This window comes from Triticum aestivum, chromosome 4D (genome assembly GCF_018294505.1).
Source record: "Triticum aestivum cultivar Chinese Spring chromosome 4D, IWGSC CS RefSeq v2.1, whole genome shotgun sequence".
Taxonomy (NCBI): Eukaryota; Viridiplantae; Streptophyta; class Magnoliopsida; order Poales; family Poaceae; genus Triticum; species Triticum aestivum.
The window spans coordinates 484,915,941-484,988,029 of record NC_057805.1 but is presented as its reverse complement, the minus strand read 5'-3'; the positions used below and the strand labels follow the sequence as shown (position 1 = coordinate 484,988,029).

The following is a 72,089-nucleotide window of genomic DNA, read 5'->3' as shown; positions in this document are numbered from 1 at the left end:
GCTCGTTCCATCAGCGCATAATGCGGCTGACCGACCACCACGTGGCCGGGACAAAGTGGCAACTCAAGCCGAACACCAGCTGTGACGCCCCCGATTCAATCATACACTAATCATGCATGCAAACGTGTACGGTCAAGATCAGGGACTCACGGGAAGATATCACAGCACAACTCTAAAAACATAAATAAGTCATACAAGCATCATAATACAAGCCAGGGGCCTCGAGGGCTCGAATACAAGTGCTCGATCATAGACGCGTCAGCGGAAGCAACAATATCTGAGTACAGACATAAGTTAAACAAGTTGCCATAAGATGGCTAGCACAAATTGGTATACAGATCGAAAGAGGCGCATGCCTCCTGCCTGGGATCCTCCTAAACTACTCTTGGTCGTCGTCAGCGGCCTGCACGTAGTAGAAGGCACCCTCGGTGTAGTACGAGTCATCGTCGACGGTAGCGTCTGGCTCCTGGGCTCCAGCATCTGGTTGCGACAACCAGGTAGAAGGGAAAGGGGAAAAAAGAGGGAGAAAAGCAACCGTGAGTACTCATCCAAAGTACTCGCAAGCAAGGAGCTACACTACATATGCATGGGTATATGTGTAAAGGGCCATATCAGTAGACTGAACTGCAGAAAGCCAGAATAAGAGGGGGATAGCTAATCCTGTCAAAGACCACACTTCTGGCAGCCTCCATCTTGCACCATGTAGAAGAGAGTAGATGGTAAGTTCACCAAGTAGCATCGTATAGCATACTCCTACCCGGCGATCCCCTCCTCGTTGCCCTGTTAGAGAGCGATCACCGGGTTATATCTGGCACTTGGAAGGGTGTGTTTTATTAAGTATCCAGTTCTAGTTGTCATAAGGTCAAGGTACAACTCTGGGTTGCCTGTTACCGTGGAGACGGCTATTCGAATAGATCAACTTCCCTGCAGGGGTGCACCACATTACCCGACACACTCGATCCCTCTGGCCGGGCACACTTTACTGGGTCATGTCCGGCCTCAGGAGATCAACATGTCGCAGCCCCACCTAGGCTCAACAGAGAGGTCAGCATGCCGGTCTAAATCCTATGCGCGCAGAGGTCTGGGCCCATCGCCCATTGCACACCTGCACGTTGCGTACGCGGCCGGAAGCAGACCTAGCCCCCTTAATACAAGCGCGAGCTTACGGTCCAATGCGGCGCGCGGCGCTCAGTCGCTGACGTCAAAAAGAGCTTTGGATGATACCACGACGCCGGTTGCCCATATCTTATCCCACGTGGCGGTTAGTGCGTATAAGGTCAACGGCCCAACTCAAATCAAATACCAAGATCTCGATAAGCGTGTTATTATGAAATAACCACGGACACCGACCAGGGTCAGGCCCACCTCTCTCCTAGGTGGTCTCAACCTGCCCTGTCGCTCCGCCACAAAGTAACATTCGGGGGCCGTCAGGAACCCAGGCCCACCTCTACCGGGATGGAGCCACCTGTCCTTTCAGCCCCCTCATCAGAATCACTTGCGGGTACTCAACGAGCTGACCCGACTTTAGTCACCACATGTGTCATGTATATAAAGTATATAGTATATACTCGTGATCACCTCCCTAGTGATCACGACCCGATAGTATAGCATGGCAGACGGACAAGAATGTAGGGCCACTGATGGAAAACTAGCATCCTATACTAAGCAGTAGGATAGCAGGTAAGGGTAACAACTGTAGCAACAATGACAGGCTATGCATCAGAATAGGATTAACCGAAAGCAGTAACATGCTACACTACTCTAATGCAAGCAGTAGAGAGGAGGAATAGGCGATATCTTGTGATCAAGGGGGGGGGCTTGCCTGATTGCTCTAGCAAGGAGGGGTCGTCAACACCGTAGTCGAAATGGGTCGCCGACAGTCTCGGGGTCTACCGGAAAGAAGTAACGGAGGGGTAACATAATAAATAACAGAGCAATCAAAGTAACACAAAGCATAACATGGAAATACGCGGTGCTAAGGGTGATCTAACGCAGGGATAGATGATACCAGTGAAGGGAGGAAACATTCGGGAAAGTATTCCCAGTGTTTGGCATTTTCGGATGGACGGACCGGAGGGGGAAAGTTTGCATGTTCGCTATGCTAGGGACGCGTGGCGGACGAACGGACCACGTATTCGGATTCGTCTCGTCATTCTGAACAACTTTCATGTATAAAGTATTTTCATCCGAGTTACGGATTATTTTATATTAATTTTCAAAGTCTTAATTCATTTTTTGGAATTTATTTATGCTTCGAAAATAAACAATAAGATAACTTTGTCACCTAGTGCTATTGTAGCCATAGTGTATGACAGGTGGGGTCAGTGGGGCTGGGTTGACCCGGTCAAAGGTTGACTGGTCAGCATATGAATAGTGTAAGTGGGTCCCGCATGTCATTGTCTCTAGTTTAATAAAATGGTAATTAACCAGGGTGGTCCCACATGTCATTTACACTATACCTGACCACTACTTTGCCTAACTACTAATTAGCTACTAACCTAAACAGGGCCGGTCTCATCCAGAGACCCAGCCGGCCATACCCACACATGGCCGCACCCACACTCACGCACACACACAACACACACACACGCTGCACGCACACACACACACCGCACACATGGCCGCTTGGCCATGGCCATGGCCAGCGGTAGCAGCTGTTCGCGGCAGGCAGCGGTGCCGGCGAGCAGCGGCAACACACAGCGGGAGCAGCAGTTAAAAGCAGCAGCTGGAGGAGGAACGGCAGCAGCGCAGCCGCAAGTCGGCAGCAGGAGCAGCCGCTATGGGAGCAGGGGGCATGGACGGTGTGGGCACATAGCAGAGGGCGGCGGGCCGGGGCGAGGCTGCACGCGGGAGGCAAGGCCGAGTCAGGGGGCGGCCGGTGGCAGCAACATCGCAGTAGCCACCAGCGGGGCGAGCAGGGGGCGCCGGGGCGCGGCAGAGGCGGCCGGCCGGAGTTCAGGCATGCCGCGGAATCGGAGCTGCGGGGCACGGGGAGATGGTTTGGTGAGTGCCGCGGGTTCCTGGGGAGCCAAGGAGCTCGTCGCAGAGCTCGGACGCAAGCTCTGCTTGCCGTGGCTGCAGTGACGAGGCAAAAGGCGGCGACGAGTTTAATTAGCAGAGGGGATTTACGGCAGAGCTCACCTAGGAGCTCATGGAGGCTCGTTGAGTGAACGGGAGTAGCAGGGGTCGATGGATTTGGAGACGAACGCCGACGAGGGCAGAGGGGGATACGGTCGATCCCGGCGCGGTGGCGATCTTCTGCTCGGGCTCGGGGTCAGAGAGGAAGAAGCGGGCAACGGCGGTTCTTCCAGGGGTAGTCCTTGGCGGCGGGGAGGTTGCTGGCCACGCAGGCGAGGGCGACCATGGCGACGGAGGTCTCGGGACGTCGCGGGGAAGAAGAAGCAGCGTGGGCGGAGGGGGAACGTGGGGTTAGGGTTCGACCACGGGATCAAGGGAGGTCTTGTAGGCGCCGCGGGGCGCGGGATGGCCGCCACGCACGGCCACGACCCCTACAAGGGAGCGCAGGCGCGCACTACGGGACGCATACGCCATAGAGCCGGTCACCACAAAATTTAGCCATATCCGTCCCGAAGGCTCGGCACCTCTGATCATCGATCCAATTATCGATGGTTCCATCTCACGAAAGTCCTTATGGACGGCGGCAGTAGCCTTAATCTACTCCACCAAGACACTGTCCGCAAAATGGGCATCGATCCTTCAAGAATCAAGCCCACCACAACTACCCTCAGGGGAGGAGTACCCGGCGTAGAAGCTCACTGCACAGGCTCCATCACATTGGAAGTCGTTTTTGGTTTGCCGAACAACTTCCGAAGCGAAGGCTTGACCTTCGATATTGTCCTGTTCTGCAGTAGCTATCATGCACTTCTGGGGCGTACCGCTTTTGCTCGTTTTAATGCGGTACCACACTACGCCCATGCAAAACTTAAGATGCCCGGTCCATGCGGCGTCATAACAATAAATGGAAATACGGAACACTCCCTCCGTACAGAGGATCATACTACGGCTACTATAGCCGAAGTACAAAGCGGCCTCATCAAGCCGCGTATCCCATCGGCCATTAAGCCGCCGGTCTCTATTAAACGGGACCGATCAATCTCAGAGCTAGATTAGCAGTTTGGCCTCCGTCGTTCGCCTCATATATCCGCGATGTTTGTACCGCGCATACATAATTATGCACTTAAAATACTCTGGTCATCGGCGGAGGTACAATACGGACAGGCCTACAAGCACTCCCATAGCCTCCTTTTCTTTTCTAACTATTTTTTATCTTTTACCACAGGTGACTCAAAGACTGGTCATCTCACGGACTCTTTCGGAGTTCGGCTTCGTACACTAACCCAAAGGCTATTCCTGTTAAGGAGTCCTTTCACCGAGGCAAGGCGGCACAGACGTGCGACAAGAGGTCCAAATAATTTTTTGTAGACCGCACTCTCTATTTCGAGCCTGTAAAGTGCCTTCTCCCTCAGCCTTCGACCACCGGCATGTCAAATAGCCTGGGTTGTGGCGTTATCATTTGTAAGACGACAATTGACATATCAATCAGGTTCCAGTGAACATAATCCGTATTCAGTATTCGCTTTTTCTAAAGAACTGAATTTTGCTTCTCCGGTTGTTTCACACACGCACCTCGGCACAAATTGCCAGGGGCTCAATATGGGAACAAATGAATTGCCGGCAAGTCCGAACAGCTTTATAGCACACTTCGGCATCATGAGTTTGGCCTTATATGCATCAGCTCTGAATCATGTCTTTGGTCAATAGTTGGGTTGCCCGGCTCCTGTGCTTACTACCTTACGTTCCGCTCTATCGGCTAGGGTAGTAAAGGGAGAACTACTGTGATTGTGTCCTGGTTTATCCGGACGAGCACCTCAGTAGAGAAAGCCAAAAACTGACTGTCATGATGCGGCGAGAGCTGGTCAACCACTCGATGACTTATCAGAATCTTTTGCGATTCCTTCCATATTACACGAAGGACCGTTCTTCTGGTCGCCTATGTAACGCACCGTATTCGGATAACCGCGTACATACTAGGGGTTATATCGTAGACCCACCGTCGAACTCCTATGGCTAAGTGAAAGTGTTAAAGCCATATAGTCTGATTGCCTAGTTCGCCGCATTGACACCTCCTTCACGGACCAAAACGTTGGGGCAAGAGTGATCAAGTGCTTTTCCGAACACCCCCGTATTATATGCGCGGGGCTGAAGCCGACGACTGGTAAACTTTCAGATTATACAGAAAACGGCCGGACAGGAGGAGCCAAAACTTTCAAGCAAAAGTATAAAAAACATAGCCTTCATATATCATAATATTGTTTTTACAATTTCGGTATATTCACTCGAACATCATATCCTTCGAGCACTGACCCTTTATCAAGCGGGCACCCTCTTGGACATCTTCGAAATAATGCTCTGGCATGTGATGGTCCTTGCCCTTGGGTGGACTCTTTGCTGCAATATCGGTGGCATTCATCTTCGCCCAGTACGTCTTGACGCGGGCAAAGGCCATCCGTGCACCTTCAATGCACGTTGACCGCTTCATGGCGTCGATACGCGGCACCGCATCAACAAGTCGCTGCACCAAACCGAAATAGCTATTCGGAATTGGCTCAGTCGGCCACAGCCGGACCACGACGTCCTTCATGGCAGATCCGGATATCTTGTGGAGCTCGGCCCATTGGGCCATCTGTTCATTCAGCAACAGCGGACGCTTTGGCGTGCTGAATTGCGACCAGAAAAGCTTCTCCGTTGCATGCCCTACTTTCACTTGGAAAAATTGCGCCGCATCAGAGACACTCTTCGGCAAGTCCAAGAATGCGTCTGGAGAACTCCACATTTGATTAAGCGGAGCATACTTCGGATCGCCGAATTTAGTCTGTAATAAGAAAGGCTTACTGGCTGCTATCTCCCCAGCTTGCCGGATCTCCTCCCGAGCCGCTCTAGACTCGGATCGTGCTTCTCACGCCTCTTGTAAGGCCTTGTCGAGATCGACCGTTTTGGCTTTGTTATCCTTCTCGAGGAATTCGCACCGGACATTGGCTTCATTTAGCTCACGCGCCATGGTAGACATTTTCTCCTCGCATTGGCGCCGAGCAGCCTGTTCGGCCTTTAACTCATCAGCTGCCTTCTTGGCAGCCACATTACTCATCCTGGCTTGCTCCTTGGCCGGGCAAGTTCAGCCCGAAGTGTCTCAACCGCGGCGGCACTATCTGCAGTTATGCATGTCTCAATATATAATTCTTAGCTTCGTGCTCATGTTATTATACATACATATACTAACCGCCCCAAAACATACCTTGCGCCTCGTCGAGCCGCCTGTTAATAAGCGTGATGTCGTCATCCGCCACATCAAGTTTCTGCTTCAGACCTGCAACTTCTGAAGCTTGGGCAGTCGCCATGGAGGTAACAGCCTGTGTTTCAATTAATTAGATTATTTCCTGGGCATTTCTTTTTCGATCCTCTGACTGCCTCCCTTTGGACGCCAACCAGAGTCTCAGGGGCTACTATCTATACTCAGGTGCATTTTGCGTATAGAGCACAATTGAAATATTACATTACGTACCTCGAAGCCTCTTAGCAGGCCCGTGAAGGCTTCATTCAATCCGCTTTTCGCGGACAGAGTCCTCTCAACCACCGTACCCATCAAGGTACGATGTTCCTCTGAGACGGACGCATATCGCAACATGTCCATCAACGTTTCTGGCGCCTCCGGATTCCTGGAAGCAGCTATGGGAGTACGGACTCCCTTCGAAGGGATATGTTGCTCGACCCTAGAGTCGTCTCCGGCTGTAAACTGGATAGTCCGGGGCCTTTATTGTTGGGCCCCGTAGGGACCGCACACCCCGGATCCTGGGTGACCGAAGTCTTACCTTCGGGCGTTGTCTTCATTATCCTCTGCACCACTTGTTGATCGGGAGAGATCCTCCGGGATGACACCTCAAAGTCGTCCGCCCTATTGAGCGAGGAAGCCTGTGGAGACGTCTCGCTTTCCATCATCTCCGGAAGAAGATCCCCTGAGGAAGAGGATTGCTGAGGAAGACTGTGTGGTGGACTGCAAAACATATATTCTAGATGTTACCCTTGTAACAGGAAAAGGAACGGGATATGTTTAAAACACCCTTGTCCACTTACGATTCGGCTGAAGGCTTGTCCTTACGGAGGAACTGTGTGACAACGTCGTCTTCCGAGCCCGAACTCTTACCTCGCTTAGGAGCCTTTACCTCCCAACCTTCGGAGGAGGCCCTTTTCTTACCATGGGGAGAAAGGATGTCAACTTCTCCTTCTCCTTTGTCTTCGGAATAGGGAGCCCTAATCTCCCCGGACATAGTGTCTGGTGTACCTTTGGAATGGAGGCCACCTTTGGCCTTCCTGCTCTCCTCCTTGTCCTCTTTCACCGGCACCTAGTATGCTGCCGGGGCCAGCATCCTTGTTAGCACAGGATCAGCTGAGTCTTCGGGAAGAGGGGCCGAACACCTAATTCGCTCCGCATTCTTTATCCAACCCTGGGGGAAGGTGGTTTTCTCAGTATCTTATTACGGGATATTTAACTAAGCTGTGTTCGGGAGTCGAGTGCTTACCGAGGTATCCGGATGATTGCAGTCGAGGCCCGTGTCCTCGGTGGTATCCGGCCACTGTTTTCGTGTCCCGAAGAATAACTTCCACATTCCTCTATGTGTCGTGCCAAAGAAGTGCTGAAGGGTCCGTGGTCCTTCCGGATTGAACTCCCACATGCGGAGGGGCCGTCGCTGGCACGGTAGGACCCGACGGACTAGCATTACTTGGATTACGTTGATGAGGCTGGTGTCCTTTTCAATGAGGCTCCGGATGCGGCTTTGTAGCGTCTGCACTTCGTCAATTGATCCCCAGTCCAGCCCCTTATTAATCTATGATGCAAGCCGTAATGGAGGGCCAGATCGGAACGCAGGGGTAGCTGCCCACTTGGTACCACGGGGTTCAGTGATGTAAAACCACTCCCGCTGCCATAGGTTGGAAGTTTCCGTGAAAGAGCCTTTTGGCCAAGGAATATTGGTGAGTTTGCTCACCGTAGCACCACCACACTCCGCTTGCTTCCCCTCGACTACCTTCGGCTTCACATTAAAGGTCTTGAGCCATACGCCGAAGTGGGGGGAATGCGGAGAAAGGCCTCGCACATGATGATGAATGACGAGATATGAAGGAAGGAGTCTGGAGCTAGATCGTGAAAATCTAGCCCGTAATAGAACATGAGCCCTCGAACGAAGGGATGGAGAGCGAACCCTAGCCCCAGAGGAAGTGGGAGATGAATACGACCCTCTCGCCGGATCTGGGAGTAGGAATAACCTGCCCTTGAGCAGGAAGCCTGTGGGGGATTTCCGCGGTCAGGTATCTTGCTTCCCGGAGCTTCGCGATATCCTCCTCTGTGACAGAGGAGGCCACCCACCGGCCTTGAAGACTGGGTCCGGACATGACTGGGAGGCTTGGAGCAATTAAATTGAACCTTGGGTACTGGAACTCGAGGTTGGAAAGGTTGAAGGAAGGGTTGGCATAGAGGAGAAAGACGGGTGTGTGCCCCTTTATAAAGGCGATGAATGTCAAACGCCTCCTCCTAGGCCTTAAAACCTGCCTATTCCCAAGGACTCATGCCAATAGAACGGTTGGGTTACCCACGCCCGTATTGATGAGAATCCCGAAATAAGGGGACACGATCTCTGCTTCGACAAAACATGCCAAGAAAACCGCGTCTTGAAACATGGAGCAACGGGCCAAAAAACGGTTCGAAATAATGACCGGGTGGTGACGTGATGTCACGCTGTAAAAAGTTGCCAGCAGATTGGACTTGTAAAATATCATACTCTCTGCGGTTGTATGTGGTACATGTGTTGCAGAACCGGACACGTTCGTTGTGTTCAAAGGCTGTTTTGGAGTATTTGGAGGAGGAACCCGCCTTGCAATGCCGAAGGCAATCAGCGCGCCGGACACCTCGTCATTGAATCCTGGTTCAGAGGCTACTGAGGGAGTCCTGGACTAAGGGGTCCTTGATAATCCCCAAGTGCAGGGAATCATCGTAGCAATTCCCAAAGGTGGAAGTGATAAGTATGGAGTGTCGAACCCACAAGGAGCTAAAGGTAAGATCAATATTCTCTCAAGCCCTATCTGCCACTGATACGATTCTACGTGCACCGAACGTTTGCTTCCAACTAGCAACGAGAAATAAAACTACGTTGTGGGTATGAAGATGATAACTTTGTATGAAATCGAAGAGCTAAAACATAAAAGTAGGTGTTGTTATCACAAAGTTAGAATATAATACTAAATATTATAAATAGCGAGTGTGGAATAATGGTGGATCGGTGTGCGGAATTGTCCTAGGCAATTGTTAACAAGACCGATAGTCGTCATTGCAATTTCACCCTACAGCGGGAATCCCTCACGCTTGCGCGACATGGAGGGCACCATAGGATAGCACCAATAATAAAACACACAACTCATACCAATCTAGATCATCAATCAACCCAAGGACAAAAGATATCTACTCAAAACATCATAAGATGGCAACACATCATTGGATCATAATATGTGGCATAAAGCACCATGTTCAAGTAGGGATTACAGCGGGGTGCTGGAGAGTGGACCGCGTAAAAGAGATGAGGGTGGTGATCATGATGGTGATGTTGATGAAGACGATCACCGCGGCGATGATTCCCCTCTCGATGGCACTTCGGTGCCAACAAGAGAGAGAGGAGGAGAGGTTCTCCCCCTTGTGGTTCTTCCTCCATGGCCTCCCCCCTCTGGTCCTTGGCCTTCATGGTGATGATGGCCCCTCCGGGATCCTCCTCCATGGCCACCGGTGATGATGGCCCCCTCCGGCAGGGTGCCAGAGAGGGCCTAGATTGATTTCTCGTGGCTACAGAGGCTTGCGGCGGCGGAACTTCGGATCTAGGTTTCTTTCTGGAAGTTTTGGTATATATGAGAGGTGTTGGCGTTGATTTCACGTCAGGGTGGTTTTTGGGCTGTCCACGAGGCAGGGGGCGCGCCCCAGGGGGGTGGGCGCGCTCCCCACCCTCGTGGGCAGCCCGGGACTCTTCTGGCCTACTTCCGGTACTCCGTGGGCTTCTTCCGGTCCAAAAATGATCTACGTCAAGTTGCACGTCAATTGGACTCCGTTTGGTTTTCCTTTTCTGCGATACTCTAACAAGGAGAAAACAGAAACTGGCACTGGTCTCTAGGTTAATAGGTTAGTCCCAAAAATCATATAAAAGTGTGTAATAAAGCCCATTAAACATCCAAGATAGGTGATATAACAGCATGAATTCTTCATAAATTATAGATACGTTGGAGACGTATCAGCATCCCCAAGCTTAATTCCTGCTCGTCCTCGAGTAGGTAAATGGTAAAAGAAATAATTTCTGAAGTGTGAATGCTAGCAAGTGCTTAAGTTTGACCAATGATAATTCCAATCACTTTTTCTAGCATCATTATATGTCATAACAATAGCTCATCTCATAAAACTTTTCATGATCAAGTAACAAGCTATTCACATGTTAAAGTATAGATCATAAACTTTCTTGAAACTAACAAACAATATTCTCAGTCATCAAACAATTGCAATTCATCTTATTTTCAGGAAGTGTCTATGTCAGAGATTTGATTTAGCAAACTCCACATACTCAACTATCATTTAATCTTTCACAATTGCTAACACTCACGCGATATTAATGGGTTCAAAGTTTTAATCAGACACAGAGAAAGATAGGGGCTTATAGATTCGCCTCCCAACCTTTTACCTCAAGGGTAATGTCAACAATAATAGTTCATGATGCCTTACATCCAATTGGATATATATATCAGAATCTTTCCAACACAATGCGCCTGCCAAAGGATAAAATGTAAAAAGGAAAGGTGAAAATCACCATGACTCTTGCATAAGGTTAAGAGATAAAAGTAAAAGATAGGCCCTTCGCAGAGGGAAGCAGAGGTTGCCATGCGCTTTCAGGGTTGGATGCACAAAATCTTAATGCGAGAGAACGTCACTTTATATTGCCACTTGTGATATGGACCTTTATTATGCAGTCCGTCGCCTTTATTTCTTCCACATCACAAGATCGTACACAGCTTATTTCCTCCACACTAATCAATCATACATATTTAGAGAGCATTTTTTATTGCTTGCACCGATGACAACTTACTTGAAGGATCTTACTCAATCCATAGGTAGGTATGGTGGACTCTCATGGCAAAACCGGGTTTAAGGGTATTTGGAAGCACAAGTAGTATCTCTACTTAGTGCAAAGAATTTGGCTAGCATGAGGGGGAAAGGCAAGCTCAACGTGTTGGGTGATCCATGACAATATACTTTATTTCAGATATAAGAAAACATAACCCATTACGTTGTCTTCCTTGTCCAACATCAACCTCTTAGCATGTCATATTTTAATGAGTGCTCAATTACAAAAGATATCCAAGATAGTATATTTATATGTGAAATCCCTCTTCCTTCAATATTCTTTCATGAATTGTTCAAGTGACCAATTCTACGTTTGCTAACTTTCAATAAGTTTACTACCTATACTTATTATGTGTGAAGTCATTACTCCCCATGTTATAAGCATATGAAACATATATAAATTCAGATTTATGACATTCAATTTATTTAACCATTTACTCATAGGATATACGTGAAGCACATGAGTAAATGACAAACTACTCCAAAAGATATGAGTGAAGAACACTGAGTAGTCAAATAATTAACTAGCCATGGGAGGATTCTTTTTCATTCAATATTTCAGATCCAATGATTTTATTCAAACAGCAAGTAAAATTGAAAATACGCTCCAAGCAAAACACATATCATGTGACGAATAAAAATATAGCTCCGAGTAAGGTATACCGATAGTTTTGAAGACGAAAGAGGGGATGCCTTCCGGGGCATCCCCAAGCTTAGGCGCTTGAGTCTTCCTTGAATATCACCTTGGGGTTCCTTGGGCATCCCCAAGCTTAGGGTCTTTCCACTCCTTGTTCTCCTCATATCGATATCTCACCCAAAGCTTGAAAACTTCAATCACACAAAACTTAACGAAACTCCGTGAGATAGGTTAGTATGATAAAGAGTAAACCATTCACTTTGGTACTGTCAAAGACAAGGTTCATAATTGTTGTCACACAATGCCTACTGCACCATATCATTTCTACAATTTATATTGAGGAATATAAGTCATAGAAACTAGAAAACAAGCAAACTATGCGATGAAAACAGAATCTGTCAGAAACAGAACAGTCTGTAATGATCTGAACATAAACCATACTTCTGCTACTCCAAAAATTATGAAATAAATTGGTGCACGTGAGGAATTTTTCTATTAATCTTCTGAAAAAATAATCAACTCAAAATCACTCTTCTGTAAAAAAATGACAGCTAATCCCGTGAGCGCAAAGTTTCTGTTTTTTACAGCAAGATCACATTAACTTTCACCCAAGTCTTCCCAAAGGTCTTACTTGGCACTTTATTGAAACAAAAGCTATAAAACATGATTACTACAGTAGCTTAATCATGTAAACACACAAAAACAGTAAGGGTAAATATTGGGTTGTCTCCCAACAAGCGCTTTTCTTTAATGCCTTTTAGCTAGGCATGATGATTTCAATGATGCTCGCATAAAAGATAAGAATTGAAACACAAAAAGAGCATCTTGAAGAATATGACTAGCACATTCAAATCTAACCCACTTCCTATGCCTAGGGATTTTGTGAGAAGACAACCTATGGGAACAAGAATCAACTAGCATAGGAAGGCAAAACAAGTATAACTTCAAGACTTTAAGCACATAGAGAGGAAACTTGATATTATTGCAACTCCTACAAGCATGTATTCCTCCCGCATAACAATTTTCAGTAGCATCATGAATAGCAACTTTGTTCTCATAATCAATTGGAACCTCTTCCGAAATAGTGGAATTATTACTAGCTAAAGTTGACACTCTTCCAAATCCACTTTCATAATTATCACACTAAGATTCAACACCCTCCAAAATAGTGGGATCACTAATTCCTAAAGTTGACACTCTTCCAAACCCACTTTAAATGATAGTATTATTCACTAATTCCTAAAATTTGAGCATTCTACAATTCATATAGACTAACTAATATCCAAGCTCAAAAAGTATAAGTGAAGCACACGAAGCATTCTATAAAACCATACTCAAAAGATTTAAGTGAAGCACAAAGAGCAATTCTATAAGATCATACTTAAAAGATATAAGTGAAGCACATGAAGTATTCTATGAATTGATGAAGGGAAATCTCATACTAGCATGTTTCTTAAAGAAAAAGAAAAACACAAAGGACACAAATCATGTGAACAAAACAAAAACCGAGGTATACCGATATTTGTTGAAGAAGAAAGATGGGATGCCAACCGGGGCATCCCCAAGCTTAGATGCTTGAGTATCCTTTGAAATATTTACCTGGGGTGACTTAGGCATCCCCAAGCTTGAACTCTTTCCTCTCTTTATTCTTCTCGCATCGGTAACTCCTCGTTCTTCGAACACTTCATCCACAAAAACTTAATAAAAACTTTGTGAGATCCGTTAGTATAACAAAGCAAATCACTACTATAAGTACTGTTGCAAACCAATTCACATTTTGTTTTTGCATTATAGCTACTGTAATATAACTTTTCCATGGCTTAATCCACTGATAGAAATCGATAGTTTTCATCAAAACAAGCAAGCAATGCATCAAAAACAGAATCTGTCTTAAACAGGACAGTCTGTAGTAATCTGGAGGTATAGTAAACTTCTGTAACTCCTAAAATTATGAAATAAATTTGACAATTTGAACAATTTGTACAGAAGTAATGTGCAAAAAGTTTCAGACCCATTTGACTCTCCAGTAAAAAATGTAAATTCATGCACTACAGCCAAAGTTTCTGTTTTTGTTTTGCACATAGTAAACAAGCAATCTAATCATCCTAAAACCAAAGCTTGGCACATTATTTTTATAATACAACGGATATATACAAGGGGGTAATTATTTACATAGAAACTTCCATGAAAAATTCTACATTGTTTCCGTGAGCATGAACACAAGTGCTCAAGGTCGACCCTCACTTCTTCAATGCATAACTTTCCAATCACTTCTCTTTTTGAAAAACTTTTTAGGCATGAGAGGCAAGTAATAATTTTTTTGTATTTTCATTATTTTTTAAAAAAAATTGTATGTTTCACCGACAACTAAACAGAAACAAAAAGGAAAATCAAAATCTACTTAGTGAAGAAAGCAAACAAGCACACACAAGAATATCAACCCCACGCTATTGCTCCCCGGCAACGGCGCCAGAAAAGAGCTTGATAATCCCCAAGTGCAGGGAATCATCATAGCAATTCCCAAAGGTGGAAGTGATAAGTATGGAGTGTCGAACCCACAAGGAGCTAAAGGTAAGATCAATATTCTCTCAAGCCCTATCTGCCACTGATACGACTCTACGTGCACCGAACGTTTGCTTCCAACTAGCAACGAGAAATAAAACTACGTTGTGGGTATGAAGAGGATAACTTTGTATGAAATCGGAGAGCTAAAACATAAAAGTAGGTGCTGTTATCACAAAGTTAGAATATAATACTAAATATTATAAATAGCGAGTGTGGAATAATGGTGGATCGGTGTGCGGAATTGTCCTAGACAATTGTTAACAAGACCGATAGTCATCATTGCAATTTCATATGAGGGAGAGGCATAAGATAACATACTTTCTCTACTTGGATCATATGCACTTATGATTGGAACTCTAGCAAGCATCCGCAACTACTAAAGATCATTAAGGTAAAACCCAACCATAGCATTAAAGCATCAAGTCCCCTTTATCCCATACGCAACAACCCCCTTACTCGGGTTTATGCTTCTGTCACTCAAGCAACCCACTATAAGCGAATCATGAACGTATTGCAACACCCTACAGTGGGAATCCCTCATGCCTTGCGCGACACGGAGGGCACCATAGGACAGCACCAATAATAAAACATACAACTCGTACCAATCTAGATCATCAATCAACCCAAGGACAAAAGATATCTACTCAAAACATCATAAGATGGCAACACATTATTGGATCATAATATCTGGCATAAAGCACCATGTTCAAGTAGGGATTACAGCGGGGTGCGGGAGAGTGGACCGCGTAAAAGAGATGAGGGTGGTGATGATGATGGTGATGTTGATGAAGATGATCACCGCGGCGATGATTCCCCTCTCGATGGCACTTCGGTGCCAATAAGAGAGAGGAGGAGAGGTTCTCCCCCTTGTGCTTCTTCCTCCATGGCCTCTCCCCTCTGGTCCTTGGCCTTCATGGTGATGATGGCCCCTCCGGGATCCTCCTCCATGGCCACCGGTGATGATGGCCCGCTCCGGCAGGGTGCCAGATGTCGGGTAACGTAGCAATAATTCAAAATTTTCCTACGTGTCACCAAGATCAATCTAGGAGATGCTAGCAACGAGAGAGAGGGAGTGCATCTTCATACCCTTGAAGATCGCTAAGCGGAAGTGTTACAAGAACGCGGTTGATGGAGTCGTACTCGCGGCGATTCAAATCGCGGAAGATCCGATCTAGCGCCGAACGGACGGCGCCTCCGCGTTCGACACACGTACAGCCCGGGGACGTCTCCTCCTTCATGATCCAGCGAGGGGAGAGGAGAAGTTGAGGGAGAACTCCAGCAGCACGACAGCGTGGTGGCGATGGAGCTCGTGGTTCTCCGGCAGAGCTTCGCTAAGCACTACGGAGGAGGAGGAGGAGTTGGAGGAGGAGAGGGCTGCGCCAGGAAAGGGGTGCGGCTGGCCTCCCACCCCCTCACTATATATAGGGGGAAGGGGAGAGGGGGCCGGCCCCTCTAGATGGATCTAGAGGAGGAGGCGGCGGCCAGGGGAAACCCTAGATGGGTTTGGGCGCCCCCACCCCCTAGGAAACTTGCCTCCCCCCCAGCCGGGAGGGGCGGCTGCCCTAGGGGTGGCGCCCCCACCTCTCCTGGTTACGTGAGAGGGGTTGGGAGGGGCGCACAGCCCCTTAGTGGGCTGGTTTGCCCCTTCCCCTTGGCCCATAAGGCCCCCCAACGCTTGCCGGGGCCTCCGAAACCCCTTTCGGACATGTTGGCCATACCCTGGTACCCCCGGAACAATTCCGGACTCCAATACCCTTCGTCCAATATATCGATCTTCACCTCCGGACCATTCCGGAGCTCCTCGTCATGTCTGGGATCTCATTCGGGACTCCGAACAATCTTCGGTAACCACATACTATTTCCCATAACAACTCTAGCGTCACCGAACCTTAAGTGTGTAGACCCTACGGGTTCGGGAACCATGCAGACATGACCGAGACACCTCTCCGGCAATTAACCAATAGCGGGATCTCGATACCCATATTGGCTCCCACATGTTCCACGACGATCTCATCGGATGAACCACGATGTCGGGGATTCAATCAATCCCGTATACAATTCCCTTTGTCTATCGGTATGTTACTTGCCCGAGATTCGATCATCGGTATCCCTATACCTTGTTCAATCTCGTTACCGGCAAGTCTCTTTACTCGTTCCGTAACGCATGATCCCGTGACTAACTCCTTAGTCACATTGAGCTCATTATGATGATGCATTACCGAGTGGGCCCAGAGATACCTCTCCGTCATACGGAGTGACAAATCCTAGTCTCGATTCGTGCCAACCCAATAGACACTTTCGGAGATACCTGTAGTGCACCCTTATAGCCACCCAGTTACGTTGTGACGTTTGGTACACCCAGAGCATTCCTACGATATCCGGGAGTTGCACAATCTCATGGTCTAAGGAAACGATACTTGGAATTAGAAAAGCTCTTAGCAAACGAACTACACGATCTTGTGCTATGCTTAGGATTGGGTCTTGTCCATCACATCATTCTCCTAATGATGTGATCTCGTTATCAATGACATCCAATGTCCATGGTCAGGAAACCATAACCATCTATTGATCAACGAGCTAGTCAACTAGAGGCTTACTAGGGACATGTTGTGGTCTATGTATTCACACATGTATTACGGTTTCCAGTTAATACAATTATAGCATGAACAATAGACAATTATCATGAACAAGGAAATACAATAATAACCATTGGAAATATGCCCTAGAGGCAATAATAAAATGGTTCTTATTGTATTTCCTTGTTCATGATAATTGTCTGTTGTTCATGCTATAATTGTATTAACTGGAAACCGTAATACACGTGTGAATACATAGACCACAACATGTCCCTAGTGAGCCTCTAGTTGACTAGCTCGTTGATCAACAGATAGTCATGGTTTCCTGACTATGGACATTGGATGTCATTGATAACGGGATCACATCATTAGGAGAATGATGTGATGGACAAGACCCAATCCTAAGCATAGCACAAGATCGTGTAGTTCGTCTGCTAAAGCTTTTCTAATGTCAAGTATCATTTCCTTAGACCATGAGATTGTGCAACTCCCAGATACCGTAGGAATGCTTTGGGTGTGCCAAACGTCACAGCGTAACTGGGTGGCTATAAAGGCACACTACGGGTATCTCCGAAAGTGTCTGTTGGGTTGGCACGAATCGAGACTGGGATTTGTCACTCCGTGTGATGGAGAGGTATCTCTGGGCCCACTCGGTAGGACATCATCATAATGAGCTCAATGTGACCAAAGAGTTGATCACGGGATGATGTGTTACGGAACGAGTAAAAGTGACTTGCCGGTAACGAGATTGAACGAGGTATTGGGATACCGACGATCGAATTTCGGGCAAGTAACGTACCGATTGACAAAGGGAATTGTATACGGGATTGATTGAATCATCGACATCGTGGTTCATCTGATGAGATCATCGTGGAACATGTGGGAGCCAACATGGGTATCCAGATCCCGCTGTTGGTTATTGACCGGAGAGTCGTCTCGGTCATGTCTGCATGTCTCCCGAACCCGTAGGGTCTACACACTTAAGGTTCGGTGACGCTAGAGTTGTAGAGATATTAGTATGCGGTTAACCGAAAGTTGTTCGGAGTCCCGGATGAGATCCCGGACATCACGAGGAGTTGCGGAATGGTCCCGAGGTAAAGATTTATATATGGGAAGTCCTATTTTGGCCACCGGAAAATGTTCGGGATTTTTCGGTATTGTACCGGGAAGGTTCTAGAAGGTTCCGAAGTGGGGCCCGCCTGCAATGGGGGACCCACATGAACGTGGGTAGTGGGGGCAAGGCCCCACACCCCTGGTCAAGGCGCACCAAGATCCCACCTTAGAAGGAATAAGATCATATCCCGAAGGGATAAGATCAAGATCCCTAAAAAAGGGGGATAACAATCGGTGGGGAAGGGAAATGATGGGATTTCTTTACCCCACCTTTGCCAACGCCCCAATGGACTTGGAGGGCAAGAAACCAGCCCCCTCCACCCCTATATATAGTGGGGAGGCGCATGGGAGCAGCACCCCAAGCCCTGGCGCCTCCCTCTCCCTCCTGTGACACATCTCCCTTGTCCCGCAGCGCTTGGCGAAGCCCTGTTGGAATCCCGCTACTTCCACCACCACGCCGTCGTGCTGCTGGATCACGACGAGTACGACTCCATCAACCCCGTTCTCTTGAACGCTTCCGCTTAGCGATCTTCAAGGGTATGAAGATGCACTCCCTCTCTCTCGTTGCTAGCGTCTCCTAGATTGATCTTGGTGACACGTAGGAAAATTTTGAATTATTGCTACGTTCCCCAACACTTTCCTCAAGAAAATCGTCGAGGAAACAATGTTTTGACATCTCATCTGCAAGATTTCATAAATAATGCAGTAACTGCTAATATAATTCCAACAGACTCTTAGCATCGCCACGAGTGAGAAAGTCTCATCGTAGTCAACTCCTTGAACTTGTCGGAAAACATCTTAACGACAAGTCGAGCTTTCTTAATGGTGACACTTACCATCATTGTCCGTCTTCCATTTAAAATCCATCTGCACCCAACAGCCTTACGACCATCAAGTAGTTCTTCCAAAGTCTATACTTTGTTTTTATACATGGATCCTCTCTCGGATTTTATGGCCTCGAGCCATTCGTCGGAATCCAGGCCCACCATCGCTTCTCCATAGCTCGTAGGTTCATTGTTGTCTAGCAACATGACTTCCAAGACAGGATTATGTACCACTCTGAAGTAGTACGCATCCTTGTCGACCTACGAGGTTTGGTAGTGACTTGATCCGAAGTTTCATGATCACTATCATAAGCTTCCACTTCAATTGGTGTAGGTGCCACAGGAACAACTCCCTGTGCCCTGCTACACACTAGTTGAAGTCATGGTTCAATAACCTCATCAAGTCTTCACCATCCTCCCACTCAATTCTTTCGAGAGAAACTTTTCCTCGAGAAAAAGGACCCATTTCTAGAAACAATCACTTTTGCTTCCGGATCTGAAATAGGTGGTATACCCAACAGTTTTGGGTATTCTATGAAGATGCATTTATCCGTTTTGGGTTCGAGCTTATCAGCCTGAAACTTTTTCACATAAGCGTCGCAGCCCCAAACTTTTAAGAAACGACAACTTAGGTTTCTCTAAACCATAGTTCATATGGTGTCGTCTCAACGGAATTGCGTGGTGCCCTATTTAAAGTGAATGCAGTTGTCTCTAATGCCTAACCCATAAACGATAGTGGTAATTCGATAAGAGACATCATGGTATGCACCATATCCAATAGGGTGCAGTTATGATGTTCGGACACACCATCACACTATGGTGTTCCAGGCGGTATTAGTTGTGAAACAATTTCCACAATGTCTCAATCGTGTGCCAAACTCGTAACTCAGATATTCATCTCTATGATCATATCATAGACATTTTATCCTCTTGTCACGACGATCTTCAACTTCACTCTGAAATTACTTGAACCTTTCAATAATTCAGACTTGTGTTTCATCAAGTAAATATACTCAGCATCTACTCAAATCATTTGTGAAGTAAGAACATAATGACATCCACTGCGTGCCTCAGCACTCATTGGATTGCACACATCAAATGTATTACTTCCAACAAGTTGCTCTCTTGTTTCATCTCACTGAAAACGAGGCCTTTCAGTCATCTTGCCCATGTGGTATGATTTGCATGTCTCAAGTGATTCAAAATCAAGTGAGTCCAAACGATCCATCTGTATGGAGTTTCTTCATGCATATATACCAATAGACATGGTTCGCATGTCTCAATCTTTTCAAAAACGAGTGAGTCCAAAGATCCATCAACATGGAGCTTCTTCATGCATTTTATACCAATATGACTCAAGTGGCAGTGCCACAAGTATGTGGTACTATCATTACTATCTTATATCTTTTGGCATGAACATGTGTATCACTACGATCGAGATTCAATAAATCATTCATTTTAGGTGCAAGACCATTGAAGGTATTATTCAAATAGACAGAGTAACCATTATTCTCCTTAAATGAATAACCGTATTGCGATAAACATAATCCAATCATGTCTATGCTCAACGCAAACACCAAATAACAATTATTTAGGTTTAACACCAATCTCGATGGTAGAGGGAGCATGCGATGCTTGATCACATCAACCTTGGAAACACTTCCAACACATATCGTCATCTCACCTTTAGCTAGTCTTCGTTTATTCCGTAGCCTTTTATTTCAAGTTACCAACACTTAGCAACCGAACCGGTATCTAATACCCTAGTGCTACTAGGAGTACTAGTAACGTACACATTCATATAATGTATATCCAATATACTTCTGTCGACCTTGCCTGCCTTCTCATCTACCAAGTATCTAGGGTAGTTCTGCTTCAGTGGCCGTTCCCCTCATTACAGAAGCACTTAGTCTCGGGTTTGGGTTCAACCTTGGGTTTCTTCACTAGAGCAGCAACTGATTTGCCGTTTCATGAAGTATCCCTTCTTTCCCTTGCCCTTCTTGAAACTAGTGGTTTTACTAACCATCAACAATTGATGCTCCTACTTGATTTCTACTCTCGCGGTGTCAAACATCGCGAGTTGCTCAAGGATCATCATGTCTATCCCTGATATGTTATAGTTCATCATGAAGCTCTAATAGCTTGGTGGCAGTGACTATGGAGAACCATCACTATCTCATCTGGAAGATTAACTCCCACTCGATTCAAGCGATTGTAGTACTCAGACAATCTGAGCACATGCTCAACGATTGAGCTTTTCTCCCTTAGTTTGCAGGCTTAAGAAACTTGTCAGAGGTCTCATACCTCTTGACGTGGGCACCAGACTGAAATCCCAATTTCAGTCTTTGGAACATCTCATATGTTCTGCAACATTTCAAAAACGTCTTTGGCGCCTCAATTCTAAACCGTTAGCATTACGCACTGAACTATCACGTAGTCATCAAAACATGTATGTCAGATGTTCTCAACATCCATAGACGACGCTCGAGGTTCACACACCGAGCGGTGCATTAATGACATAAGCCTTCTGCGCAGCAATGAGGATAATCCTTAGCTTACGGACCCAGTCCGCATAATTTCTACTATCAACTTTCAACTAAATTTTCTCTAGGAACATATCTTAAACATTAGAACCAAAGCGTAAGCTATGACATAATTTGCAAAGACCTTTTGACTATGTTCATGATAATTAAGTTCATCTGATTATTTAATGAACTCCCACTTAGATAGACATCCCTCTAGTCATCTAAGTGATACATGATCCGAATCGACTAGACCGTGTCCGATCATCACGTGAGACGGACTAGTCATCAACGGTGAACATCTCCATGTTGATCGTATCTACTATACGACTCATGTTCGACCTTTCGGTCTCTTGTGTTCCGAGGCCATGTCTGTACATGCTAGGCTCGTCAAGTCAACCTAAGTGTTTCGCATGTGTAAATCTGGCTTACACCAGTTGTATGCGAACGTTAGAATCTATCACACCCGATCATCACGTGGTGCTTCGAAACAACGAACCTTCGCAACAGTGCACAGTTAGGGGGAACACATCTCTTGAAATTTTAGTGAGGGATCATCTTATTTATGCTACCGTCGTTCTAAGCAAATAAGATGTAAACATGACAAACATCACATGCAAATCATAAAGTGACATGATATGGCCAATATCATCTTGCGCCTTTGATCTCCATCTTCGAGGCGCGGCATGATCACCTTCGTCATCGGCATGACACCATGATCTCCATCACCATGATCTCCATCATCGTGTCTTCATGAAGTTGTCTCGCCAACTATTACTTCTACTACTATGGCTAACGGTTAGCAATAAAGTAAAGTAATTACATGGCGTTTTTCATTGACACGCAGGTCATACAATAAATTAAGACAACTCCTATGGCTCCTGCCGGTTGTCATACTCATCGACATGCAAGTCGTGATTCCTATTACAAGAACATGATCAGTCTCATACATCACATATATATAATTCATCACATCCTTTTGGCCATATCACATCACATAACATACCCTGCAAAAACAAGTTAGACGTCCTCTAATTGTTGTTGCATGTTTTACGTGGCTGCTATGGGTTTCTAGTAAGAACGTTTCTTACCTACGCAAAAGCCACAACGGTGATATGCCAATTGCTATTTACCCTTCATAAGGACCCTCTTCATCGAATCCGATCCGACTAAAGTGGGAGAGACAGACACCCGCTAGCCACCTTATGCATCAAGTGCATGTCAGTCGGTGGAACCTGTCTCACGTAAGAGTACGTGTAAGGTCGGTCCGGGCCGCTTCATCCCACAATGCCGCCGAATCAAGATAAGACTAGTAACGGCAAGCAAATTGAACAAATCATCGCCCACAACTACTTTGTGTTCTACTCGTGCATAGAATCTACGCATAGACCTAGCTCATGATGCCACTGTTGGGGAACGTAGCAATAATTCAAAATTTTCATACGTGTCACCAAGATCAATCTAGGAGATGCTAGCAATGAGAGAGAGGGAGTGCATCTTCATACCCTTGAAGATCACTAAGCGGAAGCATTACAAGAACGCGGTTGATGGAGTCGTACTCGCGGCGATTCAAATCGCGGAAGATCCGATCTAGCGCCGAACGGACGGCGCCTCCGCGTTCAACACATGTACAGCCCGGGGACATCTCCTCCTTCTTGATCCAGCAAGGGGAGAGGAGAAGTTGAGGGAGAACTCCAGCAGCACGACGGCGTGGTGGCGATGGAGCTCGTGGTTCTCCGGCAGAGCTTCGCTAAGCACTACGAAGGAGGAGGAGGAGTTGGAGGAGGAGAGGGTTGCGCCAGGCAAGGGGTGCGGCTGCCCTCCCACCCCCTCACTATATATAGGGGGAAGGGGAGAGGGGGCCGGCCCCTCTAGATGGATCTAGAGGAGGCGGCGGCCAGAGGAAACCCTAGATGGGTTTGGGGCGCCCCACCCCTAGGAAACTTGCCCCCAAGCCGGGAGGGGCGGCTGCCCTAGGGGTGGCGCCCCCACCTCTCCTGTTACGTGAGAGGGGTTGGGAGGGGCGCACAGCCCCTTAGTGGGCTGGTTTACCCCTTCCCCTTGGCCCATAAGGCCCCCCAACGCTTGCCGGGGCCTCCGAAACCCCTTTCGGACATGCTGGCCATAGCCTGGTACCCCCGGAACAATTCCGGACTCCAGTACCCTTCGTCCAATATACCGATCTTCACCTCCGGACCATTCTGGAGCTCCTCGTCATGTCCGGGATCTCATCCGGGACTCCGAACAACCTTCGGTAACCACATACTATTTCCCATAACAACTCTAGTGTCACCGAACCTTAAGTGTGTAGACCCTACGGGTTCGGGAACCATGCAGACATGACCGAGACACCTCTCCGGCCAATAACCAATAGCGGGATCTGGATACCCATATTGGCTCCCACATGTTCCACGATGATCTCATCGGATGAACCACGATGTCGGGGATTCAATCAATCCCGTATACAATTCCCTTTGTCTATCGGTATGTTACTTGCCCGAGATTCGATCGTCGGTATCCCTATACCTTGTTCAATCTCGTTACCGGCAAGTCTCTTTACTCGTTCCGTAACGCATGATCCCGTGACTAACTCCTTAGTCACATTGAGCTCATTATGATGATGCATTACCGAGTGGGCCCAGAGATACCTCTCCGTCATACGGAGTGACAAATCCCAGTCTCGATTCGTGCCAACCCAACAGACACTTTCGGAGATACATGTAGTGCACCTTTATAGCCACCCAGTTACGTTGTGATGTTTGGTACACCCAAAGCATTCCTACGGTATCCGAGAGTTGCACAATATCATGGTCTAAGGAAACGATACTTGACATTAGAAAAGCTCTTAGCAAACGAACTACACGATCTTGTGCTATGCTTAGGATTGGGTCTTGTCCATCACATCATTCTCCTAATGATGTGATCTCGTTATCAATGACATCCAATGTCCATGGTCAGGAAACCATAACCATCTATTGATCAACGAGCTAGTCAACTAGAGGCTTACTAGGGACATGTTGTGGTCTATGTATTCACACATGTATTACGGTTTCCAGTTAATACAATTATAGCATGAACAATAGACAATTATCATGAACAAGGAAATAGAATAATAACCATTTTATTATTGCCTCTAGGGCATGATGTTGATGAAGATGATCACTGCGGTGATGATTCCCCTCTCGATGGCACTTCGGTGCCAACAAGAGAGAGGAGGAGAGGTTCTCCCCCTTGTGCTTCTTCCTCCATGGCCTCCCCCCTCTCGTCCTTGGCCTTCATGGTGATGATGGCCCCTCCGGGATCCTCCTCGATGGCCACCGGTGATGATGGCCCCCTCCGGTAGGGTGCCAGAGAGGGCCTAGATTGATTTCTCATGGCTACAGAGGCTTGCGGCGGCGGAACTTCCGATCTAGGTTTCTTTCTGGAAGTTTTGGTATATATGAGAGGTGTTGGCGTTGATTTCACGTCAGGGGGGTTTCCGGGCTGTCCATGAGGCAAGGGCGCGCCCCGGGGGGGTGGGCGCGGCCCCACCCTCGTGGGCAGCCCGGGACTCTTCTGGCCTACTTCCGGTACTCCGTGGGCTTCTTCTGGTCCAAAAATGGTCTCCGTCAAGTTGCACGTCAATTGGACTCCCTTTGGTTTTCCTTTTTTGCGATACTCTAACAAGGAGAAAACAGAAACTGGCACTGGGCTCTAGGTTAATAGGTTAGTCCCAAAAATCATATAAAAGTGTGTAATAAAGCCCATTAAACATCCAAGATATGTGATATAACAGCATGAATACTTCATAAATTATAGATGAGACGTATCAGTCCTCGGGCATTTGGCCTATTGGACTTGGGCCGGACTGATGGGCTGTGAAGATACAAAGACCGAAGACTCTCTCCCGTGTTCGGATGGGACTCTCCTTGGCGTGGAAGGCAAGCTTGGTGTCCAAATATAAAGATTCCTTTCTCTGTAACCGACTTTGTACAACCCTAGTCTCCTCCGGTGTCTATATAAACCAGAGGGCTTAGTCCGTAGAGAGGACAATCATAATCATACAGGCTAGACTTCTAGGGTTTAGCCATTGCGATCTCGTGGTAGATCTCTTGAAATACTCATATTCATCAAGATCAATCAAGCATGAAGTAGGGTATTACCTCCATAGAGAGGGCCCGAACCTGGGTAAACATCGTGTCCCCTGTCTCCTGTTACCATCAACCTAAGACGCACAGTTCGGGACCCCCTACGCGAGATCCGCCGGTTTTGACACCGACAGTCCTCGATTTTCTTCGGGAAGGGCAGTACGGAGGAAAACAAAAACGTGCTGAAGGGAGTGATTGGCATCAACTCTGAAGCCCTCAGCGAGAAGTACCTGGGCCTACCGACGGCGGTGGGCAGATCCAAAGATGGCACCTTTAGATATGTCAGGGAGAGCTCAAAGGGCAAGGTGCTTGGTTGGAAAGGACAGGGTCTCTCTAAGGCTGCGAAGGAAGTGCTAGCCAAATCCGGGTTACAAGCGACACCGACGTTCACTGTGAGCTGTTTCCAACTATCCAAGAAAATGTGCCAGAACCGGACTTCTATCTCTTCTAACTTTTGGTGGGGTTCAGCTCATGGTGAGAATAAGGTGCACTGGGTGGCCTGGGATAAAATGTGTCTGTCAAAGCGAGAGGGAGGCATGGGGTTCAAAAATTATGAGGCTTTCAACCAGGCCCTCCTCGGTAAGCAAGCCTGGAGGATCTTGAAAGTCCCGGAATCCCTATGTGCTAGGGTTTTACGAGCTAGATATTTCAAAGACTCGTTGATTATGAGTGGCACATGCCCAGCCAATGGGTCCTTCACCTTCAGGAGCATCCTTCACGGCCGGGATCTGCTGCGGGAAGGAGCGGTGTGGCGGACTGGGGACGGTGCCAATGTGCTTATTTCATCACGACAATTGGATACCTCGTAGAACTAGTCTTCGGCCACTGGGCCAGACTTTCGTTCCCGGATCGACACGGGTCGCTGACTTGCTATCGGAGGAAGGAAACTCATGGAATGAAGCTAAGGTTGATGAGATGTTTACTCCGGACGATGCTGCGGATATAAAGCAAATTCCGGTTGGTGGTCAGGGGGTGGACGACTACCTTGCCTGGAACTATACCAAGGATGGAGTCTACTCAGTCCGGTCGGCGTATCACTTGGCGATGAACTTGAGAAGGGCCAATTCCGGACGTCCGGGGTCGTCTTCTTCAGTTAACTCTCATAGGAACTGGATGGCCATGTGGAGCGCTCATGTGCCCAACAAGGTTAAGGTTCACTCGTGGAGAATCATGCGCAACGGGATGGCCACTGGGTCCGAACTGCTGCGCAGAAGAATCAAACCGGGCGTCTTTTGTTGTGCTTGCGGCAGGGAGGAGACGCTGTTGCACCGCTTCTGGAGCTGTCCTCACTCGCGACAGTTCTGGGCGGACTTGGCAGACAAACGCAGCATCCAGGCTTCATATCCTCCGGAGGGTGTCGACTCAAACCAGGCCATTGGTAGGTGGCTTTGGAACTGGATGGGAGAAGCTCGTGAGGAGGAGAAAGAGATGATTATGCAGGGTCTCTATGGTCTTTGGCTAGCAAGAAACGAGGCGCGGGATGGGGTACGTATCAAAAACCCTTTGGATGTTGCAAGCACGGTGTCAACATTCATGGACGAATGGGCAGAAGCGGTGACGAAGAAAGCTCGAGCCGTTGTTAAGCCTCCACAAGAAAAAATGGAACCTGCCGGAGGTCGATTGGTTCAAGGTAAATGTGGATGGCGCGGCCTCAGCTGTCATGGGGAATGCCGGCGGTGGGGTGGTGGTCAGGGATCACACAGGTGCCTTCCGGGGTGCCCTGACCCAGCTCTTCCCCAACCAGTCGAGGCCAGAGATCGTCGAGTTGTTGGCGTGCCGAAAGACCCTGGAGTTCGGACGTGAGCTTGGCATCCAGCGGATTCATGTGGAGATGGACTATAGGGAAGCTGTCAGCATGATTAACTCTGCTCCTCGAAACCTGTCAGCGATGGGACCAATTGTGGAAGATTTCAAAGAACTCATGCGGGGCTGGACGGGGTGTAAAGTCACTTGGCGAAGGCGAACAGCAAATCGAGTGGCTCATACTTTGGCTAAGGTAGCTGTAGGAGATGGTGTTTCTCTGGTCTGGAGGCTTTCGCCCTCTGATTGTATCCTCAGTGTATTAGCAGACGAGATCACAGACTTTGTTTAAATATAAAGTAAGATGTTTCCCTAAAAAAAAAATCCTGCGGCGTGACCATAGTTTCGTTAAGAAACAATGCTTGAGGTTAACGTCGTAGTAGTATTTCGTGCAAGGCTTGAGGCCACAGCCTCGCCGCCGTCGTCAGCTGCTCATTATCACTTCTTGGTTGCTGCTACATACTGTATATCACTTCTTGGATAAGCAACAAGGTCACCGGATTTTGTTGTATTTTATACGTCTGGCGGTTCAGGCCACGGCCTCGCCGTCGTCATCTACTTATTATCATTTTATGTTGATACATAGTAGTGTCTCACACCTCAGCTGCAGCTCATGCACGTTTGTCCACCGTCACCCTTCACTTCCACTCCTGCGTGTCGCAGGGGAAGCAGTCTTCTTGGGCGATGTCGGTGATCTGGACGCCGGTGTCGTAGACCTCGCCGGCGCGCCACTGGCGCGGCAGGACCTCCCGATCGGTCGAGACCCACTTCCCGTCGTACCCGCCGGTCACCACCGCCCTGAGCTGCAGCGGCCCCGGCGGCGCCAGGCTCGTGCTCCACGCCGACCCGTGGTCGCGTGTCAGGGATGTCCAGCTCGACGATGAACCGACCTGCGCGAGGTCGACTTGGACGATGTCGGTCTGTCCGCCCTGGTAGAGGATCGTGATGGCCAGCTCGCCGGGCGCGCGGCTCCGATCCTCCACCCGCACCGAGAGGTTCTTGCCCTCGTACACGCACGGCACCCTGCACATACGCGGCAGCGTTGACAATCGTGAGCCTAGCTGTTCCCAACCTCGATGCTCCGAGACAAATGGAATCGTGTATGTATTTATGACGGCAGGCATGCTCGGCGGGCGCTGTTTTTGTTTGTTAATACCTCTTGTACTCGACGTCGACGGCGCCGAGCTTGGAGAGCCGCCCAGCCATGCCGGGGCGGGCCATGGCGGCGAACGCCGGGCTGCTCAGCACGAGGTCGGTGTCGTTCGTCTTGGTGCTGGCGCGGTCGGTGACGACGACCTTCACGCCGGCGGTAGCGCAGAGCTCCTCGTCCTTGCAGCGCACCTGGAAGCACGCGCCGCAGCCGACGCCTTGTCTGTACAGGGCCGGGCCCGCCCCGGCGAGCAGGTCGCCGTTGAGGGACGCGGCCGCCGCGCCGTACCGGCAGGAGCCGGCTGCAAGACACCACAATCGAACAGTCAGAATCATGCATGTGCCATGTATAGGTAGAAACAAAGCATGTGTATCCAGATGTAGGAATCGTACCGGCGAGGGTGAGAGAGGAGGCGTAGTAGGCGGCTCTGGTGCGGTGCACGCAGCGGTCGCAGGCGGAGGCGAGCGGCGGGAGGGTGCAGAGGAAGAGGAGCGGGAGCAGAAGGATGGGGCAGCGAGAGACGGTCATCTTTTCTTTTATTTTGTTGCGGGCGGAGGAGTGGTGGATCCGTCCTTGTGCCTCACGACGGCTTATATACACCACGACCTACAACGGTTCACACACTACAACTACAACCTCGGTGATCTTGTTAACTGACTTTTTTTTTAATTGTAGAAACTCTGAGGACCACAAAAGGTGGACGAATCTAGATGGGTCCATCAAAACCTAAACCAGACGGATCTTGGAAGACCCGTTACCCGTCAAAAATACGTTCCACACGCCCTCCGTCGAGGGTAAGCAAATCAAAGGGACGGGGAAAGGAGGAGTCCATTTTTTTGTAGGACGAGCTCCACGGTGCCTTCTATCGCGACCGTTCAGACTGGGCGCAGATGCATGGAGATATGTGCTGCGTCAGGGTAATCAATGTTTAATACGTTTCACATGGCTGTCCTGTCTGGGGCATGCTGTCAGCCCGTGACTCAAAACGATGTCTGCGTGGGCAAGTTGCAGGATGCACTGTTCTGTTTCTTTTTTTTAATCGGCAAAGGCAGCGGTGCATGTGAGACGCCAGTCGTGTCACTTTCATCTTCCATTACAATGCCCCACGCATGTACAACATCTCTGGGTTTTTTTTTTGACGAAATACAGCCAGATGTTGTTTTTCATTCATTAAGAGGAATAATCCATCCGGGAAATACATGAGAGCAAGGTGTACCAGAGTTGTTGGCACCCTCAACCAGGAACTTTACATATGTAGAAAAGAGAAAAAAAAAGGGAAAAAACTAGGCTACTGTGCCAGCCACTGTACGCCTTTGACACCAGCCCGAAACCAAGTGTGCAACTCGTCAGTTATCAAGTTACAGGTTCCCATGAAGTCGGTGTCTTTGCCATTGAAAATTATGTTATTTCTCTCTTTCCAAACCTGCCACCAGATGATCATGCAAAGAGATGAGAATTCTTTCTGTCGATGCAAAGGAATATTGTCCAGAGTGTGAAGCCACCATTGGATCAAAGAGTTAGTATCATAGCTTGGTCGGAGGTCAAATCGATATCTGAATTTGGTCAGAAAGAAACCCCATACAGCAGCAGTGAACGGGCAAGTTCCAAAAAGGTGAATAGCAGACTCCAAACCAATGCAGCATAGTGGACACACAGGGTTGTGTGGCCAATTTCTTTTTGCGAGGTTATCTGCAGTTAGGCATTTACCTTGAATGGCGAGCCACACAAAGAACTTCACCTTTTGTGGTATCTTGATCTTCCAAATAAGTTGTGAGAGAGGGGTGTAAATCCGGCCAATGAACTGGCAATGGTATGCAGAATTAGCAGTGTAAATCTTGTTGGAGGTCCATTTCCAAATGATTTTGTCATCGGCTTGGGAGAGCACCACCTGGTCAGCACGATGCCAAAAGTCCAAATACTCAGCAATCACTTCAAAGCATGGGTTTGGCTTAATCAAGGTGACCCAAAATCTGTTGTTTATACCCTGAGAAAGAGTGATGTTCCTCCTTTTACTATGTTTGAAAAGTTTGGGGTAAGCCAAGGAAGGGGAGATCCCATCAAGCCAGTGATCATGCCAAAAAGATATGCCAGTGCCGCTGCCGATCTCCCAGGACGTAGATGCACAGAAAAGATTCTTGATCTCCTTGTCGATAGGTAGGGGTAGCCCATGCCAAGGTTTGTCAGGACAGGAAGCATTCTGCCAAAGCCATCTCACTTTCAAAGCCTTGCTTTGTCTGTATAAGTCATGAATTCCCAGACCACCAAGTTCCAGGGGAGAGCAAACCAGAGACCACTTCACTAAACATTTGCCTCCACTGACCGAGTCTGAACCAGCCCATAAGAAAGCCCTTCGCAATTTATCAATCTGCTTGATAACCCATTTGGGTTGTTCCACTGCCAGCAACTGGAAGATGGGCATGGCAGAGAGCACAAATCTTACAAGAGTGACACGCCCAGGAGTAGAAATCCATCGAGCCTTCCACCCAGCGATTTTCTTCATAATTTTTTCAATGAGAAGCTGCAGATCTTGCCATTTGAGCCTCCTATCAGACAGTGGCATCCCAAGGTAAGTACAAGGGAAACTACCAAGCTGACATCCCAGTGCAGTCTGAATGTCCGAGAGGTCGATGTGCTCGCATTGGATGGGAATGATTTTGCTCTTAACCATATTAGTCTTCAGACCAGTGGCATTGCCAAAGAGGTTCAGAATTTGAGAGACGGCATTAATCTCAGAGAGTAGCGGTTTGCTGAAGATAATCACATCATCGGCATAAATGGAAGCCCGGTGTCTAATAGTCTGTGTACCAAGCGGGGCTAGGACACCATGAGCTTGTGCTGTATTCATCAATCTACCAAGACAATCAACCACCAAGACAAAAAGAAGGGGGGATAGGGGGTCCCCTTGTCTAAGTCCCTTGCGATGCAGAATCTGATCGGTAAGTGCCCAATTAACCAAGACCTTGGTAGAGGAGGTAAGGAAAAGAGCAGAAATCCACTCCCTCCACTTCGGCCCAAACCCTCTAAATTCCAGTAGGCTGAGAAGGAACTCCCAAGACACAGAATCGAAAGCCTTGGCCAGATCCAACTTGAACATAATCGATGGAATTTTTTTTTTGTCTGAGCACCTTTGCCATGGATTGCACATACACGAAGTTGTCATGGATGCTTCAACCCTTTATGAAAGCATTTTGGCATTGGGAAACAAGCTTATCCATCTGAGGTTGCAACCTAGTCGCAAGAATCTTGGCAACGAGCTTGGCAAAGAAATGTATAAGGCTTATAGGCCTAAAGTCTTGTGGTCTGCTAGCACCAGCATGCTTGGGCAATAGAGTGATGATGGCACTGTTAAGAAGGAACAATTTTTGCGAGTTGAGGTTCTGGAAGTGGGAGAAAGCGGCCAATAGATCCGGCTTCACGGTGTCCCAGCAACTTCGAAAGAAGTGCCCAGTAAATCCATCAGGCTCGGGAGCTTTTTCTGGGTGAAGATCAAAAATAGCACTCTTTATTTCCTTCTCAGTAAAGTTGTTGTCCAGGTGAGAAAGGTCGCAAGGCTGAAAACCTAGAGCATTGAAGTTCAAGGCAGCAGATCTCGGTTGGTAGGTACCAAGCAGACTGTTGAAATGAGACCAGATACATTCCTCCTTCTTAGTTTGATCAGCAATGTAAACACCATCAACGCACAGACTAGGAATAATATTCTTCCTCCTTCTGGATGTTGCTTTCTTGCGAAAAAACTGGGTGTTGCAATCGCCTTCTCTTAACCCTAAATACCTAGATTTCTGCCTCCAAATACATCTGTCCAGAGCGGCCAGCCCAAGTAGCATCATCTTCAACTTTCCCCTAAAAGTGTGCTCTTCCCAGGAGAGGGTTCTGGAATCTCTAGCAACATCCAACTGATATATTATCTCGTTAATAATGAGCGTTCTGAGCTTTATATCCGAGAAGATAGAGGAGGACCATGAATTGAGCTTCTTAGCAGTAAGGGTGAGCTTGTTGTGCAAGTTCTGAAAGGGGTCAGTGGATGTCACAGCATTATCCCAAGCAGAATTAACAGTCTCCGTAAAGCCATCAAGCTTGGTCCAAACATTCTGAAACCTGAAACGTCTCTGGGGCTTCATGTCAGAATTGCAAATGAGTAGCAAAGGGCAGTGGTCCGAGGCAGCAGAGGATAGACCTTGGAGTATAGCACTGGGGAAAGCAGAGTTCCATTGCTGATTGTAAAGAACCCTGTCTAATTTTACCAAAGTAGTATTGAACTGCTCATTACTCCAAGTATACCTACGGCCATGAAGATACATATCCTTTAGCTCAAGCACATTAATGAAGTTTCTAAAGGCATTGAGCAATCCCCTATGGATGTTGCTATTGTTCTTATCAGCAGCAGAAGCAATCAAATTAAAATCACCCAAAATAACAAGTGCATCAGCCGAGTTCAGGCACATCACTTGCAGTTCAGCAAGGAATGCTATCTTGTCCACATGAGCCTGAGGACCATACACGTTAATGAGATGCCAAGAGACCCCAGTTGCAACATTTGTACATTTAGCAGAGATGAAGGATTTAGAGCACTGGGTGGAGCTAACAGACAAGTCATCCGTCCATGCAACAAGCAAACCTCCACTAGCACCTTCAGAGGGGGAGAAAGCAAATCCAGTGAACCTAGGACCACAGATTTCAGAGACCAGACTGGAATCAAAGGTTGACATCTTCGTTTCTTGCAAGCAAATCATACTGACAGCATTATGCCTAACAACCGCACGAACAGCAGCTCTTCTAGCAACCGAATTGAGCCCCCTGACATTCCAGACTAGCAAATTGCAGCAATTCATTGGAAACAAACACGACGCACAGTAGTATAAATACAAAGATACCACACGAGCTCGAGTGGTCGCGGCACGAGCAGCCCTCTTTCCACCGCAGGCATTGGATGCGAGCTCGATGAGAGCCTGAATCTGGGCAGCGCTGAGGGGAGTCTGGAAATACCTCGCGTAGCGCGCTAGCAGGTCGGCGGGGTCAGAGTCGGGCTCGTCGAGCGCAACCCCGAGGCGGCGGCTGACCAGTTTCTTCGCCAGCGTGAGAGATGACCCCTGCAACTCCGGTGGGCGATTGGCAAGGCGGCGGCTGCGTCTCACTGCATCCGCCTCCACAGGAACAACTTTGTGCCGTGGAGTCGCGATGGGCTTGAAAGTTGGGCCCCTAAGTAGTCCAGGCGAGATAGGCTCTCCAACCAGGCCCATGAACTGCTGAATGGGTGAGGGGGTTCCAATGGGCTGGTACTGTATTGTTGCCAGAAGCGGGGCGGCCGGAGAGGAGGTCACAGGCGGGCCAGACTTGGCAGTGGCACTCTGCTCCATGATGGCTGCCACGTTAAGAGTCAAAGTCTCGAGGCTCTCAACGGGATCAGAGGAAGGCCCCAGCGGCGAAGCGGGAACAGCCATGACAACGGGTGGCAGGTCCGTGAGCATGCATCCAACAGAGGAAGCTGGCCTTGCCGCAGCCAACACCACAGGCTCTCGCTCAATCATGGGCTCGGCAACCTCGAAAGTGGCAGCATCAGCGTTGGCAGGCAAAGCGTAACATGCTAACCCAGGCTCAGCTGCGATTTGATCACAAGGAGCATGGGCACCGCTTGCATGGGGGACCGAAACCAACGGCGTCGAGCTGCAGGCCAGGCGAGGCGCGCGTGCCGTCTGCGCAACCGTCCGGTCACCGTTAGGGCTAAGAGGAGGGGTGGTTGAGACTTCCGCAGCGACGGAGCAAGACGAACGTGCTCGGGGGCTGCTGGGGAAGACGAGACGGTCCAGTATCTGAACCTTCTCCCCTAGGTACGGGAAGGAGAGGCGCATATGGACCGGCAGTGGTGCAGTTGTCGACAAGGGTCCAAGCCGTGCCTTGGCCGGCAGCTTGAGCAGCGGGGAGCGGTCGCTGGGAGGGGGTGGCTTGCAGCGTGGTATGGCGGGTGGGCGGGGTGCCTTTTGAGGGATTTCATGGGCATGACACTCCTTAGCTATGTGTCCAGCTTGTCAGCAGCGATGACAGCGAACGGGGTTCTTGCAGCTAGCGATGAAATGGAGAGGAGAGAGGCACTTGAAGCAACAAGCATTAGCAGACAGTATATGGGGGAGCAATCGGCTGGGTGGGGACGGCTCAGGGTCCGAAAAGGAGAGGCGCTTATGAACCGGCGACGGAGCAGCTGTTGACAGGGGTCCCAGTCGTGCCTTGGCCGGCAACCTCTTGAGCAATGGAGAGCGGTCACTGGGAGGGGGTGGTTTGCGGCGAGGTATGGAGGGTGGGAGGAATGCCTTTTGCGGGAGCTTGTGGGCACGACACTCCTTAGCTATGTGTCCAGCTTGGCGGCAGTGATGGCAACGAACTGGGTTCTTGCAGTTAGCGATAAAATGGTGAGGAGAAAGGCACTTGAAGCAACAAGCGTCTACAGGCAGATTATGGAGGAGCGTCTTGCTGGAGGGGGGAGGCTTGCATACAGAAATGCGGGGTTTCGGCGGGATGAGCGGCATTGGAATCCCGGCAGGCAAGGGAGCCGCGGGATAAGCTCTTGACTTACGACCGCGGACCATGGTCCAGCCACCAGGATCGAGCGGTGCCCCCTCGCCGAGGGCCGGCATGGAAGAGGAATCTGAGGAACTGCCCGCCGAGCCATACCTATCCAGCGATGCGGAAGCATCGCAAGGACCGGGGAAGAGCTGGCCCCGTGTCACGTCGGCGTAGGACGGTCGTGGACCGCCGGGTAGAGGAGTGGAGCGCGGCGATGCATCGAGGTCCGAGCTCTGAGCAGAGAGTGAAACTCGCTCAGAGGGCTCCGAGCGCGTGCCGGAGAACCCGGTGGACGAGCTGGCCCTGGAGACGGGAGAGCACGGCACCGAGGTGTCAGCGCGAATCCCAGCGATGCAGGGTGGAGATGGGGCCGGCATGGTTGGCGCTGGGGCGGCCGAGCAAGCCGCCGGGGTCACTACAACAAAAATGCCATGTAGAGACACTCAATGTAGGTGCTAAAGGCGCATTAAATCATCTCTAGCAGATTTTAGAGTCGCTCACTGAAGCGTCCCATGAGCGTCTCCTCACGCACCGTCTCAAAGACAGTTGAGGCGCATAGGAAGCGCGTCTACATGGAAATGAGGCATTTTCAGAGCGTCCTTACAAAGCGTGTCTACATGGTATGAGACGTTTAGAGAGCATCCTTATGCCCCTAGGGGCATTGAAAAATTCATACTAGATGCAACTGCATATATGATATATCCTATTTATATTGTATAAAAAATTATTGTTCAATTGCGGTTAATGAAATTACTTGCTAATACCAAATAATTTGACTCTCATCTACATATCAGAATATATTAAAAAATTGTATGTCATCGCACAAAATAATAATGTTGTATTACAGCATAACTGAGAGAGGGAGCCAGTAGTAGTTTACAAAGTCAATTGTACACATCGTCTATAAAATAATTACATGTCTCACAAACTAGTTGATACATATATGACTTGTAGTATCTACATGTTGATAGTGGAACAATAGATCCTTGTTTTCTCTGCCTCTCTAGTTTATCCTTGTGGTTGCTGCCTTTAAAATTCGTACATAGATGTTTTTTCTGCAAAGAAAGGCAAATGAGATATAAATAAATTCATTGGAACTTCTAGTAGTAAGTTTTACTTCACTGAATAGACAACCATAAGAATAGAGAAGAGCGATATTTACATACCACATCGAGGTAAACATGCACTGCAGAAGTTCAATCTAGTTTGGTAGATGTCATGTAACCATATGAAGTGTAGAGACATACTGTAAAAAGAGAGATAAATCTTGATGTAATTGATGGATTCGCTAAGGTGAGAATGCATGAAGTATATTTGTAAGAAAAAATAACAACAATTTACAAAGAAGTATATGTACAGAAATAACAGCAGTTTAACATACAGGGACTGAGTTCTCATGGTTGTTGACACCAATAATATCTAAGCCTTAATACTAGCTCTACATAGGATGATAGTTTACCATTAAAAGACTAAATTCTCATGGTAGTTCACCTTAATAATCTTCAGTCTAATACAAAATCTACATAAGTGAGCATCACACCATTTAGCTGCTCCAGACATAGTGCAAGGCACGTGACCCAGACGTTTCACATAAGCATATATGATTAAATCTTACCAAACATGATAATATATCCATCCAGGGAGCGCTCTTTATCAGATAACATGAGAAAAGTTTCTGCAGATGAGAAACTACATGTATGATAGTAGAAGGCATGCTTATTCCAGAAAATATTAGAACATGGGCGCAAAATTCTCATTTTCATTTATGGTGGGAATGAGGTGCTTTGATAGTTGATACACGAGCTTTAATTATTAACCGCATGAAAAAGAAAGGTTCGTAAAGAACACTGACCATCTTGTATTATCAGGGTATTTTCAGAGGTTGTTTGTCAAACACCTGCATACGTGAGTGTCCGTAATCTTGGAGAAAACAATGAAGAAAGCTATGTGTAAGATCGACATTAAATTGAACCAGTGGTATAATTAGTAAAAAATGAGTTCGGAAAAAGACAAAGTAGTGTTGTCCTAATCTTAATATAGATAATCTGAAGTACGTGCAGTGTCAGATTCTCCTCCACAATTAATTACGCATGAAGGGAGAGGCTCCAATTTTTTACTTTGAATGAATTGATAGAACAGCTGAAAAGAAAAAGTAGATCGACTCACCTACGATGAACTGGCCAAGCTGTTGCTAAAGATCCAGTGACCAGGCCTTGTGCGCTCGATCGCAGGATCCCTCATGGCCTCCAAATCACCGTGTTCCTGAGGCTGGGCCGCCGCCTGCAGGACGGCCGTACTGGGGCTGGGCCGCCACCAGGAGGACAGCGTCCCCGGGGCTGCTGCTGGCGGCCGGCGAGCGCATGGCGGTGGACCTAGGATGGCGAGTCCGGTGTAGGAAGGAGAGGAGCTTGGCAAAGGAGGCGGCGTGGCATGGCGGCGCTAGGTTTAGAGGTGAGAGATCGATCTCTTTTTTCACGGTAGTTATCTTCTTAGCCCATATCGCACGATGTATGGCCGATGGTGGGTTATTTTTAGTGGGCGATGGTGGTTGAACAAAATATACGGAACCACCCAGATTTTGTTAATCGGAATATCAAGGGACGATGTGTTGTGCGTCTCAAAAAACGTCCATATGCACCAAGTGGATTTTAGTAATGAGACGTACACAAAAGCGTCGAATTGAAAACATCTCTACATGGCTATTTTGTTGTAGTGGGTCTCTCTCTCTGGACCTCAACGTCTCTCTCTCCTTCTTTTCTCTCTGAACTGTCACAAATACCTTCTCTCTCTTCTCTCCCGCCTATCACAGCACCTCTCTATCTCTTCCTTTTCTCTCTCACAACACCTCTCTCTCTTTGTGTCTCGCGGATTCTCTCTGCCAAAAAAAAACCACTCTTCTCACAGCATATCTCTGTATCAGAAAAAAAAAACCACTCTTCTCTCTCGCATGGGTCAATGGTGTGCAGGAGGTGGGATGGAGGAAAAAGCGTGTCAAGTGGTTTTGTCCCATGCGTGTCAGTTGGACCGCAGGCTGACCAGCGTCAGGCATCGGCCACGAGGCGGAGAGTGCCAGAAAAGGTAGACCTCTGTGACTTGTGTGCAGACCTATACCTGCACTGAATTACTATTCACATAGGCATCTGAACTCCTGCTAATGGAGCTGCCGCCGACCGAGGGTGTGCTCGTGATGTTCCTTGCAGCACAGATCACAACGCAAACCAAAGGACAAGATAGTGGGTACCCCGGAGCTCGGCCTACACAAGAACTTTGCGGAAAGAGAGGGGAGATATTATTCCTACACTACTAGAACAACACCACCACTTTGCCGTACCAGCTAAACTCGAAAGCTTTCTAAAGAAAATCTGAAAAGAAAAATACCCATGTCGATTGCACGCACAGATGCCTAGGGAAGCCGGGTAGACCATCTGGGTTATTGATAGAATTAGCACCGCACTGATCGATCGCACTACGCCAATTTGATTTATCGCTTGATGGTGCACGCAAGGTATAGGGCTTAATTTAGCACGCACCTAATTTTCAGGCCGCTGCAAAATTGCTCACAACTTCGATTCAATTAAGCGTCATCCTGTTGCTTTCGTTACACATTAATTAATCTTTGCACTGTCCATAATACGCACAGTTTGGAATGAACACGCGTTGATCAAGATCAAAATGGTTTGATTTGCATCCACCCGACTAAAACTTTAGGCCTAAGTAACTACACAAGCTGTTCCAACATTTATGCGATTAGTGTGTGGATGGAGACATACTACATGGAGTTCAAGGACGTGCACGTTTTGCTCGTTTGCGTCACCCCTGTGCCTGAATTTTGGCCACCGTTTTCCTAAAATGGGTAATTTACGCGGGGCGACGGCGCTGCTCCTGGTTGGTTGCGGCGGACAGACATACAGTGCACTTCGAGAGAATCTTGGCTGGCTTCACCGGTCAGCACCACATACATACATTTTGGACAGTACACTACAAGCTCCAATGGCCATCGTTATCATACCGTGAGGAGTAGATGGTTGTAGTTGCACTGGTGAGTTGCTAATGTTAGAGCACCTACAACCAGATGTTTCATATTCATTTCAGACGAACGAGCGGCCTAACGGGCCACTGACCGGATAGAAAAAAATTGTCCAATCGAACCGGACAAACATGTCTCAACGTTTAGAATAACCGACACTCTCATACAAAGCTCATATATGAGGCGGATATGAGGATGTCCGGATGCTCCACTACGTAGGACTTGCAGCAAGGGCCCGCGCCAAATCGCTTGAAAATGACCATCTTCTTATCCCATATATCCCCTTTCTCTCCTCTTTCATGCCTCGTCCGCATAGTCGCCACTGTAGCTATGTCGTCATGCTTCGCCACCGTTCCTAACCCACAACACTTGCACCGGAGACCCCAACCCACAACGCCTCTGACCGTGCAGCCATCGAATGGCACCCCGGTACGTCCAACTCCTCTGGACATACACCTTGCCCTCTATGTGTTTGATGAAATACCCGAACAGTTTTTTTATTCTTTTGATCATTTGTAGGTCACCGATGGATTCATCATCGGATGATGGCTATGGAAACACAGACCTTGGCGAATTCATATACAAAGAGTTCATCTAATCGTTGGATTGGACGATGAAGATGCTGAAATGATGATGATAATGAGCATCAAAAAAGTAATTGAGAAGGAAGAGGAACACGTATTGAACTTCAAGGGTTCGATAAAGGGCCAGAGAGTAGTTATTCCCCGTGATAGGATCGCTGACGCACGACTTGTACACGGACTACTTCACATTGGACCCAACATATCATGAAGGTTTCTTTCGACGTCGCGTCGCTTCCAGCTGAGCAAGCTTTGTTCTTGCGCATAATGACTGCCATGGAGAAGGATAATGATAACTTTAAACTGATATGCATCGACAACTTCGCGATCAACATGCGCACATCCAACTTCTATAATGAATGATACGCACACTCGTGTGTATTCGAGAAAAAACATGCGCACATGCAACTTATCAATGATCTTGTGGAGTATATGTAGATCCATGCTGGAAATCATTGAACCACGCTTTTTATGTTTCAATTATGCATTATGAACAAATTTTAAATTTTGCTCTTTGTGAGCTTTTCTGCTTTTCAAAGCGGAAGACCTTTGTGGATCTTTTTGATTATTTTTAATAATATGACCGTATGCATCGTTCTGATGCAGAGGCCGGAGCCATGTCCCCTTTTCGAAGAAAAAAATATATTTGGACTACTTATTTTTATGTAAGAATAATTTGTAGTCGTGTCCGGTACTCATTGTTTGTGTGTGATGCTCAGTGTGCATGTGTTTGCATGGATATGGATATGAGTTTCAAAAGTAAGGTTACAAATGCGAACATTTGTGGACCGGGCTGACGCTGTCCGCAGTCGTGTCCGCGGTTTGCCCAGTCCGGTCGTAGATGTTGTTAATGGCGCACCGAGTCACCAACTGTGCTCAGCTCAGTTCATACGTGTCTCAAGTGTGCTTATGCTCATTACAGTATTGCGTTTTAGGTTTTTTGTTTAGCTCGTTCAGTGAATCCCGGAAGACCAACGACTAGTTTCGTCCGTCATCCAACAAATTTCATTTGCATTATCCCGAATACGCAAGTTGCATATCATTCCATTGATAGGTTGGGAGAGAGTACAGGGGTGAGCGTCATAGGCGTCGTACACATGAGATGTCGGGCTTAGGCGCTAGTTGAGCAGTGAGGGAGGATGCTCAGCCTCAAAGTTGACATGTTATGTTACAAGAATGATCCTGTCGAGCCCTTTGGCGCCTGCTCTTGCCCAGAGTTTCGCCTCCTGTTGTATGTCCTCGATAAGCTTGTTGTAGGAGGGTGCAGCATTGTCGAAGAGAGCTGCGTTGCGATGCTTCCAAAGTGCCCAAGAGTTGAGGATGATGATGGAGTTCGTCCCTTTGCGGAGGCAGGCTGGCACGACGGCCGTCGTTGCCCTCCACCAGTCGAAGAAGCCGGAAGGGCCATCAGGGGGGAGGCCGGGTGTCGTGGAATAGTCACGGCAGATGCCCTTGTGAAAGGACTTAGTCGTGGAGCCAACGCAACTAGGAAGCTTAAATGGGTTAAAGCGGGACAAAGGATACGAGGGTTATACTGGTTCGGCCCCTTACGGTGAAGGTAAAAGCCTATTCCAGTTGAGGTGGAATTACTAGGGTTTCGATGACCAGGGAGCGAATCCGCTATGCCTGGCTACCGATTTGATGTTATCTCTCTTAAGCCGCCGGCGGGTCATCCCCTTATATACACGGGCTGACGCCCCGCGGCCTACAGAGTCCCGGCTGGCTTATAAACAGTATCCGGCTCGGTAACTAGTTAATCTTGCCTTACAACACAAGTCACGCCATTACGGCAGTTTATCACTACGGGCTTTAGGCCCTTTATTGAACCGCCATCTTCAAGCTTTGATATTGGGCTTCATATGATGAATTACCATAACGTAACCCGGCCCCTCCTGGGCGGGTTACGCCAGTAGTTATATCCCCAACATTAGGCCCCAGATTGATTTGAACTGGTTCATGTCGATCTTCAATACCTTAAGAAGAAAACTTCTGGCTTCTGTCTGTGCAAAAGTTATGACCCGCCGTGACGTCATCTTCTGGATTCCTGATAACCCGCCATGACATCATCTTCCATTAAATTTATTTTTTTATTCTGTCATATCCCAACGGATCTTTATCTTAATAACCATCCCGAAAATCGAGGCGTCGGAGCCGCTGGGTAATCAAGTTTTCGGCCTCCTCGTTTTTCGCGCCCACTTATCAGTCCTCCCTTATAAATAAGCACGACCAGGTCTTTTCTCATTCTCCCCCTTCCTATCGTCTTCCTCCTCTCTCGACCTTGCTGCCGCTCGAGCTCCGCCGCCGCCGCCGTAATAGAGCACCTCATCTTCGTCAATCTTGGCCGCTGCATCAACCTGAATCGACCAGAGAACAGCGGCGATTCTCCGCAGTGAATCTGCAGCCGTAAGTCTCCTCCTTCTCGAACGTCAGATCTGCATTAGGGTTTCCAAATTCTTCCCTGTTCTTCGTGGTTCATCACGGTTTCTTCGTAGTTCTTCCACTGCGGCCTTATTTGATCCAAAAGTAATATGGAAACTTATGCGGTAGTTATTTCGCGTCCATTTTTAATACTGGCAGATCCCTTTCCTTCGCGCAGAGGCCTCACTAGAACTCACGAACTCATCTGTACCTGTTTTTAGGTCTAGGATATCTTCTTTCCTGAACAACCATTTGATCCAAAATAACAGCTGCAACTTGTGAAACTTGTTTGTGCGACACTTAGGCAAAAACTGTATCCGTTATCCATGATGGCTCTTACCGCCGGCTTAACGAGGCAATGCTCAATGAATGATCCTGATCACTCATAGTGGATTTAAATAATCTAATTGCTACTGTTTCCCATGGCGGCTTAAACAATCTGACACAATTAGCCATATATCATTAGGCCCCTTCGTAAGCCGCCATCTTGAATATGAATTGAAGTATTTTCTCTGGCTTAAATTTGAACCGGAAATTTTTATTTTGTCATAGGCTTCCATCCTTCATAATGTCGCCCAAGGCTCCCAAAGCACCCATCACATGTAACTGGGTTACATCCACCGTCACTGATAGCATCTTAGCTGATTTTGTAAAGACTGGTTATCTGCCGAAGAAAGAGGTCATGTCCTATCGTGCTCCTGATCCGTCAGAAGAAAAACCTCAACCCAAGGATGGGGAAGTTGTCATCTTTACTGATCACATGAACCGGGGCTTTGCTCCACCCGGCTCAAAAAATTTCAGAGACGTCCTGCACTTTTTTGACCTGCGACCTCAAGACATCGGACCCAATTCCGTGTCAAATATCTGCAATTTCCAAGTGTTCTGTGAGGTGTACCTTGGAGAAGAACCCAGCTTATTACTCTTTAGAGAGTTATTTTATCTGAACCGCCAAAACGAATGTGCCAATGGGCCCAGCTTGGAACTCGGCGGAATCTCAATCCAACGACGGAGAGATTATCTCTTCCCTTATGCTGAGCCGCCAACTCACCCTAAAGATTGGAACTAGACATGGTTCTACTGTCAAGACACTTCTCCGGCTGATGAGAACCCTCTGCCCGGCTTTCGCGCCCTGCGACTGGAGTCAAATCACCCCTTGCCAGATAAATTATCTCCAACTGAACGTCAACCACTTGCTCCCACCATCAACAAGATCAAAGCTCTTCTGGGAACGGCCTAAATGGCATTGATCTGGTCCGGGTTTGGATTGTCTGGCGGGTTATCCCCTTAAGCCGACGCCCCGGCTTGATGTGCGATTACACTGGCCTGAACAATGATCCTCTACGGTACAGTCCCGACGACTTACCCGAAGACGTTGTTGATGACATGACCAAGTCTCTTCTGAACGAAAGCCTGGCCGATTGCGGGAAAGTGGGCTTAAGCCCTTTCTACAAAGCTAACCCAGCTCCAGCGGTAAGCCATTGACTTGAGCATTTTACTTCCCACCTTGATAATGTTGTCTTTACTCAAAAACCTTTGTTGCAATTTGCAGGCTGATGACAAATTTTGGAAGGTCAAGTATGACCATGAGGCTGCAAAGAGAGCCAGAAAAGCTAAGAAAGCCGCCAGGAAAGCCGCTCCCCGTAAGAAGGGAAGCAAGCCTAGCGCCTCGGATATGTTCTTGACTCTTTAGGTTCCTTTTTTAACCATCTTATTGACACTGATTATCAGCAGGAGGATACAGGAGCGAGTACTGCAATGATTGAAGAGGTAACTATAATTTCCTCCGACTCCGAGCCTTTGCCGAGACAGAAAGTCCGAAGAGTAACCCGGAAAGTAAGATTTTCACATCCTTTAGCTTATCAAGATCCTCAATTTCTTTTGAAGCGACAGATTCACGAAAGTCGGAGGCAGACCCGGACCAGCAAAGATGCAGACCTCTCCTCCGGCTTACCTGATGCAACAAGAAAACGCCGGACTGAGGTTACCTCCGATTTACCTTCTTTGTATCCTTTAGCGGGTTTCACTCGTCAATCACTCAATTTTTCTAACTCAAACTATCAGGGGACTTCACCTTCTTCCGGCGACTCAATGCAATCTAACATGCCAGCTTTCAAAACCGCCCCAGGGTAATGATAATCTATTTATCTTGTGTTTATCTTACTCATGTTTTTGTACTAACCCTTTGATTCCCAGTGTGCAAGTGAAGCCCAGCAAGAAGGCAAGGAGAAGTAAGCCGGCCGAAGAGCCGATCTTGGCTGAATCGGAGCTCAGAACGGCTACTGCCGATACTTCCGTTCCTGAGCCGCCGCCTGAACCAGCTCATGACGCTCCAACTTCCACCACTGATCCATCTGTCGAACAAACTATGGAAGGCTCTGAAAACCCGGAGATCCCCAGCTCGGCCATGATGGATGACCCAGAGGTCGAAATCACCCGGATGGACTTTGTTGAACCGGGGAGACCTACCGCGCTGGCCAAATGTTCTGCCAAAGAAGAACTTCTGGAACGCCGCAAAGCCAAACTGAACGTTACTAATTATGCTCATCTGAGTATTGGAGACATCGTCACTTGCTATCTGAATCAAGTGCACAACAGCCGTGACTTGGAAATTGACATGGTGAAGCAGATTCACCAAAAATCTGAGGTATAATTCTCATTGCTTATTCCTTAGTTATCTTAACTCTACCAGCCCCCAAGTCTTCTGCTTATGATCAAATATGTTGTAGACTTAACACCAGCTTAGTAATTACTGCAAGAAAACCGGCTTATCCGGTAGCGCCCAAGGTCCGGCTTAGATAGCAGATTTGATCCAGCCCTCATCGTGTTTGAACCAAGTATTTTAACAACAATATGCATTAGCCCCCAAGTGCCAAGTACATTTGCCTGCAAAGTGCTTGGGACTTACTTTCATAAACCGCCACTGTAAATAGAGCTCTTGAGCATACATTAGCCCCCAAGTGCCAAGTGTCTTTGCTTGCAAAGTGCTTGGGACTTAATATTGCATTATGATCACCCTAACTGTGACCCGGAAATTATACAGGCCGCCATTAATCAATTTGAGTCGGAGATCTCTGAACTGAAGACTCGATTGAAAACTCAAGAGAATGAGACCCAAAAGGCAAATTCCAAGTTTGAATTCAGTGTATCTGCTCAAGAGAAACTGAAAGAGAAGTTTGAAGCAGAAAGAAAGGCCTGGGCTGATGAAAAGGCCGCTTTGCTCAACCGGGCTGAACAAGCGGAGGCTACTCTTGCAGAAACAACCGCCGAATTATCCGGCTTAAAACGCCATGTATCTCAGATGGTCTCAGCAATCTTTGGTAAGTTACTCTGCAAGTGTTAGCTATTTTAAATCTTTTTCAACAAGTATCTCAATTGTCATTAGCTCACCTGACTTTGCAATGCAGGCCCCAGGAGTTCCAATCTCAACCAGAGCATGCTGACAAAGCTGAAGGCCGTTTATACCCTAGTGGAACAACTCTACACCGGGTCACAACGTGCTTTAGCTGTCGTGGCTCTGTCAAATGAAGTTCCCACTCATCTGGCGGACGTGCTAAGGCGGCTTGCCGTGCTACCTCAACGATTCTAAGAACTGAGACGAGCTTCTGCAAGAGCCGGAGCCATAGCTGCATTAAGCCGGGCCAAGGCATGGCTACCGGAGCTAGACCCGGCCGACATCGCCCTTGGGTATCCCAGCTTGAAGGAGGACGGCACTCCATTTGATCAGAAGGACTTCGCCGCTTGCGTGAAGGACATACGCCCTGTGGCCACTCTGATTGGCAACGATACAGATCTCACCAAGTATCAACCGGGTTATGATGCCGAGAATCAGAGAATTCCAACCCCGCGTTATGAAGTAATCAGCCTGATCCCTCCAACTCGTAAGCATACCTTCGCCCCTGAAGTTGACCCGGCCGAGTTAATTGATGATGAAGCTGAATTTGAAGCCTTGAGTGGCATTGACTGGAAATCATCAACCTTCCAGGACAGGGAAACAACCGGAGGAGCGGAAAGGGATGAACCGGAAGCTTCAGCCCAACAACACCTTTGATCCCTCAGGCGGCTCATGGTTATGTCTTGATAAAAAACAATGCCTCACTTTTTGGACTCGAGGAGTCATGTAATAGAGTAGGAAAATACTTAATTTTGTCGTGCCATTGCGCATTTGTGTGGCGCTCAACACTTCTTAAGCTGCCATCTTATATTCACCCGTATTATACTGATCCTCTGCTTTCCTTGCTTTAATTGTCCTGCATATAGAACAAATCACAAGTACCTTGGCGGCTTACCGCCTGTGATCCTTCGATTATGCTGCCGGTTTATGCGATCCGAACAATGAGGTTGAGAACCCAACCCCGGTTTACCAGCACATATGATATTTATTATGTGCTATCAACGTTATTGATCAAGGTTAAGCCGGTGGAATAAAAACCACCCGTGAACACTTTAGATATGATCAAAAAGAACATCAAGTAAAATCCAAAAAATTGTTTGCAAGAAGAAATTTCAAAAAACCTTAAGGCCTCCGGTTCGAATACGACCAGAAAACCGTCCCAAAGGGGTTAAGCTAAGATTCGAATACGATCATATAGCCCCCAGTGGCTTTGGCGTTGTCGATCAAGAGGGTACCGACAGCTATGTTCTCTTTGGTTCGAATACGACCTATGTTTGAACAGGAAGCCCCCAAATGACCTTGAGAGTTCTTTAACGACGCTGATTCGAATATGATCCACGTTGGTTCTCAAAAGGGGGTTGAGCTATGGTTCAAATATGACCAAGAAAACTTCCCAATGAGTATATCCCCAACACCGGGTATGCGGCACCATGCCATGATGTCGTGCCAAATGATGCGCGAGAAGACGCAGCCGATGGGAAGGTGGTGTAGTGTCTCGTTGTCTTGGTTGCATAGCTTGCAAATGGGCTCGTGGGGAAGATTGTGGCGCGTTCGCCGGTCAGCGGTCCAGCATCTGATGAGAGAGGCAAGCCAGAGGAATATCTTCGCATTGGAAGGGGCCCAAGTCTTCCAGATGGGGCGCCAGAACGGCGCGGTGGTGGCGCCAATGAACAGTGCATGGTAGGCTGATCGCGCGGAGTAGTTTCCGTCGGCCGTCCATTTCCAGGAGAGCTTGTCGGGCTCGTTGGAGAGCTGGACAGTTTGGAGCATCCTCCATAGCTCGACATATTCGATGACCGCGCGGGGGTGTAACACGCCATGGATGTCGGCGATCCAGCCTCTGTTGCTGAGAGCGTCGCTGACAAGGCGTTGGCTCTGGCGGTGCCTCGGGATGAGGGCAGAAAGGGTAGGAGCAATCTCAGGGATGGAGCGCCTGTTAAGCCAGTGATCCTGCCAGAACTTGCAGGTGTTGCCATTGCCGATGGTCCAGGTCGTGGAAGCACGGAAGAGCACGGAGGCCTCGTGATCAGACGGGAGGTGGAGGTGTTTCCAAGAGCGGTCGGGATCAGTGCGCTGTAGCCATAGCCACCTGGTGCGGAGGGCGACGCCGGTCCGGTGAAGATCGTGGATCCCCAGCCCACCAAGCGCAAGGGGACGACGCACCTTTTGCCACGAGACGATGCAACAACCAATGTGGGCATCCTTGTTGCCGTGCCAAAGGAAGTCTCGAATGAGCCTGTTGACCTTCCTGAGGATCGCTGGGTGTAGTGCAAGCGCAAGTAGGATATGCACAGGCATGGTAGTGAGGACGTGTCGGACTAGAGCAAGCCGCTGGCCACGAGACAGCAGAGAGGCCTTCCAGGTGGCGAGCTTCATGGTGAGCTTGTCGACGAGCGGAAGGAGGGCGGAGGCCGGCACTTTGCGACTTGAGAGCGGTAGCCCGAGGTATTTGATAGGGAATTCCGCCATCGGGCAAGAGAGGGAGGCGCCAATGGTGGCGAGGTGGTTGTCACCGCATCGAATGGGTGAAGCGGAACACTTGAGGAAGTTGGTTCGAAGGCCCGAGGCGTTGCCAAAAGTGTCGAGCAGCATTCTGATGGCGGAGAGCTCATGGGCGTAGGGGTGGCAGAAGATCACCACGTCGTCGGCGAACATGGAGATGCTGGAAGCGGCGTGGCGCATGGTCAACCGCTGGAGGATCCCATGGTTTGTAGCATGCTCGAGGAGCGAGTTTAGCTTGTCGATCACCAGGGTGAACAACATGGGGGACACCGGGTCGCCCTGGCGCAGCCCTTGGGCATGAGCGATCGGCGGTCCAGGGGTGCCGTTGAGGAGAACACGAGTTGAAGCTGTGGAGAGGAGGATCGAAATCCACTCACACCAACGCGTGCCAAACCCAAGGTGCCGAAGCGTCTCGAAGAGGAATGGCCATGCCACCGTGTCGAACGCCTTGGCTATGTCCAATTTAAGAAGGACGTGCGGTGCCTAGAGGTTGTGGAGGAGCCGGGCCGTTTGCTGGACGAGAAGAAAATTGTCGTGTGCGCTCCTTCCAGCGATGAACGCACTTTGGTTCGTGGACACCATCTCCCGGAGACGCGGCGCGAGACAGAGGGAGAGAACTTTGGCGAAGAGCTTGGCGACGATGTGTATAAGACTGATCGGTCGGTAATGCGCGAGGGTGGATGCATCTTGTCTCTTGGGCAGTAGGATGAGTAAAGCCTCGTTGAGTTTGCGAAATCCCATGCCGTTCATAGTGTAGAGCTTGTCGAAAGCGGCACATATGTCATCCTTGACGATGGCCCAACACGAGCGTAGGAATTCCGCCGTGAAGCCTGCTACCTCTTGAGCACTGCGTTGGTTCTCCCGTGAAGAGGAAAGGGTGATGCAGTAAAGTAGCGTAAGTATTCCCTCAGTTTTTGAGAACCAAGGTATCAATCCAGTAGGAGACCACGCACGAGTCCCTCGCACCTACACAAACAAACAAGAAACTCGCAACCAACGCGATAAAGGGGTTGTCAATCCCTCAATGGTCACTTACGAGAGTGAGATCTGATAGATATGATAAGATAATATTTTTTGGTATTTTTATGATAAAGATGCAAAGTAAAATAAAAGGCAATGAAAATAACTAGGTGCTGGAAGATTAATATAATGGAAAATAGACTCGGGGGCCATAGGTTTCACTAGTGGCTTCTCTCGAGAGCATACGTATTACGGTGGGTGAACAAATTACTGTTGAGCAATTGATAGAATTGAGCATAGTTATGAGAATATCTAGGTATGATCATGTATATAGGCATCACGTCCGAGACAAGTAGACCGACTCCTGCCTGCATCTACTACTATTACTCCACACATTGACCGCTATCCAGCATGCATCTAGAGTATTAAGTTCATAAGAACGGAGTAACACTTTAAGCAAGATGACATGATGTAGAGGGATAAACTCATGCAATATGATATAAACCCCATCTTGTTATCCTCGATGGCAACAATACAATATGTGCCTTGCTGCCCCTGCTGTCCCTAGGAAAGGACACCGCAAGATTGAACCCAAAGCTAAGCACTTCTCCCATTGCAAGAAAGATCAATCTAGTAGGCCAAACCAAACTGATAATTCGAAGAGACTTGCAAAGATAACCAATCATACATAAAAGAATTCAGGGAAGATTCAAATATTGTTCATAGATAAACTTGATCATAAACCCACAATTCATCGGTCTCAACAAACACACCGCAAAAGAAGATTACATCGAATAGATCTCCACGAGAGAGGGGGAGAACATTGTATTGAGATCCAAAAAGAGAGAAGAAGCCATCTAGCTAATAACTATGGACCCGAAGGTCTGAGGTAAACTACTCACATGTCATCGGAGAGGCTATGGTGTTGATGTAGCAGCCCTCCGTGATCAATGCCCCCTCCGGCAGGACGCCGGAAAAGGCCGCAAGATGGGATCTCACGGGTACAGAAGGTTGCGGCGGTGGAATTAGGTTTTCGTGGATGCTTCTGTTGGTTTGGGGGTACGTAGGTATATATAGGAGGAAGAAGTACGTCGGTGCAGCAACGTGGGCCCCATGAGGGTGGAGGGCGCGCCCAGGGGGGTAGGCGCGCCCCCCTACCTCGTGCCCTCCTGGTTGCTTTCTTGACGTAGGGTCCAAGTCCTCGGGATCACGTTCGTTCCGAAAATCACGTTCCCGAAGGTTTCATTCCGTTTGGACTCCGTTTTATATTCTTTTTTTGTGAAACATTAAAATATGCAAAAAAAAACAGCAATTTGGGCTGGGCCTCCGGTTAATAGGTTAGTCCCAAAAATGATATAAAAGTGTATAATAAAGCCCTTTAAACATCCAAAACAGAATATAATATAGCAGGAAGCAATAAAAATTATAGATACGCTGGGGACGTATCAAGCATCCCCAAGCTTAATTCCTGCTCGTCCTCGAGTAGGTAAATGATAAAAACAGAATTTTTGATGCGGAATGCTACTTGGCGCAATTTTCAATGTAATTCTCTTATTTGTGGTATGAATGTTCAGATCCGAAAGATTCAAGACAAAAGTTTAATATTTACATAAAAATAATAATACTTCAAGCATACTAACTAAGCAATTATGTCTTTTCAAAATAACATGGCCAAAGAAAGTTATCCCTACAAAATCATATAGTCTGGCTATGCTCTATCTTCACCACACAAAATATTTAAATCATGCACAACCCCGATGACAAGCCAAGCAATTGTTTCATACTTTTGGTGTTCTCAAACTTTTTCAATCTTCACGCAATACATGAGCGTGAGCCATGGACATAGCACTATATGTGGAATAGAACGGTGGTTGTGGAGAAGACAAAAAGGGAGAAGATAGTCTCACATCAACTAGGCATATCAACGGGCTATGGAGATGCCCATCAATAGATATCAATGTGAGTGAGTAGGGGTTGCCATGCAACGGATGCACTAGAGCTATAAGTATATGAAAGCTCAACAAAAGAAACTAAGTGGGTGTGCATCCAACTCGCTTGAACACGAAGACCTAGGGCATTTTGAGGAAGCCCATCATTGGAATATACAAGCCAAGTTCTATAATGAAAAATTCCCACTAGTATATGAAAGTGATATCATAGTAGACTCTCTATCATGAAGATCATGGTGCTAGTTTGAAGCACAAGTGTGGTAAAAGGATAGTAACATTGTCCCTTCTCTCTTTTTCTCTCATTTTTTTATTTGGGCCTTTTCTCTCTTTTTTGGGCCTTCTCTCTTTTTTTGTGGCCTTTCTCTTTTTTTTCGTCCGGAGTCTCATCCCTACTTGTGGGGGAATCATAGTCTCCATCATCCTTTCCTCACTTGGGACAATGCTCTAATAATGATGATCATCACACTTTTATTTTCTTACAACTCAAGAATTACAACTCAATACTTAGAACAACAATATGACTCTATGTGATGCCTCCGGCGGAGTACCGGGATATGCAATGAATCAAGAGTGACATGTATGAAAGAATTATGAACGGTGGCTTTGCCACAAATACGATGTCAACTACATGATCTTGTAAAGCAATATGACAATGATGAAGCGTGTCATAGTAAACGGAACGATGGTAAGTTGCATGGCAATATATCTCGGAATGGCTATGGAAATGCCATAATAGGTAGGTATGGTGTCTGTTTTGAGGAAGGTGTATGGTGGGTGTATGATACCGGCGAAAAGTGCGCGGTATTAGAGAGGCTAGCAATGGTGGAAGGAAGAGAGTGCGTATAATCCATTGACTCAACATTAGTCATAAAGAACTCATATACTTATTGCAAAAATCTACAAGTTATCAAAGAAAAGTATTACGCGCATGCTCCTAGGGGGATAGATTGGTAGGAAAAGACCATCGCTCGTCCCCGACCGCCACTCATAAGGAAGACAATCGATAAATAAATCATGCTCCGACTTCATCACATAACGGTTCACCATACGTGCATGCTACGGGAATCACAAACTTTAACACAAGTATTCCTTAAATTCACAACTACTCAACTAGCATGACTCTAATATCACCATCTTCATATCTCAAAACAATTATCAAGCATCAAACTTCTCATAGTATTCAACACACTCATAAGATAATTTTTTTTTCTAGTCCTGGATGCCTATTACTTTTAGGACTAACTTTTCAATTTAAGCAAATTACCATGCTGTTTTGTAGGACTCTCAAAATAATATAAGTGAAGCATGAGAAAACAATAGTTTCTATAAAACAAATCCACCACCGTGCTCTAAAAGATATAAGTGAAGCACTAGAGCAAAAACTATATAGCTCAAAAGATATAAGTGAAGCACATAGAGTATTCTAATAAATTCTGAATCATGTGTGTCTCTCTCAAAAGGTGTGTACAACAAGGATGATTGTGATAAACTAACAAATAAAGACTCAAACAATACAAGACGCTCCAAGCAAAACACATATGATGTGGTGAATAAAAATATAGCTCCAAGTAAAGTTACCGATGAAAGTAGACAAAAGAGGGGATGCCTTCCGGGGCATCCCCAAGCTTTGGCTTTTTGGTGTCCTTAGGTTATCTTGGGGTGCCATGGGCATCCCCAAGCTTAGGCTCTGGCCACTACTTGTTCCATAATCCATCAAATCTTTTACCCAAAACTTGAAAACTTCACAACACAAAACTTAGCAGAAAATCTCGTGTAGGGATGGCGATGGGTAGCGTATTGGCGGGTACTAGCTCCTTCTGCCCAAACCCGTACCCATGGAAAATTTACATACCCACCCATTTCAATACCCGTGGGCATAAATTGGCACCCATGCCCATACCCATCGGGTATCCTATACCCAATGGGTATCTAGTGGGTACAATATATAACATTTTTTTTGTAAAGGTGGAGAAATGAGTTAAATTCAAGTGACGATGGGCGAGCAGTATAGCACTGACGTGGCCTCCTCTGATTGGTGGCCTCTTGGAGGCATCAAGGGAGTATAATCAGCCGTTGGTGGAATCCCAATGTAGTGGAAGGCGGTGGTAAGAATGGGGGGTCGCTAGGTCGAGAGTTGGACAGCAGTTCGGTAGCGAAGGGTCAAGATTTCGTCTTTTTCAAGGAGTCGCATAAGACTTAGGATGAGTGGCAAGCAGGTGATAATGGGCCTATGAGCTATGGCCGGTTGAAGGAATACGAGATTTAGGATGGGCCACAAGATTTGGATGTTGACCTCACATGACATAAGAGTTATTTTCATTTATTAATGTTTTATGGGTATCCATTGGGTTACCCATGGGCATAATTTCATACCCATGCCCTACCCGTATATTTTGCGGGTATGGATACCCATTACCTGTGGGTACAAAATCACTCCAAGTCTTGCCCATGCCCATTGTTTTCGGGTAGGCTACCCGCGGGTACCCATACCCATGGGCAAAACTGCCATCCCTAATCTCATGAGCTCCGTTAGCGAAAGAAAACAAAACACCACTTCAAGGTACTGTAATGAACTTATTATTTATTTATATTGGTGTTAAACCTACTGTATTCCAACTTCTCTATGGTTTATAAACTATTTTATTAGCCATAGATTCATCAAAATAAGTAAACAACACACGAAAATCAGAATCTGTCAAAAACAGAACAGTCAGTAGTAATCCGTAACTAACGCAAACTTCTGGAACTCAAAAACTTCAGCCAAAATAGGACGGCCTAGACAATTTGTCTATTGATCAGCAGCAATTGGAATCAATATTTTATCTCGTTCTGGTGATTTTTAACAATTGTTTTTGTGAACAGAAAGTTTCTGGAATTTTCAGCAAGATCAAATAACTATCATCCAAGAAGATCCTATAGGTTTAACTTGGCACAAACACTAACTAAAACATAAAAACAAGTCTAACCAGAGGCTAGATCAAATATTTATTCCTAAACAGAAGCAAAAAGCAAAAAATAAAATAAAATTGGGTTGCCTCCCAACAAGCGCTATCGTTTAACGCCCCTAGCTAGGCATAAAAGGAAGGATATATCTAGGTATTGCCATAATAATAGGATAGATCACGAAAACCCATTTCATATTCTCTACGTTCAGTAGCAAGTTTTCTTTGAGGCAAGCAAAAGTAATCGAAAGGGCTAAATTTAATGGGACAGAAATCCCCAAGATCAACTTTGGGAGGTATAGGTTCCTCCTTCGGCCCTTCATATTGCACAACCAATTCATCATTATAAGCATTCTTTTGGCAGAACTTCGTGAGCCTATACTCGAGAGAATATCCTAGCTCATTATTTCGAATAGCAAAATAATTATTAAGTTCGGAAATTCTATCAACTAGAACATTGGTAGGAACCTTTTTTCTGAGGTTTTCATTAAAAGCAACATAGTCTAGAGATTGAAAACGCATTATTTCCTCTTGATCAAAGAGGATAGCCTCTATGGGAGGACGGCCAGCGTCCACCCTATAGTGCGCAAATATTTCTTTGGCCTCTTTTATTATAAATCTGAACTCATGAGCCAAAAAGATAGTAGCGGCACGCTTAACAGAAGAATGCTCAATATTAGAAAATTGTAGGAAAATTCTTTGTATGCAAGGGTGCATGTGCATAAATTGCCTTTCAAGTTCAACTACAAGCATGGCGATAGCGTCCGCAAGACTACTAGTTCTATGAAGAATAGAACTACCCAAAGAAGGCAAAGCACCGGCACAAGTAAAGAAATCTTGAACAACCCCTTTTCCAATAATGTTACCACTACCGATTTGAAATTTTTTTTGTATGTAAGATAGGGGGTTCTTCAGCAAGAGCATCAGAATTTTCAATGTTATTATTATTGTCCATGTCGACAATAATTTCCCCAATTTCAGACATAACGGCAGCAAACTCAAGGAACACGAGAAAAGAAGGGACGGAAAGGAGAGGGCGAATAAAAAACGGCAAGGGTGAAGTGGGGGAGAGGAAAACGAGAGGCAAATGACAAACAATGTAATGCGAGGGATAAGAGTTTGTGATGGGTACTTGGTATGTCTTGACTTGACTTAACTTGGCGCAGAAGGATGGTGCAGCGAGAGACGGCCATCGTTTCTTTTCTTTTCTTGCGGGCGGAGGGGTGGTAGATCCTTCCTTGTGCCTCACGACGGCTTATATACACCACGACCCGCAACGCTTCACACACTACAACTACAACCTCGGTGCGAACCAACCTGTCATTGGGATGGTTAGGTGGACAGTGGTATCCTCAGCCCACCAGCATTCAAATCCTGGTGCTCGTATTTATTGTGGATTTATTTCAGGATTTTCAGTGATACGCTTTCAGTGGGAGAAGACGTTCCCGTCGATTACGATTCGCCTATGGTGACTTCATAAAATCTCAAGATGATATGCCGGCTCAGTCTCTCGTAGGTGGTTATAGGGATAAGGTGTGTGTTGTGCGTTCATAGAGATGAGTGTATGCGCGTTTATATGAGCGCTTGCGTCTGTACTGTATTCAGAAGAAAAAACTACAACCTCGGTGATCTTGTTAACTGGCTTAATTGTAATCCGTTACGTGCAGGCACAACTGTGTAATTAAGTCTGCTGCAGAAAGCTCGAGATTATTATGGGAACATATCTACACAAACGAAACAAAAGAGAAGTTTTTTATTCCTTTTATTATGAAAAGTCCTACATATTTTAAGCATCATATGTCCTTACGAACATAGCCATACTGAAAAATAAAATTATATTCAAATTCGTGAGTGCATCCAAGTCTTCTTTCTTCTGTATCCACCGGCAGGTGTGCCGCGAGCATAGCTCGATGTCGCCTCTGATGCTCTGTCTCAGCGGAGCAAACTTTTTGAAACGCAAAGCAAACCAGCGAACGCCGACGGCTACGATTTGCAAAGTACCGCCGGCCTAGAGAAGAAAACATCGATGAGAGCCCGTAGAAACTCTGAGGACCACAAAAGGTGTCCGAATCAAAATGGACCCATTGAAACCTAAACCGAACGGATCTTGGAAGAGCCACCCACCCGTCAAAAATACATTCCACACGCCCTCCGTTGAAGGTAAGCACATCAAAGGGACGGGGAAAAGAGAGGGGTGGTATTATTCCTACACTACTAGAACAACACCGCCACTTTGCCGTACCAGCCAAAACTTGAAAGCTTTCTAAAGAAAATCTAGAAAAAAATTACTCATGTCGTTTGCACGCATAGAGGCCTCAGGAAGCCGGGTAGACCATCTCGGTTATTGATAGAAATAGCACCGCACCGATGGATCGCACTACGTCAATGCCATTTATCACTTGCGTGGGCGCTTAATTTAGCATGCATGCACCTAATCTTTCAGGCCTCTGCAAACTTTCGACTCAGTTAGACTACCTACAGTGGAAGTAACATAGATAGTAACATCACACATATCTAGATAAAATAGATGATGTGGCAAGCAATAAATAAAGAATGAGAGGAATGTGGTAACATAGCTAGTTACTATTAGTATGAGTAATATCACATATATCAAAGCAAGATGAGTCTATGGCCTAATAAATGAAGTGTTGTATGTTACCACATATATGCTACTCCACATTGTAGAGGTAGTAACATAGAGTATATTACTACCCATTGTGGCTAGTCTTAAGCGTCCTCCTGTTGCTTTCATTATACATTAATTAATCTTTGTACTGTTCTGAAAAGGCACAGTTTGCACTGAACACGCGTAGATCAAGATCAGAATGCACTGATTTTGCATCCACTCAACTAAAATTAGGCCTAATGAACTACTCAAGGTATTCCAACATTTATGCGATTAACGTGTGGATGCAGACATACTACATGGAGTTCAAGGACGCCCACGTTTTGCTCGTTTGCGTCACCCCTGTGCCTGAAATTTGGCCACCGTTTTCCTAAAATAGATAATTTACGCGTTGCGACATCGCCGCCCCTGGTTGTGGCGGCGGACAGACGCACAGTGCACTCCGACAGAATCTTGGCTGGCTTTCACCGGCCAGCACCACATACATACATTTTGGCCAGTACACTACAAGCTCTAATGGCCATCGTTATCATACCGTGAGGAGTAGATGGTTGCAGTTCACTGATGAGTGGCTAATGTTAGAGCATCTATAACCAGATGTCTCATATTTATTTCAGACGAACGAGCGGCCTGACGGGTCACTCACCAGACAGGAAAACGGTGTCCAATCAAACAGGACAAACACAGCTCAACATTCGGACTGACCGACACTCTCATACATAGCTCATATCTGAAGAAAAATAATTCTATATGACCTGGGTCGTACGCACTCAACCTGGAGACCCCTTTCCGGAAGCGACAACTGGCAAACCCGAATCTCAACGCAGCAGTAACGCACACACCGTTCCTCTTTGCCAAATCCCAAACTCTACACTCTACAGCTGTGGTTAAAAAAAAACTCTACAGCCGCTGCTGTGATCCGCCCAGCTGCTCGCCACGTCGTCGACGGTGCGCTCCTAGAACCATTGGCAAGTCCCAGATCAGATCAGCGTGTTCCACTCTCGCTGGCAGCGACGATGTTCATCGATGGCCCAACTCGGCGTGCTCCATCATCGCCGGCAATGGCGAGGTTCTTCGACAGCCCGGCTCGCGTCGATCCCTTCCCTATCTAGTCGCCCATCCGCCCACCGGCATGCTCCTTGACTCCGGTGGCAACTCTTTGCTCGGGGCGCTCCATCCCCATCGGAAACGACCATGTTCATCGGTGACGCAGGCATGCAGCTCGGGCACCGCCCATGGTTTGAAAGATCTGTGGGCAGAGAAGGTTCCGGCGGAGAGGCTGCTGACTGCCTTGTATGTTCCTTGATCTGGTGCCTCGCTGCCCTCGTCGCGCTGTGCTGTCGCCGGCGAGATGTGAAGTGATGGGGATAATTTTCTGGACGTGGGAATCGGGGTGGGCAGGAAGTTGAGAACGATGAATGTTGCTTTGAGATTTGGTTCGCCAGGTGTCGCACGCAGAAGTGGGTCTCCAGTTTGGGCACGTACGACGCAGGTCGTATAGGGTTTTTTTCCCCTCATATCTAGGGCGGATATAGAACGCTCGGGCGCGCCCACTACGTACGATTGGCAGTAAGAGCCCACGCCAAATCGCTTGAAGATGACCCTCTCCTTATCCAATCTGTCCGGTTTCTCTCCTCTTTCCTGCCTCGTCCGTATAGTCGCCACCGTAATTCTTGCGCCATCATTGCTCCGCCACCGTCCCTAACCCAAACCGCTTGCACCGAAGATCCCAAACACACGACGCCTCCGTCCGTGAGGCCATCGGACACCACCCCGGTACGTCCAACTCCGCCGGACATACACCTCGCGCTCGATGTGTTCGATGAAATGCCCGAACAGTTTTTTATTTATTCTTTTGATCATTTGTAGGTCATCGATGGATTCATCATCGAATGATGGCTATGGAAACACGGACCTTGGCGAATTCATATACAAAGAGTTCATCGAATCGTGGGATTTGGACGAGAAGATTCTGAAATGATGATGATGAGCATCCAAAAAGAAATTGAGAAGGAAGAGGAACACGTATCGAACTTCAAGGTTGCAATAAAGGGCCAGAGAGTTATTCCTCGAGATAGGATCGCCGACACGTGACTTCTGTACACGAACTACTTTACATTCGACCCAACATTTCATGAAGGTTTTCTTTCAATGTCGCTTCCGGATGAGCAAGCTTTGTTCTTGCGCATAGTGACTGACTGCCATGGAGAAGGCTAATGACAACTTTAAGCAGAGAATAGATGCATCGACAACTTCAACATCAATATGCGCACATGCAACTTCTCAATGATCTTGTGGAGTATATATGGATCCACACCAAAAATCATTGAACTACACTTTTTATGTTTCAATTATGCACTATGGACAAATTTTATGCTTGGATTATATTTGGACAATTTATTTTTATGTAAGAATAATTCGTAGTAACATGCGGTTACTCATTGTTTGTGTGTGATGCTCAGTGTGCATGTGCTTGCATGGATATGAGTTTCAAAAATAAGATTACTAATGCGAACATTTGAGGACCGGGCTGACGCTGTTCGTAGTCGTGTCCGCGGTTTGCCCAGTCCGGTCGTAGATGTTGTTAATGGCGCACCAAGTCATCAACTGTGCTCGGCTCAGTTCATACGTGTCTCAAGTGTGCTTATGCTCATTACAGTATTGCGTTTTAGGTTTTGTGTTTAGCTCGTTCAGTGAATCCTGGAAGACCAACGACTAGTTTCGTCCGTCGTCCAGCCACCAACGACCCATCCAGCTGATGGAGCTCGGCGCCCATGAATGAAAATCGCTATGTCATGGAGGAAAGAACATCATTGCCGAAAGCCACCGGACTTTGTAGTATTTCTTCGAAGCCTTTTTTTACGATCAAAGGAGCTAAGCTCCCAATTTATTTGCATAAACAACCATCAATTTCATTTGTACTAAGGTTAGTACAAAGTTGAGTCATCTATTTTGAAACGAAGGGAGTAGTATTTTGTTCTAGCCTAGCCGTCATCTACTCATTGTTGCTACATATCTTTATTTGTATACTAGTATTTTGTACGCGGTACTTTGCAGGAGCCCCTGACCGTTCGTTCGATGCTCTTCCTCTTGGCTACGCAGATCGGTGTTGTTTGCTTGCCTCGTCAGCCGTCACTTCCACTCCTGCGTGTCGCAGGGGGAGCAGGCTTCTTGGGCGATGGCGGTGATCTGGACGCCGGTGTCGTAGACCTCGCCGGCGTGCCACTGGCGCGGCAGGACTTCATGTTCGGCATAGACCCATGCCCCGTCGAACCCGCTGGTCACCACCGCCCTCAGCTGCAGCGGCCCCGGCGGCGCCTCGCTCGTGCTCCACGCCGGCCCGTGGTCGTGTGTCATGAACATCCAGTTGAACGAGCCGACCTGTGCGACATCGATCTCGACAATGTCGGTCTGGCCGCCCTGGTAGAGGATCGTGACGGCCAGCTCGCTGGGCGCGCGGCTCCGCTCGTCCACCCGCACCGAGAGGTTCTTGCCCTCGTACACGCACGGCACCCTGCACATTCGCGGCAGCGTTGACAATCTTGAGTCTAGCTCTTTCCAATCTCCATGCACCGAGACAAATAAAAGAGAGGGGGCTTTGGATTACCTCTTGTACTCGACGTCGACGGCGCCGAGCTTGGCGAGCCGCCCAGCCATGCCGGGGCGGGCCATGGCGGCGAACGCCGGGCTGCTCAGCACGAGGTCGGTGTCGTTCGTCTTCGTGCTGGCGCGGTCCGTGACGACGACCTTCACGCCGGCGGTAGTGCAGAGTTCCTCTTCCTTGCAGCGCACCTGGAAGCACGCGCCGCAGCCGACGCCTTGTCTGTACAGGGCGGGGCCCGTCCCGGCGAGCAGGTCGCCGTTGAGGGACGCGGCCGCCGTGCCGTACCCGCAGGAACCGGCTGCAAGACACGACAATCGAACAATCAGAACCATGCATGTGCCATGTATAGGTAGAAACAGAGCATGTGTATGCAGGTGTAATATATGAATTGTACCGGCGAGGGTGAGAGAGGACGCGTAGTAGGCGGCTTTGGTGCGGTGCACGCAGCTGTCGCAGGCGGAGGCGGGCGGCGTGAGGGTGGAGAGGAAGAGGAGCGGCAGCAGAAGGATGGAGCAGCGAGAGACGGCCATCGTCGTTTCTTTTCTTTTCTTGCGGGTGGTGGTGGTGGTCCATGTGCCTGACGACTGCTTATATACACCACCACCACGTCCTGCCACGGTGCACACCACTCAGGGTCTACAACTACAACCTCGGTGATCTTGTTGACTGACTTTCTTCTAGAGAGCTCGACAGATTATTCTGGGATACTATCGTCTCTCTAACCATCCAACCACATGTTGGTTTCAAAAAAAAGGTCTACTATTTTTTGTGAAAAGGCCTACATATTTTAATCATCATATGTCCTTACAAACACATCCATACAAAAAAATAAAATTACATTCAAATACTTGAGTGCGTCGAAGTCTTCTTTCTTCTGTATCCACCGGCAGGTGTGCCGCGAGCATAGCTCGATTTTGCTACGAGTCTCCGTCTCATCGGAGTAAACCTTTTGAAACCCAGAAACTTGTAGAAGCAGTGGCCGGGAAGTCGTCGAAGCAAACCAGCGAACACCGATAGCTACGATTTGCAAAGCACTGCCGCCCTGGAGAAGAAAACACCGATAAAAGCATGTAGAAACTCTGAGGACCACAAAAGGTGGCCGAATCCAGATGCATCCATCAAAACCTAAACAAAACGGATCTTGGAAGACCCATTACCCGTCAAAAATACATTCCACATGCCCTCCGTCGAGGATAAGCACACCAAAGGGACGGGGAAAAAGAGAGGGGAGATATTATTCCTACACTAGAACAACACCGTCACTTTGCCGTACCACCCAAACTCACAAGATTTCTAAACAAAACCTGAAAAAAAAAATACCCATGTCGTTTGCACGAACAAATGCCTCGGAAAGCCGGCTAGACCATCTGGGTTATTGATAGAATTAGCACCGCACCGATCGATCGCACTAGGTCAATTCGATTTATCGCTTGATGCTGCACGCAAGGTATAGTGCGCTTAATTTAGCATGCACCTAATCTATCAGGCCGCTGCAAAATTGCTCACAACTTTTGATTCAGTTAAGCGTCGCCATGTTGCTTTCATTACGCATTAATTAATCTTTGCACTGTCCTGAAACGGCACAATTTACACGAGTCGATCAAGATCAGAATGGTATGATTTGCTTGCATCCACTCAACTAAAATTTTAGGCCTAATCAACTACACAAGCTATTCCAACATTTATGGATTAGCGTGTGGATGGAGACATACTACATGGAGTTCAAGGACGTGCACGTTTTGCTCGTTTGCGTCACCCCTGTGCCTGAATTTTGGCCACCGTTTTCCAAAAATGGATAATTTACGCGGTGCGGCGGCGCCGCCCCTGGTTGGTGGCGGCGGACAGACATACTACAATGCACTCCGAGAGAATCTTGGCTGGCTTTCACCGGCCAGCACCACATACACGCATTTTGGCCACTACACTATAAGCTCCAGTGGCAATCGTTATCATACCGTGAGGACTGAGGAGTAGATGGTTATAGTTGCACTGATGAGTGGCTAATGTTAGAGCATCTAGAACCAGATGTCTCATATTCATTTCAGACGAACGAGCAGCTTGACGGGTCATTGACCGGACAAAAAAGCGTTGTCCAATCGAACCGGACAAACACGGCTCAACGTTCAGACCGACCGACACTCTCATATAAAGCTCATATCTGGTCGACGCCTGGACACGTCCACCACAATGACCCTCTCCTTATCCAATCTATCATGTTTCTGTCATCTTTCATGCCTCGTCCGCACTGTTCCTAACCCACAACACTTGCACCGGAGACCCCAACTCACAACGCCTCTGACCGTGCGGCCATCGAATGGCACCCCAGTACGTCCAACTCCGCTGGACATACACCTTGCCCTCTATATGTTCGATGAAATACCCGAACAGATTTTTTTATTCTTGTGATCATTTGTAGGTCACCAATGGATTCATCGCCGGATGATGGCTATGGAAACACATACCTTGGCGAATTCATATACAAAGAGTTCATCTAATCATTGGATTGGACAATGAAGATGCTGAAATGATGATGATAATGAGCATCAAAAGAGTAATTGAGAAGGAAGAGGAACATGTATTGAACTTCAAGGGTTCGATAAAGGGCCAGAGAGTTATTCCACGTGATAGGATCGCTGACGCACGACTTGTACACGGACGACTTCACATTGGACCCAACATATCATGAAGGTTTCTTTCGACGTCGCTTCCGGATGAGCAAGCTTTGTTCTTGCGCATAATGAGTGCCGTGGAGAAGGCTAATGACAACTTTAAGCTGAGAATAGATGCATCGAAAACATCGACATCAACATGCGCACATGCAACTTCTCGATGATCTTGTGGAGTATTTATGGATCCATGCTGAAATCACTTAACTACGCTTTTTATGTTTCAATTATGCACTATGAACAAATTTTATGCATTGATTATATTTGGACTATTTATTTTTATGTAAGAATAATTCGTAGTCGTGTGCGCTACTCATTGTTTGTGTGTGATGCTCAGTATGCTTGTGTTTGCATGGATATGAGTTTCAAAGGTAAGGTTACAAATGCAAACATTTGAGGACCCGGCTGACGCTGCCCGCGGTCGTGTCCACGTCGTAGATGCTCTTAATGGCGCACCGAGTCACCTACTGTGCTCAGCTCAGTTCATACGTGTCTCAAGTGTGCTTATGCTCATTACAGTATTGCATTTTAAGTTTTGTGTTTAGCTCGTTTAGTGAATCCTGGAAGACCAACGACTAGTTTCGTCCATCGTCCAACAAATTAATCTCGCCACGAACAACCCATCCACCCAATGGAGCTCGGCGCCCATGAATGAAAATCGCTATGTCTTAGAGGCACAAAAAACATCATTGCCGAAAGCAACGGAGCATGAATCCTGCGGCGCACCGACTTGCGATGTTACCCGTTGAGAAAAGCCACTGGATTTTGTAGTATGTTTTGCGATTAGCCTGTGGATGCAGACATACTACATGGAGTACAAGGACGCGTGCGTTTTGCTTGTGTGCGTCACCCCTATGCCTTAATTTTGGGCAACTTTTTCCAAATATGCATGGATGATTTACATGGTGCGACGGCGCAGCCCCTGGTGGGTGGCTGCAGACAGACGTACAGTGCACTCCGAGAGAATCTCGGCTGGCTTTCACTGCCAGCACCACGCATATATTGGGCCAGTAGGGAAAGTTTCAGGTGATAGAGTGATACAGGATTCTGGGTCGTTGGATCTCAAATCCAACGCATCTAAGAGGTTGTTGTACCTATGCGCAATTCCTCAACTTCTGAGGGGCTCCTTTGCAAAATGTTATAGAGCCACCTCAGAGCCATTGGATCTAAGATCCAACGTCTCCCAGGAGCTCGTATCGTGGTAGCATATCAGCGCGGGATCACCTGATATTCTCCTCATTACCATACGTGAGGAGTAGATGATTGCAGTGTTGGGGAACGCAGTGATACGTCTCCAACGTATCTATAATTTTTGATTGTTCCATGCTATTATATTATCTGTTTTGGATGTTTAATGGACTTTATCATACACTTTTATATTACTTTTGGGACTAACCTATTAACCGGAGGCCCAGCCTAAATTGTTGTTTTCTTGCCTATTTCAGTGTTTCGAAGAAAAGGAATATCAAACGGAATGAAACCTTCGGGAGAGTTATTTTTGGAAGGGAAGCAATCCAGGAGACTTGGAGTAGACGTCAGGGAAGCTTCGAGGAAGCCACGAGGCAGGGAGGCGCGCCCTACCCCCTGGGCGCGCCCCCACCCTCGTGGGCCCCTCGTGGCTCCCCTGACCGACTTCTTTCGCCTATATATGTCCATATACCCTAAAAACATCGGGGAACAGAAGAGCTCGGGAGTTCCGCCGCCGCAAGCCTCTGTAGCCACAAAAAACCAATCGGGACCCTGTTCCGGCACCCCGCCGGAGGGGGGATTCCTCACCGGTGGCCATCTTCATCATCCCGGCGCTCTCCAAGACGAGGAGGGAGTATTTCACCCTCGGGGCTGAGGGTATGTACCAGTAGCTATGTGTTTGATCTCTCTCTCTCTCTCTCTCTCTCTCTCGTGTTCTTGAGGTGGCACGATCTTGATGTATCGCGAGCTTTGCTATTATAGTTGGATCTTATGATGTTTCTCCCCCTCTATTCTATTGTAATGGATTGAGTTTTCCCTTTGAAGTTATCTTATCGGATTGAATCTTTAAGGATTTGAGAACACTTGATGTATGTCTTGCATGTGCTTATCTGTGGTGACAATGGGATATTCACGTGATCTACTTGATGTATGTTTTGGTGATCAACTTGCGGGTTCAGTGACCTTGTGAACTTATGCATAGGGGTTGGCACACGTTTTCGTCTTGACTCTCCGGTAGAAACTTTGGGGCACTCTTTGAAGTTCTTTGTGTTGGTTGAATAGATGAATCTAAGATTGTGTTATGCATATCGTATAATCATACCCACGGATACTTGAGGTGACATTGGAGTATCTAGGTGACATTAGGGTTTTGGTTGATTTGTGCCTTAAGGTGTATTCTAGTACGAACTCTAGGATAGATCGAACGGAAAGAATAGCTTCGTGTTATTTTACTACGGACTCTTGAATAGATCGATCAGAAATAATAACTTTGAGGTGGTTTCGTACCCTACAATAATCTCTTCGTTTGTTCTCCGCTATTAGTGACTTTGGAGTGACTCTTTGTTGCATGTTGAGGGATAGTTATATAATCCAATTATGTTATTATTGTTGAGAGAACTTGCACTAGTGAAAGTATGAACCCTAAGCCTTGTTTCCTAGCATTGCAATACCGTTTTTGCTCACTTTTACCACTTGTTACCTTGCTATTTTTATATTTTCAGATTACAAAAATCCATATCTACTATCTATATTGAACTTGTATCACCATCTCTTCGCCGAACTAGTGCACCTATACAATTTACCATTGTATTGGGTGTGTTGGGGACACAAGAGACTCTTTGTTATTTGGTTGCAGGATTGTTTAAGAGAGACCATCTTCATCCTACGCCTCCCACGGATTGATAAACCTTAGGTCATCCACTTGAGGGAAATTTGCTACTGTCCTACAAACCTCTGCACTTGGAGGCCCAACAACGTCTACAAGAAGAAGGTTGCATAGTAGACATCAAGCTCTTTTCTGGCGCCGTTGCCGGGGAGGTGAGTGATTGAAGGTATATCTTTAGATCTTGCAATCGAATCTTTTAGTTTCTTGTTTTATCACTAGTTTCGTTTATAAAAGAAAATTACAAAAAAAATGGAATTGAGTTTGTCTCATACGCTTCATCTTTTTAATATCTTTCGCGAGAATGATGGAAAGGAAAATTGTGCTCAAGTGCTAGGAGAAGAAATCTATAAAATGTTTGGCACTAGATCTTTGAATGATGAGCATGATTGCAATGTTGTTAGTATGAATTCTTTGAATACCTATGATGCTAATGATATGCAAAGCTACAAGCTTGGGGATGCTATGTTTGATGAAGATGATATTTTTAGTCCTCCAAGTTTGGATGAGAAAATTTATTATGATGAAAGCATGCCTCCTATCTATGATGATTATTGTGATGACACGTATGCTATAAAGAATAAAGATAACCATGAAACTTGTCATCATGATTTTAATTTCCAATTGGATTATGCTTCACATGATAGTTTTGTTGAGTTTGCTCCCACTACTATTGATGAGAATAAATTTGCTTATGTGGAGAGTAGTAAAATTTATATGCTTGTGCATCATGAGAATAATGCTTTATGTGATGTTTACATTGTTGAATTCATTCATGATGCTACTGAAAATTATTATGAGAGAGGAACATGTGCTCTTACATATTGCAATAATATCAAGTTTCCTCTCTATGTGTTGAAATTTTTGAAGTTGCACTTGTTTTGCCTTCCTATGCAAGTTGATTCTTGTTCCCATAAGTTGTTTGCTCACAAAATCCCTATGCATAGTAAGTGGATTAGACTTAAATGTGCTAGTCATATGCTTCATGATGCTCCCGTTATGTTTCAATTCTTATCTTTTATGTGAGCATCATTGTCATCATCTTGCCTAGCTAAAAAGGCAATAAAGAAAAGCTCTTGTTGGGAGACAACCCAATATTTACCCTTACTATTTTTGTGTGTTCACATGATTATGCTACTTTAGTAATCATGTCTTATAGCTTTTGTTTCAATAAAGTGCCAAGTAAGACCTTTGGGATAACCTACGGTGATAGTTATTTGATCTTGCTGTAAAAACAGAAACTTTGTGCACATGAGATTAGTTTTCATAAATCACAGGAACGTGCTTTGCAGTTGATTCTTTTTGCAGTAGATTAATAAACAAATTATCTAGGACTTCCTAATTTGGTAGAATTTTTTAGGTTCCAGAATTTTGCGTTTGATACAGATTGCTACAGACTGTTCTGTTTTTGACAGATTCTGTTTTTCGTGTGTTGTTTGCTTATTTTGATGAATCTATGGCTGGCATCGGAGGTTATGAACCATAGAGAAGTTGGAATACAGTAGGTTTAACACCAATATAAATAAATAATGAGTTCATACAGTACCTTGAAGTGGTGGTTTGTTTTATTTCGCTAACGGAGCTTATGAGATTTTCTGTTGAGTTTTGTGTTGTGAAGTTTTCAAGTTTTGGGTGAAGTTTCGATGGACTATGGAATAAGGAGTGGCAAGAGCCTAAGCTTGGGGATGCCCAAGTCACCCCAAGGTAATATTCAAGGACAACCAAGAGCCTAAGCTTGGGGATGCCCCGGATGGCATCCCAGCTTTCGTCTTCGTCTATCGGTAACTTTACTTGGAGCTATATTTTTATTCACTACATGATATGTGTTTTGCTTGGAGCGTCATTTTCTTTTGTTAATATTTGCTTGCTGTTATTTAGAATAGTGTTTTGCATCTCTATTTTCAATAAAAATGTCAAGGATAGCCTTTACCATGCTTATTTACAAGTCTACATGTTGTTGTTTGAAAACAGAAAGTTTACCGTTGTTGCAAAAATTCCCTAGAAAAGTCAGAATATGATAAAATGTTGAAACCTTTTGCATAATAAGCTCTGATAAATTTTCTACAGTGTGGTAGAATTTCATAATGTTTGGATTTAGGGAAGTATGATGAATCTTGCATTCTTTACAGACTGTATTGTTTTGGCAGATTGTTGTTATGTTTGCATTGTTTGCATATGTTTGCTTGTTTAATGATTCTATTTGAGGATAGGAGTATTAAATATGCAGAGACATTTAGTATGCAATGTTGAATAATAATTTTTGTGATTTGCTACAGTAGAGGATGATAAGGTTTTTGCATTGGGTTATACTAACTTATCTCACGAATTCTTGTTGAGTTTTGTGTGGATGAAGTATTGAGATTTAGGGAAACCGAGATATAAAAGGAATTAAGGAGACACAAAAGCTCAAGCTTGGGGATGCCCAAGGCATCCCAAGATAATATTTCAAGAAGTCTCAAGCATCTAAGCTTGGGGATGCCCCGGTAGGCATCCCACTTTTCTTCTTCAACAATTATCGGTTAGTATCGGTTGAACTTAAGTTTTTGCCTCTTCACATGATGTGTGCTATCCTTGAAATGTCATTTTAATTTGCTTTGCTTGCTGCTTGAATAAAATACATTAGATCTAGAATTCATAAATGATAGAGAGTCTTCACATAGCTACATAATTATTTAACTACTCATTGATCTTCACTTATATCTTTCGGAGTAGTTTGTCATTTGCTCTAGTGCTTCACTTATATCTTTTTAGAGCACCGCGGTGGTTTTATTTTGAAGAAATAGATGAACTCTCATGCTTCATTTATATTATTTTGAGAGTCTTTTAGAAGAGCATGGTAATTTGCTTTGGTTATGAATTTTGTCCTAATATGATAGGCAATGGGTATAATAAAAACTTTCATATAAAGTGCAATGAATACTAAGAGAAGTTTGATTCCTTATGATTGTTTTGAGATATGAGGATGTTGATATTAAAGTCATGCTAATGGAGTAGTTGTGAATTTGAGAGATACTTGTGTTAAAGTTTGTGATTCCCGTAGCATGCACGTATGGTGAACCGTTATGTGATGAAGTTGGAGCATGATTTATTTATTGGTTGTCTTCCTTATGTGTGGAGGTCGGGATCGCGCGATGGTTAACTCCTACCAACCCTTCCCCTAGGAGCATGCGTGTAGTACTTTGTTTTGATAACTTGCAGATTTTTGCAATAAGTATGTGAGTTCTTTATGACTAATGTTGAGTCCATGGATTATACGCACTCTCACCCTTCCACCATTACTAGCCTCTCTAATACCGCGCACTTTTCACCAGTATCATACACCCACCATATACCTTCCTCAAAACAGCCACCATACCTACCTATCATGGCATTTCCGTAGCCATTCCGAGATATATTGCCATCCAACTTACCACCGTTCCGTTTATTATGACACACTCCATCATTGTCATATTGCTTTGCCTGATCATGTAGTTGACATCGTATTTGTGGCAAAGCCACCTTTCATAATTATTTCATACATGTCACTCTTGAGTCATTGCACATCCCGGTACACCGCCGGAGGCATTCATATAGAGTCATATTTTGTTCTAAGTATCGAGTTGAAACTCTTGAGTTGTAAGTAAATAAAAGTGTGATGATCATCATTATTAGAGCATTGTCCCAGCGAGGAAAGGATGATGGAGACTATGATGTTGGGGATCGTAGCAGAATTTTAAAATTTCCTACGCATCACGAAGATCCATCTATGGAGTATACTAGCAATGAGGGGAAAGGAGTGCATCTACATACCCTTGTAGATCGCGAGCGGAAGCGTTCCAATGAACGAGGTTGATGGAGTCGTACTCGCCGTGATCCAAATCACCGATGACCGAGTGCCGAACGGACGGCACCTCCGCGTTCAACACACGTACGGAGCAGCGACGTCTCCTCCTTCTTGATCCAGCAAGGGGGAAGGAGAGGTTGATGGAGATCCAGCAGCACGACGGCGTGGTGGTGGATGTAGCGGGATCTCGGCAGGGCTTCGTCGAGCTTCTGCGAGAGGGAGAGGTGTTGCAGGGGAGGAGGGAGGCGCCAAAGGCTGTAGTACTTGCTGCCCTCCCTCCCCCCCCCTTTATATAGGCCCCCTGGGAGGGGGGCGCCGGCCTGGAACCCATCTGCATGGGGGGCGGCGGCCAGGGGGGAAGACTTGCCCCCCAAGGCAAGTGGGGCGCCCCCCCCACCCTAGGGTTTCCAACCCTAGGCGCAGGGGGGAGGCCCATGGGGGGCGCCCCAGCCCACTAAGGGCTGGTTCCCTTCCCACTTCAGCCCATGGGGCCCTCCGGGATAGGTGGCCCCACCCGGTGGACCCCCGGGACCCTTCCGGTGGTCCCGGTACAATACCGGTGACCCCCGAAACTTTCCCGGTGGCCGAAACTTGACTTCCTATATATAATTGTTCACCTCCAGACCATTTCGGAACTCCTCGTGACGTCCGGGATCTCATCCGGGACTCCGAACAACTTTCGGGTTTCCGCATACTCATATCTTTACAACCCTAGCGTCACCGAACCTTAAGTGTGTAGACCCTACGGGTTCGGGAGACATGCAGACATGACCGAGACGCCTCTCCGGTCAATAACCAACAGCGGGATCTGGATACCCATGTTGGCTCCCACATGTTCCACGATGATCTCATCGGATGAACCACGATGTCGAGGATTCAATCAATCCCGTATACAATTCCCTTTGTCAATCGGTATGTTACTTGCCCGAGATTCGATCGTCGGTATCCCAATACCTTGTTCAATCTCGTTACCGGCAAGTCTCTTTACTCGTACCGCAATGCATGATCCCGTGACTAACGCCTTAGTCACATTGAGCTCATTATGATGATGCATTACCGAGTGGGCCCAGAGATACCTCTCCGTCATACGGAGTGACAAATCCCAGTCTCGATCCGTGCCAACCCAACAGACACTTTCGGAGATACCCGTAGTGTACCTTTATAGTCACCCAGTTACGTTGTGACGTTTGGCACACCCAAAGTACTCCTACGGTATCCGGGAGTTGCACGATCTCATGGTCTAAGGAGAAGATACTTGACATTGGAAAAGCTCTAGCAAACGAACTACACGATCTTTGAGCTATGCTTAGGATTGGGTCTTGTCCATCACATCATTCTCCTAATGATGTGATCCCGTTATCAATGACATCCAATGTCCATAGTCAGGAAACCATGACTATCTGTTGATCAACGAGCTAGTCAACTAGAGGCTTACTAGGGACACGTTGTGGTCTATGTATTCACACATGCATTACGATTTCCGGATAACACAATTATAGCATGAACAATAGACAATTACCATGAACAAAGAAATATAATAATAACCATTTATTATTGCCTCTAGGGCATATTTCCAACAGTCTCCCACTTGCACTAGAGTCAATAATCTAGTTACATTGTGATGAATCGAACACCCATTGCGTCCTGGTGTTGATCATGTTTTGCTCTAGGGAGAGGTTTAGTCAACGGATCTGCTACATTCAGGTCCGTATGTACTTTACAAATATCTATGTCTCCATTTTGAACACTTTCACGAATGGAGTTGAAGCGACGCTTGATATGCCTGGTCTTCCTGTGAAACCTGGGCTCCTTGGCAAGGGCAATAGCTCCAGTGTTGTCACAGAAGAGAGTCATCGGGCCCGACGCATTGGGAATCACCCCTAGGTCGGTAATGAACTCCTTCATCCAGACTGCTTCCTGTGCTGCCTCCGAGGCTGCCATGTACTCCGCTTCACATGTAGATCCCGCCACGACGCTTTGCTTGCAACTGCACCAGCTTACTGCTCCTCCATTCAAAATATACACGTATCCGGTTTGTGACTTCGAGTCATCCAGATCTGTGTCGAAGCTAGCGTCGACGTAACCCTTTACGACGAGCTCTTCGTCACCTCCATAAACGAGAAACATATCCTTAGTCCTCTTCAGGTACTTCAGGATATTCTTGACCGCTGTCCAGTGTTCCATGCCGGGATTACTTTGGTACCTTCCTACCAAACTTACGGCAAGGTTTACATCAGGTCTGGTACACAGCATGGCATACATAATAGACCCTATGGCCGAGGCATAGGGGATGACACTCATCTTTTCTCTATCTTCTGCCGTGGTCGGGCATTGAGCCGTGCTCAATTGCACACCTTGCAATACAGGCAAGAACCCCTTCTTGGACTGATCCATATTGAACTTCTTCAATATCTTGTCAAGGTACGTACTCTGTGAAAGACCAATGAGGCGTCTTGATCTATCTCTATAGATCTTGATGCCTAATATATAAGCAGCTTCTCCAAGGTCCTTCATTGAAAAACACTTATTCAAATAGGCCTTTATACTTTCCAAGAATTCTATATCATTTCCCATCAATAGTATGTCATCCACATATAATATGAGAAATGCTACAGAGCTCCCACTCACTTTCTTGTAAACACAGGCTTCTCCATAAGTC

The 72,089-nt window shown here is 46.8% G+C and overlaps 2 protein-coding genes and 1 long non-coding RNA gene across 3 annotated transcripts; all 3 read right to left on the bottom strand.

Annotated features, from left to right (window-relative positions):
• Positions 1 to 27,770: 27,770 nt before the first annotated feature.
• LOC123100478 (expansin-like A1) lies at positions 27,771 to 29,223 on the bottom strand. The gene is made up of 3 exons (XM_044522408.1): positions 28,928 to 29,223; positions 28,542 to 28,836; positions 27,771 to 28,408 (listed from the first exon to the last, which is right to left on the bottom strand). The coding sequence occupies exons 1-3, from the start codon at positions 29,061 to 29,063 to the stop codon at positions 28,024 to 28,026; spliced, it is 816 nt and encodes a 271-aa protein (XP_044378343.1). The 5' UTR covers positions 29,064 to 29,223; the 3' UTR covers positions 27,771 to 28,023.
• Positions 29,224 to 35,910: 6,687 nt separating this feature from the next.
• LOC123100477 (uncharacterized) lies at positions 35,911 to 37,848 on the bottom strand. Its single transcript, XR_006448408.1, has 3 exons — positions 37,257 to 37,848; positions 36,257 to 37,010; positions 35,911 to 36,145 (listed from the first exon to the last, which is right to left on the bottom strand). It is a non-coding gene; the product is annotated as an uncharacterized lncRNA (long non-coding RNA).
• Positions 37,849 to 59,374: 21,526 nt separating this feature from the next.
• Positions 59,375 to 60,638, bottom strand: LOC123100476 (expansin-like A1). The gene is made up of 3 exons (XM_044522407.1): positions 60,485 to 60,638; positions 60,094 to 60,388; positions 59,375 to 60,000 (listed from the first exon to the last, which is right to left on the bottom strand). The coding sequence occupies exons 1-3, from the start codon at positions 60,618 to 60,620 to the stop codon at positions 59,619 to 59,621; spliced, it is 813 nt and encodes a 270-aa protein (XP_044378342.1). The 5' UTR covers positions 60,621 to 60,638; the 3' UTR covers positions 59,375 to 59,618.
• Positions 60,639 to 72,089: the final 11,451 nt, after the last annotated feature.

Bases quoted from the DNA above. Each gene is read 5' to 3' on its own strand.
- LOC123100478 (XM_044522408.1), bottom strand. From the start codon at position 29,063: ATGACCGTCTCTCGCTGCCCCATCCTTCTGCTCCCGCTCCTCTTCCTC. The intron at 28,837-28,927 runs GTACGATTCCTA...GGTGTCTTGCAG, and splicing joins CTCCTCTCTCACCCTCGCCG to CCGGCTCCTGCCGGTACGGC. The intron at 28,409-28,541 runs GTATTAACAAAC...GCGTATGTGCAG, and splicing joins GTCGACGTCGAGTACAAGAG to GGTGCCGTGCGTGTACGAGG.
- LOC123100476 (XM_044522407.1), bottom strand. From the start codon at position 60,620: ATGGCCGTCTCTCGCTGCTCCATCCTTCTGCTGCCGCTCCTCTTCCTC. The intron at 60,389-60,484 runs GTACAATTCATA...CGTGTCTTGCAG, and splicing joins GTCCTCTCTCACCCTCGCCG to CCGGTTCCTGCGGGTACGGC. The intron at 60,001-60,093 runs GTAATCCAAAGC...GCGAATGTGCAG, and splicing joins GTCGACGTCGAGTACAAGAG to GGTGCCGTGCGTGTACGAGG.